This window comes from Quercus lobata, chromosome 7, assembly GCF_001633185.2.
Source record: "Quercus lobata isolate SW786 chromosome 7, ValleyOak3.0 Primary Assembly, whole genome shotgun sequence".
Taxonomy (NCBI): Eukaryota; Viridiplantae; Streptophyta; class Magnoliopsida; order Fagales; family Fagaceae; genus Quercus; species Quercus lobata.
Genome location: NC_044910.1, coordinates 44,717,181 through 44,789,269, shown reverse-complemented (window position 1 = coordinate 44,789,269; position 72,089 = coordinate 44,717,181). Strand labels below are relative to the sequence as shown.

The following is a 72,089-nucleotide window of genomic DNA, read 5'->3' as shown; positions in this document are numbered from 1 at the left end:
AGAACCAAGGCCTTGCATGGTCCACGGACTCAAGCCTATGGGGAAACCAAGTACATAAAAAGATCATAAGTTTTGAACAGAACCAAGGCCTTGCATGGTCCTCGGACTCAAGCCTATGGAGAAACCGAGTACATAAAAAGATCATAAACCTCAAGATCCATCCGAAGAGAACTTCTCGTTAACGGTTGGGTCAATCCCTTAATCGCACGGGTTCCCCGGTCTACCCTTGGATCCCCCGTGCCAAAGGGAATGATGCGATACGGTACAACATATTACCCAAAAAGCACAAAGTCCTTCGCTACTCAACTATTATCTCGGACGAATTGTTTAGAGTTTATCGTTCTCGGGAATGGGTCTAGCGTGCGTCGCACAGCACTCAACAGCTATCTCGGTTAGTTCCATGAATTTAATCTATTGAGGATTACCATTGTTATACTTGATAATATTTGCGAGTTTAAACTAATAAGGATTTGTGTTAAGGTATTCCTCTGCCCAGAATATTGTTAAAGGCAGGCTTAGACTTAATATTCAGGCCCAAAGTGGTTGTTGCAAAAAAGTATGTATAAAGAAATAAACACATCTTTTATTAATACAAAAGAACAGTACAGTGTACAATAAAAGCTGAAACAAGCTTACATTAGAGTTAACTGCGTAAGCAAAAGAAAAGTACAAAAGAGTGAGGATGATGCCGAGGAGATATCTCAGAGGAGAGGTTGGCTACTGTTCCAAGATGTCGTCTAAGGAAACTATTCCTCGACGCTTCTACATGCCCATAACTCAGGCAGCCAAAGAACCTGACCTCAGGCTAACACCATCTACAGAAAAGATGCAGGGAGCCAGAAGTTGGGAAGCCCCCGCAGAAATTTGCTTGCTACAAGGCAGACGGCGCTGATGGCGGAAATTCTTTCTTCGGACATACCAAAAATCTGGCATGACCAGAATCTGCTTCAGATTTTGACTAAAAGAGGGAGAAACATCTTTTCCCCTCTCTCGAACTGAAATATTCTCTTGAGTCTACGCCTCCTTGCCCGTACCTCACTATCTGGAGTCTCAGGAAGACACGGCGCTTTTGTGGCGGAGAGAGCTCCTTTGCCCCAATCCTCGCCTCAAACATGATGTACTAGGAGAGGAGACTGAAGAATTTGTGCGAAGGCAAAGCAACTTTCTCTCCTATTTATTTAAAAGATGAGGTGATGGCATTTAATTCACGCAGCGTCCCAAGGAACGCTACAGACAAAATGTCTCCGGCTTGATTTCCAATGCCGCCTGCAACCCTAAGATTAAAGGAGCCTCGTGAAGGCGCACCTCGAACACTGGGACGCCAAAAAGTACCGCGTGACCAAAGACTACGGAAATGCCTCTAAAATCTGTGGGCCTAATAAATTCGCGGCCAAGGCCCGTTCTGCATGGAAGCCCACGGACTATGGCCCACACCAAGGAATAACCTTTACCGAGGACAACTTCCTGCTCGGCAGCTTATGAGACACCTGAGGAAAGAGTATAAAGTTTTGGACAGAACCAAGGCCTTGTATGGTCCTCGGACTCAAGCCTATGGGGAAACCAAGTACAAAAATTTTAATTATTACAAGTTCTGGACAGAACCAAGGCCTTGTATGGTCCTCGGACTCAAGCCTATGGGGAAACCAAGTACAAAAATTTTAATTTTTACAAGCTCTGGACAGAACCAAGGCCTTGTATGGTCCTCGGACTCAAGCCTATGGGGAAACCAAGTACAAAAATTTTAATTATTACAAGCTCTGGACAGAACCAAGGCCTTGTATGGTCCTCGGACTCAAGCCTATGGGGAAACCAAGTACAAAAATTTTAATTATTACAAGTTCTGGGCAGAACCAGGGCGTTGTACTTTCCTCGGACCCAAGCCTACGGGGAAACCGACTGCTCGGATAAAAAAAAAAAAGGGTTTGGACTTCGCAATATGGGCTACTGGATAAAAAGGTCAGGTCATTTCATCCACGGCTTAAACACCCTAAAGGGTTAGGCCCAACGAAGGAGCAAGGAAGGTGGTGGAACGCCCCAGTATACAATGACCTAAGAGGTCTGTTCATTTAGTGGGTGGTATGTTTTGAAACGGTTATTCCTCACACGGCATCAAGCCTTCGTTTCTCTCCTCGGCTAGCAGGGGGTAAGTATTACTTTTTACTGGTCTGCTTTATTATGCCGAGCACTTCTATTGAAATTATGGCAACACCTTTTTATTATTAAGTATTTTGGTCTTAGTCGTCATTGATTTAAATGCGATATTATTGAGCCGAACAGCATTTGCAAATTTATAAAAATAAAGAGACAGAACATGCAGAGTGAAATAGAAACAACTTTTATTAATATGAAAAATTATTACAACGTACAAAAAGGGGCTTCAATAAGCCTATACAAAAGAGGGGCTGCCGAAGTAGCACTAACATCCACAGTACAGATAAGCAAACAGTCAAGCGCCTTTTAAACTTGTCTTCGAAGTCTCTCCAATCTCTGCCACATTGTTGCTCATGCTAAGAGAAGAACTCACTTTAAAAAAAAAACGAAGAAGAAGGAAATAGTAAGGAAGAAATCAATGAAGAAGATGGAGGAGATGAATGAAGAAGATGGAGGACATGAGTAAGGAAGGAGGAGAAGAAGAGAGAAGAGATAAAAAGAAAGAAAAGGAGCAAAAGAGGGAAAAGAGAAAGCACCAGAACGGAACTGGTGCTGGGAAGACTATAAGAAGAGGGCGGGGGAGGGCACCAGGGAGCAAAAGAGGGAGAAGCAGAAGTACTTAACCCCTGCCTCAGCCCTGACTCCTAACACGCTGGTGCCATATTAGGTACGCTCGTGAGGAGCCGAGTGGTGCTGGTCTTGGTTGTTCTCGACTCAGTCACGCCGAGAAGTCGACATGACGAGCCCCTGCTTTGGATTTTGACTAAAAGAGAGGCGGGACAGATCTTCAGTCTGCGCCACCCTTGCCCTGATCGAGCCATTTCAAGTTTTGTCAGAATATGGTGTTTTGAGGAGGAGCGTGTTTCCTTCATCATTCGTTATGGAGGGCGTATGCAGATATGATGTATAACAAACGGGCTAAATGGACGCTAAAGGGGGATGCAGATTTCAGATTTCAGAAGGAAGGAGAGGAGTCTGTACGAAAGTCACTGCCACCTGCTTGCCTTCTTATAGGAAGGGTAAAACGGATGGAATTAAATGCGTTCAGAGCTTCCAAAAGAATCTGAAGAGAAAAGAGGCGCCCGTTCCGTTTCCCCACCTTATCAGATGAGCCGCCGGATATAAATGTGCCTCGTAAAGGGAATTCATTTAAGGGCGCGTTTGGGACATCCAAGCGGCAGGAGTAGATCACGAGCGGATTAAACGAAATCCCTTGAAAACCGGCTGACTTCCTGGAAAACCGCTCACATAAATGCGAGGTCAAACTAAATGGGCCATATTGAGGGCCCGGGTTTGCCAAAACCCTCCTTTCCAACCCGGAAGTCGGACAGAAGGGTTTTGAGGGGCTATTGTGGGGCCTAACAAATTCGTGGACCAGACCCATTTGCCCTTAGAGAGTCCGAAGGCCCAATCCGAGGAGAGCTGTGGCCCAAGCTCTACAACGCAGAGCACAAAAGAATTTTGGGAGGCAGCCGAGGACAGTGTAGTCCTCGGCAGATCCATAGTCCCACCAGAACAAAGGGGTGAAACTGGTATAGGGACGAATTCGTAAGGAGATCCAAGATACCTTGGGGAGGTTATCCTTACTACCCTTCCAGATAAGACCCAGCGCCTGACAGAGCCGTACTCTGCAGCTTTATCAAACCATCCTCAACAATTCCGGGATTGGACTGATGGGACAAATGTCAGTGTTGGTAAAGACTGACCCTACACGTGGACGAAGGATAGCGAATGCAAGCTAGTATAAAATAAGGAAGTAAGTAAATCACGAGGAGGAGGCCCAGCCCCAAAGAAAAAAAGAAAGACTACGTGGGGAAACATCTCAACCAGATTGGACTTCACGGAAGAAATCCCGCCGTTGGGTAACCGGGATAAGATCTTAAAAGGTCCTCGGATCAGCTCCGAGGAGCTCCATCCCACGGGGTACGACGCCTTAGAGCTTCCTCTAAAGCCATGACCGGGCATCGCCACTTGGCCAGCGGCTAGCTTTTCAAGCCCACTCTCTACAAATCATATTGTGAGGGACCTTTATTGCGTGAGCCCAAAAATGTTAGTGGGCCGCAAAGGAATCGTGTCCTTACAGTACTAAAAAGTGCAGTGAAAACTATGAATAGTACCAAAAATAAGTTAAATAGTAAAATAAGTTGACAAAATTAATCATGCCAAATGTGTTGTTTGGCAAATATTATTTTTGCCAACTTATTTTACTATTTAGCTTATTTTTGCTACTATTTATGAATTCCACTGCACTTTTTTGTACTATTTATGAGTCTCACTATACTATTTCAACTAACTTTTACCTTTATCTACGGTATTTCAGTAAAAAAATTTTAGTTTCAGCAAAATAAACGGATCCCAAATAGATCCGTAATATAAAATAAATACTCTAATTTTGAGTGTTTTGAAACCAGTTTCTATCTCCTCCATGCCCTTCTTAGTTACTAGGCAATAGGCATTCTAATTTTTTTTGTTTGGTAATATTTTGTGTTGGGTTTAAAAAAATATTTATTCTCTTAAAAAGAAAAGAAAAGTAATTATGTATTAAAAAAAAAACTCTTACAAACTTTTTTATTTTTAAAATTTATGAAATTTCCATAATTATTAACATCACTTATTGAGAATGAATTGAGACAGAGTAACATGTTTTTACTCTAATGCATCTCTTAATAAAAAAGCAAAAAAAAAAAAATTGCAATACAGGCTGGTTCGAAAGTCCACATTTGCTCTAGAAACCGCGCCGCTACTGTGCTGGTTGAGTGGTGACCAGACCTGAACAACAGAAGCAGATAGTCAGAACTCTTAAGAAATTTGAACTCTTCAATTTCTTCTTCTTCTCTAATTTTTTTTACTCCTCCTGCTTTCTTTCTCTACTCCGATCCAAGTTAAACTGTAAAAAGTAAAAAACAAAAAGTAGCAGAAGATGAGCGTGATCGACATCTTGACCAGAGTCGACGCGATCTGCAAGAAGTACGACAAATACGACGTCGAAAAGCAGAAGGATCTCAATGTCGCCGGCGACGACGCCTTCGCTCGCCTCTACGCCGCCGTCGAATCCGACCTCGAATCTGCTCTTCAGGTCCCTTCCATCTCTCTCTCTCTCTAGATTTTCCTTGCTCTGTCGACCCGACCTGTTTGGTTACTAAGAAAATCTTGAGGAAAAGAATGTAATTCAGTAGGAAAATCACATGAACTTAGCTGTGTAGTTGAATTCACTCTTAGCTGAGTTGAGATTTTTGGTGCGAAGAATTAGGGTTTGTAAATTGTGCAAAAATTTGGATCAAATTGAGAGTGATCTGATGTGCAGAAAGCGGAGTCTGCTTCGAAGGAGAAGAATAAAGCATCGGCGGTTGCGATGAATGCGGAGGTTCGTCGGACCAAGGCTAGATTGCTAGAGGAGGTTCCTAAGTTGCAGAGATTGGCTGTGAAAAAGGTTGGTATCTCACTTTTCTTTTGTAATTACATTCATTTTTATGAATTTCGATGAGTTTGAATATGGTGGAGTTTATTTTTGGACTGTGAGAGTGTTGGTAATTTGAGTTTCTATACTTAGATCTGAATTCTGTACTTGTTTTTCGACGCTTGGTCTCGTAATTCAAGTGAATGGTTTAATGGGATTCTTTTTGTGTATAAGAATGCAAAAGATAAATGCATTGGTGTTGTAATTGTCTAATGAACAATTGATTCTGACCTATTCATAGGTGAAAGGGCTTTCGGGGGAGGAGCTTGCTGCTCGTAATGATTTGGTGCTTGCATTGCCGGATAGGATTCAAGCTATACCAGATGGGAGTGCTCCTGCAGCCAAACAAAGTGGAGGTTGGGCGGCTTCAGCTTCTCGTACCGAGATCAAATTTGATTCAGGTGATTTTTGATTCTATTTAGATGTATGGTTTTTTGTATACATTTCGTGTTTTGTTTGCCAATCTTGCTTAACATATGGGGGATGTTTTTTGATCGACTATTGTGGTTTAATTGTGTTCCGTGTTGATTATAGATGGTCGGTTTGATGATGAATACTTTCAACAAACTGAGGAGTCGAGTGGATTCAGGCAGGAGTTTGAAATGCGGAAAATAAAGCAGGCTAGTAATTTGTTTTGGATTTGTAGTTTTTAATTTTATTTTAAACTGTGATTCACATTCATGCATACTATTCTATTTGATTATGTTTTCTTCATTTTAGCTTCTCTCACATTCTTACAGGATCAAGGCTTAGATATGATATCCGAAGGTTTGGATACACTTAAAAACATGGCTTCTGATATGAATGAGGTTAGCTGTCTTTTATGTTAGTTTATGCTCCATTACAATGTCTACACTAGTTGATTGTCACATGTTCCAATAAGTGCAGGAATTAGATAGGCAAGTTCCTTTGATGGATGAGATTGACACCAAGGTGAGAAACATCATTGTCTGCTTGTAATTTCAAAGCTACTCGGTTGGAATTTGAGATTTAAATTACTTAGCATTCCGTTCACATCTTTACAGGTGGACAAGGCAGCAGCTGACCTCAAGAATACTAATGTTAGACTTAAAGACACAGTGAATCAGGTAATTGAGCTACAACTTCTTCAAATTTAGATATGCATATGCTTCACTATGCCATGTTCTAAAATTTTGGCTGGATCTAATACAAGTCCTATTTTCTTCCAGCTGAGATCGAGTCGGAATTTCTGTATTGATATTATTTTGTTGTGTATAATTCTGGGAATTGCTGCATATTTGTACAAGTAAGCTCCTATCCTTTTTCATCAGTGGCTTAAAACATGCACTGTGCGTCTTTTTGTTCATTTATATCAATTCTAGTTATATGAGTTATTGTCCTGTTCTGTAGGGTGATCTTTTTATAATTCTTCTGATTCTAGCTGTTAACAAATCCAGGAAATTGGTTGTGGATCATTTAATTAGATCCATATGATAAAATATTTTGAGAAATTTTTTACAAATTGTAGCTTAGGTTGAATACAAGGATTGTGTTTTCTTCATGGCAATTTTTGACAGTTTGGGGGATGGTCAATCTTGTTGTTGAAGCTTTCATATTTTGTTTTGCTTCAAATACAATTGACTCATCTTGTTTGCATCTATCTGTGTCAACATGCATAGTGTGGCCCTTGGCTACTTATTGGAATTACCAAAATAATGTTTGTAAGACTATTTGCGCGTTTGGTAAGCTCAAAACGCAGCTTTTTTATAAAAGTTGCGTTTTGAACTTTTATAAAAACTGAAGAGAAAACGCGGAAGATTTATGGACCCTCAGGGGTCCATAAATCAAAACGCGCATAGCACGTTTTGTATTATTACCGTTGCAATGTTAAAAATACCGAAATACCCATCACTTAGTTCTTCCTCTTCGTCTTCCTCTGCTTCTTCACCGGTCTATCCCCACACTCAACAAAACCCATTTCAACCTTTCATATTCCGAACACAGAATCAACAAAACCAAACCAAAAATAACTCAAAATCAATACAAAACAACTTAAAATTAACTCAAATCCCATTGAAAAACCCATCCCAAACCCAACTCAAAATCAACCCAAAATCCATAGAAAAAAAAAAACCCAAAATCCCAAAATCCCAAAATCCTTATGTTTCAATCATCTTCATCTTCATCATCATCATCATCATCATCTTCTTCTTCTTCTCTGGAGTGTGAAAAAAAAAGAACAAAGAAGGAAAGAAAAAATAAGGAAATAAAGAAAAAGGACGAAAAAAGAGATGCAGAGACTTCATCATCATCATCATCATCTTATCTTCGATCATTAGCAAGTGTCAAAAAAAAAAAAAAGGATGCAGAGAACGTTGAGCCAGCTTGAGGAATGAGAGAGGGGTTTGAACAAAGTAGAACATTCTGGAGTGGTGTGGTGTAAGTGGAAAGGAAAAGTAAGGAAATAAATAAAAAAAAAAAAAAAGGTAGGGGCACGTGTGTGGAGGAAGTGGCAGGGAAAGGGAGGAAAAAAGAAAAAAAAGAAAAAAAATGAAGGGTATGTGTGTGGATGAGAAAAAAAAGGAAAAAAAAAGAAGAAAATATGGATAAAAAAATAAAATAAAATAAAGGAAACATAAAATAAAGAATAAGAAATTAAAATTGAGAAATATTGTTACAATATTTTTACAATATTTTCACAATAAATCTTAAGTGGTATGTTATTATTAGTTAATATTGGTGAGAAAAAAAATAATTTGTTTAGAAATTGAAAAAAATAATTATAATAGTACATTCAAATTAAAATCAGTATAAATCATCACAATACTTTCACAATAAATCTTAAGTGGTAGGTTATTATTAGTTAATATTGGTGAGAAAAAAAATAATTTCACAATATTGATTTAAGTATGAAATAAACTCTCTTATATACATTGTCCTTTTTGGTAATTTATCTTTCAAACTACCACTTTTATAAGTGTTAGCCAAACACTCAGCTTTTTTAAAAAACACTTTTTAACAGCTTTTACCAAACACTCAGCTTTTTGAAAAAGCACTTTTTCATTATGCACTTTTTGAAAACTCCACTTTTTCATTATGCACTTTTTCAAAAAGCTGAACCAAACTCACCCTATAGTATCCCCATCTTCTACATAGACACATCGGCTAAGTTCCGTCATTCATAAGGATGAGAGATTGTGGAGGTTCATGCAAAGTGTCATATGGTTGAGCATTCTTATGAAATTGAAGTGGAAATTTGGTTAAGTAAGCTATAAGGGGACTGTGGATTCATATAGAATGATGGTGGTCATAAATATGTCCACCAAAATGAGTATATATTTGTTGAAATTTTATGACAAGAAGAAAATGGAAATTTTCAATGATAGAATTATAATATGACTCAACCCACATCATTAATGAGCTAGAGTATATAAGGAGTTTATGTCTCTTTTGACTTCTCTATCACATCAAAAGACAAAACCATTCCTTGAGGGTTTTTTTTTTTTTCCTATCTGCACAATCTTCTTCTGGAGGGATTTTGCTCCATTGTCAAAAGCAAAGCTCAGTAAGGTTGTTGTTATTTTAGTTCATTGATTTTTTATTTGTTTTTGTCATTTATTATCTGTGTGTGTGTTAAGAAGAAACATACAAGGAAGATGCTTGGATGGATGGCATTAAGAAGAAACATACAAGGAAGATGCTTGGATGGATGGCATCGCGTCATTCATTCATTCTTCATCTTGCTTCTCTTTTTTGGCTGTTCTCTCTCTCTCTCTCTCTCTTCAGAATGAAATTAACATTATGCCATCCTTATTGCTTTATATGTGTGTGTGTGTAACTGTGTATACTATATGTATACACACACACACACACACACACACATATATATCTTTCATTGATACTTGGTAGAAGTAAAGGTGATGGTGACATACAGATCCATACGTCCAACTCTTCTATTTGTTTCAATTTACTTTCACAAGAATCATCAATATTATATATATATATATATATATTCATCATTGATACTTGGTAGAAGTGGTGGTGATGTTGACATATGGATCCATACATCCAACTTGTTTAAATTTACTTTCACAAGAATCACAATGTTTTTTATTCTTTAAATTTTTTTAAAATTTTCAATTTAAAGAATTTTGTTTTAAATTATTTTTTAAAGAAAAGTATGTCTTTCACCCAAATCATTTAATTGAAAGTGAATTTATCTTTAGATGGGATGTCGAGGTTAATTTTTACCTTAATGTGTCTTTATATTGAGATTATTTCATCCCTAGGCAACTTTATCTTGAGTTTGTATGAAAATAAGTCTTGAGGGATCATTTGGAGACAAAGGAATTTTATTGAAGTGTAGCGAAATCTAAAATTGGGCCAATTCCAAAATTTAAATCTAAACTTCTGTAACATTCACTACCATGTTTTCTGAAATCAAGTTAAATTTGGGTTAAGCTAATTAAGCTGAAAAAAATCCAATATAAGCCATATCATATTTAAGTGGATCACCCTCTAGGCCCAGAAAGTCATTTAAATTATATATATTTCCCAAATACCTATATTGGTAGGGATAAATCAAGTCATGTTGTTTGGTAACTACCTCTAGAAAGTAACTATCTGCTCAACCTTGTTATAAATAAAGTAGTTGGATAAGAGGTTACAAATGCTTGCCAAGAGCCTTGTATCTCAATTGATTAGCGCCTCCTGTTGTGTTCATAACATCCTAGGATCAAACTCTCCCTCCCTCATTTTAACTATTGAATTAAAAAGAAAAAAAGGGAGGTTACAAACACGTTTTCACCCAAAAAAAAGCACTAACATGTTTGTTGCATAGAAAACCTTAAGGCCTAGCTTTGTGATACCTCTGTCTCAACAAAAGGAAGATTAAGGACCTTCTTAAGAGAGACTAAAGTCTTCATAAAAAACAACATACAAATCTCTTATTGAAGTTGGGAACAAGCTATTCAGCCCTCATCTTCAACCTTGACTGTTAATCAAAGGATTGATCACATGTGAAGCACTCCAAGAGAGTGCCGAATTGCATTTCTTGCCCTAAAAAAAATAATCTCATAATTTGTATCCATGCTTGCTTGTACATATTTCTCAATTATTTTACTATCTATGCTGGAGTGTCCAGATCTTTTTAACCACAGTTCATTAGCATTTAGGCCACTATGTTATGCACTAGAGGGGATGGTTATGTGCAATGAGATATAGGGTCCACTATCAATCTACTTCAATCATTAGGATATTTTATAGATTTCTCTACAAGGAAAAATAGAATTGGGATTTCCTTGAATAAAATCTTCTACAGCATAAGGAATTCTGTTTAGACTGGACTTGTTAATGGACTTTGATATTATCTGTGTGGCCTGTGGAACTAACTGCATGAAGTGAGGGACAATCTAGGCAGGCTGATATCTGTGTAACTTACAGCCTATTGGATTTGCCTGGCATCTTCATGATTCACAGAGTTAGGTCTCTGGAGTTTCACATCTTAAGGGGTTTTTTTCCCCCTGTAAATTTGTCTTTTCTTTTCTTTCTTTCATGAAATCTCAATTGTAACTTTTGTGATGGGCCAATCCTTGTGTCCTCTTGTTTCTTACCTGTTATGATGAAGTTCTTCTTACGAGTGTGTTTCATTTGCAGTGTACTGAAGAAGTGAGATGAACTAAAGAGCCATTTGACCTGTTTGTATGGTGTGGTTTGTCTGGCATTTTCTTGCATATGGAGCGGCTTGTTGTGCTTGATTTATTATTTTTATTGTTTCTCTCATGTATTAGGGTTCTTGCTTTCTTCTCATGTGTTAGAACCTTTGCTTAATATATAATAACATCGTTTGTACACAAATGTGAGCACATTGGTCATGTCTTTATTAATAATATTGGCTTAGTTGCAGTCATTCTATAGTCTTGTTTTTGGCTGAAGATGAAATCGTATCTCCTTGTACAAGATATTTCCACACCGAATACTTTTCACTTACAAAATTGAGCACCAGTCACCAGTAATGGGACATATGCTCCATAGACATCAAAGCCTAGAGTGTATGATTATGATCTGAATCTGCCATAAGAAAACAATGTGGTTGAAAACAAAGGTGGGTCGCATTAGGTAGACAGCAGTGGAATTTTTTTGTAGTGTTGTATTGTTCTCCTTGCATCTTTGGTTTTCACTCAAAATCTTTTGCTTGTGGGATAACAAGTCTTCGTCACAATGAACACTGGCTGTCTAGTTCTCATTGGAATCAACGTTGCCTACTGTCACAAGACAGATTTTCACCAATAACTTGCTGCCTTGTCACAAGAGCATTCACATTAGGTTCTATATAATTTTAGTCAATTTTGGTCACTTTTGTCACTTTAGCTCATCAATTATTCCCAATGCCTAAATCAGTCTCAAAGCACTATCTTTATTTCATTTAAATATTATTTTTTCTTTTTCCATTTTTTTTCCTCTCCACACTTTCCCTAATCAACCTAGAACTGTAACCCAAACAACCCGTGAACTTCGCCACCGGGAGCAACCTAAATCTACAATTATCAGCTCTGATTTGTATTCTCTAGCTCCAAAATGAGAGCTCCTAGTGGCCCTGGCAGCCAATAGCTCCCCTGTGAGCAACCATGTTGATGAAGCAACCCAAAGCCAACCTGCATCGCAAGCAACCCACGCAGAATCAACCAAAAAATCAAAGACAAAATCAACCCAGATTAGGTTAGAGAGCAAGGAATAAAAACAAAAAAGGTTTTATTTAATAAAATCTTTGTTGATGAATAGTAACTAATGTGAGAGAGAATAATTAAAAATTGATGAATAGAGGTATTGAGTTACTGTTTATTTGTTATTTGTGAATGCTAAACGGTTAAGCCTTACGCATCAAGGTTTTAGGGCTATTTAATTATTTGTCTTTTTACCAAATGCCAGTTTGACTAGCTTGATGAAAATGCTGTAAGTAAACCAAAAATCAAAGACAAAATCAACCCGGATTAGGTTAGAGAGAAAGGAATAAAAATTGATGAACAGTAATTCAGTAGAGGTATTGACTCAAAGCATCCATAGGGGCCATAAATTTAGCTATTTAGCACCACAAAAAAACTACTTTATTTATTTTACATTCTCACCTTACAAAATACCCAATATTAGTGGTTTTATTTTAGTTTTCAACACAATAAAATAATATATCCACTACAATAAACAACCATCACAAACACTATTGCAATGGGTTTGACCTTCTAACACACTAACACACAAATTTGCAAAAAAAAAAAAAAAAAATCACAAAATTCCAATTTGGAAAACCCATAAAACAACCCAACATATCAAATCTAAAAATTGAAGAGAGCTGAGAGTCATTAGCTGAAAAATAGTATGCAAGGGAGAAAGAGGTAGGAAAAAGAAAAAGAAAAAAAAGAAAAAGAAAACAGCGTGCAAGAGAAAAAAGAAAAAAAGAAGAAGAAGATGAGCATGCAAGGGAGAAAGAGAGCATGGAAGTGTAATAAAATAAAATTTTTTGCTTTAGCTTTTTTGCTACAATGTACAGCTATAAATGGCTGTGCACTGTAGCAAGAAGCTAAAAAATTTTAGCTCTAGCACCGCCGTTGCAACATGCTTTTTAGTACCGGTGGTGCTAAAAATAGCAATATGACTTTTTAGCACCACCCATACTAACGCTTTTTATTTGCTATTTGTGAATGCTAAACGGTTAAACCTTAGGCATCTTGATTTTAGGGCTATTCAATTATTTCTTTTTTTACCAAATGCTAGTTTGACTAGCTTGATGAAAATGCTATAAGTAAACCTTATTTAGTCTTAGCCAACTCTTAACACTCAATCAATTTTTGTGAATCAAAGTATGCATGACCATCAAAGCATGCATAACCAACAATAACTATTACGGGAAATCACTCCAAACCTTTATTATTTTACAGTAAAGAACAAATGACACTAAAGCTTTTCTCCCACAAAACCTGTCTTAACCAAAAACAATCACTAAGGCTTACAATTACAAATACGTGGTGTTGCATTGTTTCCCTCTACAATATACTTCAGTTTTTCGTTTTACACACACTATTGACATCCCTAATAGCTTAGGATATAACATGCAAGAAATAACTATCAATGGCTAATTACGAAGTAATTGTCCACCAAACTTGCTTGCCTAGGACACATTGCTTGTGTCTTCAGAGCCTTTCCATGCTACAACAGACTAACAAAGCAATCTCTGCATAGAAACTGCATGGTAATTATTTTGCCATGTTATTATTGTCACTTGTCAGACACATGTGAATAACTTGTGCACATGTTCCAACCCATCATAGGCCTTGCCCATCAACTTGGCAACCCAAGCACATTGCCTATCTCCCAAGCTTGGTTCATGCACCACCATGTGAAGGAATTGGCCCATGCCAATGTCTCCTCTCTTCTAAGTTTAGCCTACATAATATATCACCACCCATACACAAACCTAAGAACACTTGACTAAGGAAGCCATAACCCAATTTTGTATTTCCCACATTAAATCGGTATATGTTACACACTCAGACACAGCCTAGCTATATGTATTACACATACGCGACCTATCCACTTGTTGCTTGTGGTCAAGCCATGCAATGCAATGCTATCTGCTGCACATGTGCGGTGTGCCCACAACACAAGCATTATTTGCAACCTCACAAGCCATGACAATGGGTCCCTCACCTTTGCAAAGCCAGTGTCTCATTGCCATATCAAGCTAACATGAGTATGCATGCACTACAATAAGACAACATAGCATGTTACTGCCACAACGCACCTTGCTCGGTCCATTGTGTGATTGGTATGGGTAAAAGGTGTCACCGCACGCAGCCACTTATTCTTCAAGACCAAGAGTCTTGACAGTCGACACCTAGATAGCCCGACCACCCTAATAGACCATGTCCTAGTTAGGGTCGGCTTGAGTGGTAAAAACTTGTTGCACACATGCAATATGTGGATATAATGTCTTTTATACTGAAATCGTGATTTAAAATCATGATTTTAGCAATAAATTAAAGACAATGCATGTGTTATGTACAATGTGTAGATATAGCGTCTTTTATAACTGAAATCATGGCTTAGTTTCAACTTGAAAACATGACTTAAGGCTGTGTTTCCGCTGTAATAGAAATTGGGAAGTCAACTCGAACATTGGTATCTTTGACCATAAAATAAGTATGAGAGAGAGAGAGAGAGAGAGAGAGAGCATTGGCCACTAGAGATAGAGGCTGTTGACGCGGGAGAGAGCACCGCCGATCACCTGAACCCAAGATCTAATCCACCACTGTCCGTGGCCATGCCTATTACCGTCAATCATGGTTATGTGGTGGTTGATAGTGGCTAGTGGTGGCTGGGTTTATGGTGGTGACTATGGTGGCTGGGCTTATGAAAATAGGTTTTTACATGAAAAACCAAATATAGGAAATAATTTTTCGACATATTTTCCACAACGCAGACAAACAACTAAAAATAATTTTACTTGAAAATATTTTACACTCAAAAAATATTTTACATAAAGCCAAACACAGCCTTAAAGTCATGATTTTAGTAGTAAAAGACAATATGTGTATTATACACATGCATGGTGTATAATAAATACTACCTTGGTTTGAGTTATATATTTAAAATCCCAATCGGAGAATGACCCGACTGCTAGGAGATTGTTGTTCTAGGGCTAGGCTCGGGTTTATATGTTGTCCTAGCTTGCTTAAGTAAGCCCGGTTGGATCAATGATCATAGGGAAGGTTGTAGTTTAGCTTTATATAGGGATAGAAGAATAAATTGTGAGGTGTAAAGCGATATATTTAAATGAAACCTTTTTGTTATTACTTAAATAATATTTAACTAGTGTTTAATATTATTGTGGGGTCGGAGAATTTATGACCCCGGCCCACTTTACATTAAGGCCCAAGACCCGAGCCGAGGAGAGATATTGCCGAGGACTCACAATGAAAGTCCAAACGGCCTGAGGATATGACCGAGGATGATCTTGTTCTCGGCATCCCATAGTGCCCCTAAAAGAAAGGGCGAGCATAGTACAGGAGCGGTCCAAGTAAAAGGCTGCCAATACTGCAATAAAGGACTCTGCGCCTGACAGGTCTATGCTCTCCACCATGCTCTTCAGCTTTTACAACCACCCCCAACCACTCTAGGTATAGGCTGATAGGACAAGTATCAACCCTAGAAAGTTAAGCTAACACGTGGACGTTGGAGGGAGGGTAAATGCTAGTATAAAAAGGAAAGAGAAGCAATTTAGAAAGGGGGGGGGGGACAAACCGTCTCCCAGACCATGGAACCCTACAAAAGGAGAATAATGAGAACATGAAGCTCCACAGACGAGGTCTAAGGACCGGAGCCACTCAGGACGTATCAGAAAAAAGTATTGTTAGACACATCAGGTTCACCCTTGTGCAAATTGCTATAGAAACCATGACGAACCATTGTCCGGTGACCAAGGCCTAGCATTTCAGCCCACGCTCTACAAATTTTATTGTTTGGGTCTTTAACGTACGAACCCAAGAGCAGCTTGGGATCGTTACGAATTGAGTCCTTACAATTAGAGCCGTTTGTAGGAAGGCTTGTGTGTTGGCATAGGCGGTGGTTTGAGCTCCTGTCAAACAAGGGCCTGCGAAAGCCCCTCTATCACTTCCAGCAACTTGTTGTTATATATAAAGTTCCACTAGGGCCTACGCTTCGAAGCACTAGTGGCACAGGCAGCTCTAGGGGCTTCCAACGTCAAGTCAACGCCCCAGACCTTGGCCGAGGGGCTAATCCTCAAAACTTAAAGAAAATCTAAGTTTTGGACAGAACCAAGGTATTGCATGGTCCTCGGACTCAAACCAATGGGGAAACCAACTACTTAAATAAAATCTAAGTTTTGGATAGAACCAAGGTATTGTATGGTCCTCGGACTCAAACCTATGGGGAAACCAACTACTTAAAAAATATTATGAGATTTGGATAGAACCAAGGTATTGCATGGTCCTCGGACTCAAACATGTGAGGAAACCAACTACTTAAAGAAAATCTAAGTTTTGGAAAGAACCAAGGTATTGCATGGGCATCGGACTCAAACCTATGGGGAAACCAACTACTTAAAGAAAATTCTAAGTTTTGGACAGAATCAAGGTATTGCATGGTCCTCGGACTCAAACCTATGGGAAACTAACTACTTAAAGAAAATCTAAGTTTTGGACAGAACCAAGGTATTGCATGGTCCTCGGACTCAAACCTATGGGGAAACCAACTACTTAAAGAAAATCTAAGTTTTGGACAGAACCAAGGTATTGCATGGTCCTCGGACTCAAACCTATGGGGAAACCAACTACTTAAAAAATATTATGAGATTTGGATAGAACCAAGGTATTGCATGGTCCTCGGATTTAAACTTATGGGGAAACCAACTACTTAAAAAATATTATGAGATTTGAATAGAATCAAGGTATTGCCTGGTCCTCGGACTCAAACCTATGGAGAGATTAGTCATTAGAAAATGGATTAAGTATTAGACAGAATGGAAATCTCGTCCTATCCTCGGATCCCCAGTTCTAGGGAAACTAATGTAAACGAGTATTTAGGCCTGGTACAATCATACCTCGGTCCTCGGACCGGATGCCAAAAACGGTTAAGGCTATGAATGTTGTCAGGAACGTGGCAAAGCACCCTAGCGTTCGGTGACCTTCTCGGATAGTTCATTTTAGGTTACCCATCCTTGGATGATCACCTCATACGCAATACAGAGCATTCAACTGTTATCTCGGTTAGTCTTGTGTGTATAACCTTTTTCAGGTCGGCATTATTGTGCCTATTAGTCTCAATGAATTCAAAATAATAACTTTTTGTTAACAAGGGTTTCGGCCCTAAGTATCGTTCAAAAAAAAAAAAAAAATCCATTCACAATATAACTATTGCAAAAAAGAAAGAATACGTAGAATAAAATAAAGTCATCTTTTATTAAGATAAAAAAATAGTACAGCGTACAATGAGGAGTTTAAACAAGCCTATGCCAGAAGCTAACTACAAAAGCAAAAAGAAAAGCAAAAACAAAAAGATACAAGGAAACGATAAATCCTTCAAAACTCTGCTCTAGTAGTGATTACGCATGACAGGATGGCCCCATTGATGGAAGGGAAGAAGAAGCAGAAGAAGAAGTAGAAACACTAGGATGGCTCCGGTGATGGGAAAGAAGAAGAAGTGGAGGCAAAAGGAGGCACTAGTGAAGGAAGAGAGGAAGAAGCGGGGATTCCTAATCCTCGCATCAGCTCTGACTCCTAACACGCAGGTGTCATATTAGCAGTGCTCGAGAGAGAGCGGATGGTACCGACGATGAGAAACCCCATTACTGTCGCACCAAAAATCTGACGCAACCAGCACCTGCTTCGGATTTTGGCTGAAGGAGGAAGAGGCTCCCCTCTCGTCTTATGAAAGGGGAGAACTGTCTTAAGTCTCCATCTCCCTTGCCCTGATCGCGCCATCTTGAGTCTCAGAGAGACCCAGTGCTTTTGGAGAGAGTATGGTCCCTTCACCCCTACTTCTGCCTCAAACATATCACTCTCTAAGGCTTAATTGTACTGGTAATGAAAACTTTAAGTGCAGCTGGAGGTTTAGGAACTTGAAAAGACTGAAGGGTCTGTACGTAAAGTGACCTCCTACCTTGCTTCTTATATGGAGGGCAAGTTTGGTGGCATTTAATCTACACAGATTTCCAAGAAGAGTTACAAACGAGATAATTTCCACTCGACTCCCAACGCCGTCTACAACCGTTGGATTTGAGTGGCCTCGTAAAGAGGGCTTATTAAAGACACGCCTCATATCCTGAAACGGCAAGAGCGCGGCGTGAGTAACTCTAAAGGAACGTCTCATAACCCGATGCATTTCCCAGGCAAATGAAGAGACACCGACATTAATGAAGGACAAAACTAGGCAAACCGTGATATAGACCTGGCATCATCAAAACCCTCATTTCCGACCAAGAGGTCGGACAGCAGGATTTTGAGGAGCTAATGTGGGGTTAGAAAATTTATGACCCCGACCCACTTTACATTAAGGCCCAAGACCCGAGCCGAGGAGAGATATTGCCGAGGACTCACAATGAAAGTCCAAACGGCCTGAGAATATGGCCGAGGATGATCTTGTTCTCGGCATCCCATAGTGCCCCTAAAATAAAGGGCGAGCACAGTACAGGAGCGGCTCAAGTAAAAGGCTGCCGATATTGCAATAAAGGACTCTGCGCCTGACAGGTCCATACTCTCCACCATGCTCTTCAGCTTTTACAACCATCCCCAACCACTCTATGTATAGGCTGATAGGACAAGTATCAACCCTAGAAAGTTAAGTTAACACGTGGACGTTGGAGGGAGGGTAAATTCTAGTATAAAAAGGAAAGAGAAGCAATTCAGAAAGGGGGGAGGGGGGTACAAACCGTCTCCCAGACCATGGAGCCTTACAAAAGGAGAATAATGAGAACATGAAGCTCCACAGACGAGGTCTAAAGACCGGAGTCACTCAGGACGTATCAGAAAAAAGTATTGTTAGACACGTCAGGTTCACCATTGTGCAAATTGCTATAGAAACCATGACGAACCATTGTCCGGTGACCAAGGCTTAGCCTTTCAGCCCACGCTCTACAAATTTTATTGTTTGGGTCTTTAACGTACGAACCTAAGAGCAGCTTGGGATCATTACGAATTGAGTCCTTACAATTATAATTTTTTTAATAACAAAAATTTATTCTTTTTATTTTGTAATATGCTTTTTTTTTTTTTTTTTGGGTGGAAAAATGCTAAAGCTATAAAAATATTTTACTACAAAAACACTAAAAAATGATGTAGCAATAATTATGATTAGTAACACTTCAAAAAAATAATAAACAAGTATTTGAATAAATGATGTTAGGAATATTATAAATTTTATAACATGAGGCTTACAAAGATCTATCACTAATCACAAAAAATAATTAAAAAATGCATTTAGTTGTTAATTTTCACATCAATTTGTAAAGGCTTTGAAGTAAAACTTATAATATTTCTAGCATTTTCTTATCTGAATTATTTATTGTGATTAGTGACACATATATTTGTAAGACCCATATATTTAAAGTTGTATTAAAAGTAGAAAACTATTTTTTTTTTTCCTCCTATATCTTCAAAAAAATATTTTTTTTCCAAAAGAATATATTAATTTTTGACCCAAAATTTGGGGGCTTTTCTCTAGTAGGGGGCATAGGCGATGGCCTAAGTGGCCTAGAAGTAGGGCCGACCCTGGCTTTATATGAATTTTAAAATCTGATGCTTGACCAAAGCCATAAGGCAATAATCGTCGGAATCTTGTACATGGAAATCAAATCACTGGGAGAAATTTGGTCGGTGGTATGAAAATGAAGCACATTAAAACAAACTCATGTATGTCGTATACAAAGAGAGACGACAACTTATATAGCTGATCATTGTTGTTCTTGTTCATTTAAAGTGAAAGAACACAGAGAAGAACAAAAAATAGAGTATAACAAAAAAGAGAAGAGAGAGAGAGAATTAGTGAATTGAATCAATTGTGTTGATGTAAAATTGATGATACAATACAGAGACTTGTACACTATATATATACAGTATCAGTAAAGGAAAACAATTAGTTACGGGCTGAATCAAGCATAATTGCCCCTCACACGTGCACATGCGCTAGACTTAAGTTATCAGTACACATAGGACTAAACGACACCGTTCTATTTAATCTTGCATTGTGCCTTCTTTATACTTGGAACTGAACTTGCTTCATCTTCAATTTCCTCAATCTTGCAACTGCTGTTATCCCTGCTTTCATGAATAAATCGATTATAACCAATAATTTATCTTTTCACATCTTTTAATAACTAATATTTTCAGATGCTCAACGCAGGATGTCTCAACCAGATATCACAAAAACTAACAGAAGAACAGCTCATGCTTTTGTATCATAAAACATCCTTGAAATTAATGATGGTTCCAATAATAGTTTGAAGTGTATACATATTAGCATCTTATACAAACCCCTGTACAACCATTCATACAAATTGGCTACGAATATCTACATCTTTGTAATAATTATATCACAAATAACAAGGACCTTGTAAAGATGAATCTCAATTCTCACTCCTCGCAAACACAAATTACATGTGATTAATCCATATATAATGATATTAATCACTAAACAATTTATTCAACTTCTAAGTTCTACTATATCTTTACCCATCTCTTGTGGCTATGTATGCGTTTATCTACGTGCTTTTGCGACGAACTATGACCGTCGCAAAAAAGCTTATTTTTTGTAGTTAACGAAAAAACCCTAGTAGTTAGCTACATATCCTTCTCTCCATTACTCTAGCTTGTTGCTGCTTTCTGTGAATACAAAATGATCATCAAGCTCTTGATATGGATCAAAGGAACTCCACTGCACAGCATCGAAATCATTATCTTGAGGAGGGTCTGTTCCACAGAATTTCATCCCTGCAGTACTATCATTCCTTTTAGATATTTCAACTTCCTCATTTTAAATATCTCTGTTGCTTACTTTCTTGCTTGGGAAAACGAAAATCTCATTGTGATTTCCTTCTGCCGGTTTTCTTTTCAGTGGGTTAAGCAAGCTGTTGAAAGAAGCTAAGTATTGTGACTGATTTATAGCTGTATCGTCTTTAGGACATAATTTTCCACCATTGCTACTTTGGAAGCTTATGCTTGCGGCTGTATCAGTGCAAGGGATATTCTGAGAGGCAAAGAAATATGGCAGCATTGGGCAATCGTTGTATAAATAATTTCTTACAGCCGCAAAGAGGGTAGGGTGCACATTCATAGACCATGGCTCATCCACTTTTTGAACGTAGACTGGTGGTTCATAACTAGGGCCGTTTCGATCTTCCCTCATGTTCCTTAGTACACCACATTTTTGCCGAACCCGACATAGCACCCAATCGTCCAACTGTACAGAAATGTTATCAAAATATATAAAATTTAGGTATAATTTCTTAGGTACCGTAGTTTAAGTTTTGTAATTAAATTCAGACATATGATTGTGTTGATCAATATAACACAAACAATATTATCTTTTTCAAAAACAATTAAAATTCAATTTAACCATACGTTTGTATTTAATTGAAACACCTAAGGTATAATTAAGGAACTTTAACTAAGTTTTGTCCATCAAAATATTGATTGACTTGGATATGTATATAACCAGCTTACTCTCATAGACCCTTTTTCCTTGGCAGTCCAAATCATGGTATCGAGTGATGATCTATACTCATGCATGATCCAGTCTGTCTTAACTCCTTTCGGAGGTCGACCTTTGTAGAACACAAGGGCTTTCTTGACCCCAATACTCTTCGTCCCACAAGAAGTGAGTATGGGTTTATCTGTCCCTGTAACTTTCCAATAACCTAAACCTGCTGCTCTATTAGGCCTCACTCCATTGGGATACTTCCTATCCCTTGGTGTAAAGAAGTACCATTCATCTTCTCCAAACAAAGCCTTTTCTGTGAGGAAAAAAAAAACAGTGATATTCACTTTAGTAATTTACTCTCAATATATCAGGAATACAAAGAAGAAAAGAAAAAGAAAAAAAAAAAGATGAAAACTGATATATAATTGCATGGTGCTAGATACAGACTTGGAAGCTCCCATGGGTTATATTTATACAGATCTATTTCAGCTATGATAGAAGCTTGGAGTGGACTTGATAGTCTTGATGTCACTTTGTTTCTCAAGTAGTGTTGGATGAGCTCCTCATCAGATGGGTGGAATCTAAATCCAGGTGGGAGTCGAATATCTGAGGTGGGTTGTTGGTTCTCCATGAAGGGATACCTTGTTCTTGGAGATGGAGAAACCTAGGATATTGGAATCAATCAATGAATACTACTTTTCCGGTATTATCGAATGAAATAGTTGTAAGTTTGAGAGCACTGTACATAGCCTATATATATGGGTTGTTCTGCTCTCTCATGCAGAAGGGGACAATATGTCAATAGCATAAATGACATATATAAAATAAATATATTTGGAAAATAAAAGGGGTACAGAAGGTAACACAGTTGTCCAGTTTGTTATTTTTGGAGCCTATCAAACAAGCAACAAATGTCTTTTGTTTGAGATAATATATATGGAGTTTGTGTCTTGTCCATCTGTGTGCATTTAACTTTTTATTTACTAAAATATATTGCCTAGTCTAAAGGGCCTAGAACTTGGATGGTGGAGGGGTTGGGCCTGGCAGGTCCGAGCCACGATGACTACTTACACCAAGGCCCATAATTAGGGTACATGATGAAGCAAACTCCAATAGGATTCGTGTTATTGGTTTGACAAAGAATATTGACTCAAAGTTTATGAGCAGAGATGGAGTCGACTTGGAGTTAGAGGTGAAAGTGCAAATAAAGCAAAAAAAAATCATGAAATTTCAAATAAACATCCATTTAGTATTAACAAACCATTAATAAAGACACACAAAATAATTATTTCTTAATATATTACAATGTGATCATTTATGAAAAATGAACTTAGCGTGTGTCTTTGATGCATGCGTCTACTACTAGTAAGAGCAAAATTATTTTGTTTTAAATTTTTTTAAAGGGTTGTGTTGTTTTTTTTGGGTAGAATTGTTTGATTTGACTTAATTTTTTTAGCTTTGCTATTGGTAATATTTATTGTTGGGCTAATTTTTTGGGCTTGTTAATTTTGTTTTAGATTTTAGATCTATGAATTTTTTTTATGGCTTTTAAATGGATTAATGATGTTGTCAATAGAGTGCCAAATATAATTTTATTGAACCAAATTGTCAAAATTAGTAACTATATGTATTAGTATATTTTAGAAAAAAATTTGGGCGGTTAATCAATTACTATATGGATTACGTGGCCACAAACATATAGGCATTGATCTCCAGGTTGTTTGGTATGAGTGAACCCCTTAAAGAGAGTGCTCGATGAATGTCATCATTGCCTTTCTTTCAAAATATTTTTTCTCACCAATTGTCAACCGCATCAAATGTGATTGAACCTTGTTCCATCCTCCTACAATTTTGGGGCTACAGTCTATTGCTTGATTTTATGGGGGAGTTACTGCTAATTATACACCTCCATTTTCCTATAATAAAAAAACTCGTACACTGGAAAGTATGCACATTAGAATAATTGTTATTATGCATAGTTGTCTTTCCCATTACTAATTTGATCATTAGAATCTCCTCAGCCGGCCCCATTGGTAATAATATCCTTCGTTAGAGAGATCTCCTACCAAACAAGGGCTTAAAACTTAGTATTTGTCTCCTTTGAGATTGAGAATCCAAGTTAGCAGAGAATAGGGGTGTGCTGAAAACCCGCCAACCCGCCAAACCCAACCCGACCCAACCCAACCCGCCGGGTTGGGTCGGTTTTTCGGACTTGGTGGGTTGGGTTGGGTTGGGTTATAATATATTTTTTTTTTATATAGCGGGTCGAGTTGGGTTTGGGTCATAAAATTACAAACCCACCAAACCTGACCTGACTCACCCATATTTTAATATATGTTTAAAATATATTATATATTTAATAAATTTAAAAAAAAAAACCAGCTGTAGAGCACTTCCTCGGTTCCTATTATCATATATAATATAAAATCCTATTAGTTCTTTTAATATATATTTAAATATATTATATATTTAATAAAAAAAATTAAAAATTTTAGATATATTTTGTTTATAACTGAGTTAGGAACTTATGTATATTTTGTTTATAAGTGAATTGGGATACTAATTCATTTATTTTGTTTATCAACTCAATTGGATACTTAAACATATTTTGTTTACAATTAAATTGGAATATTAGTTTATATATTAATATATATTTTGTTTATCAACTCAGGTGGTAAGTGTGATATATATTTTTTGCTCAATTTAATAATAATAATAAAAAAATTGTCCAACCCATGGGTTCAACCCGACTCAACCCAACCCATGTGGGTTGGGTTGGGTTGAGTTGGACTTATGTGATAGGCTGGGTTAGGTTGGGTTGAATTTTTTTTGACCCACCATGATGGGTTGGGTTAAAAAATCCCCTCAACCCGATCCATGCAAACCCCTAGCAGAGAATGTGTTTGACTACGATATTATATTAATTAAAGGACTTTCTTAGTCTCTATTTGGGTTTAGAAGCAAAAGAAGGAGTCCTACAAGAAGAAGAAAGTGGTGTAGAGAGAAGAAGGTGGTGGTGACATGAGGTCATTCTTGGGGGTTGGTGTGAAACAAAAAGAAATCAAGGGGTTGCAATGCATCAAAGCTAGCCCTAGACCTAGTTCTCTTAGGCCATGGCATAGCTTAGTAAAAATCCAACCCAATCACCATTAAAAGTGAATTAGTAAGACTAAAAAGAAAGAATAATAGATTTTAAATACAAAAATTATAATATAGAACATTGATTAAATATTATTTAAGTGATATTTAGATATAAAAAATTCCATTAAAAGCTATTGTAAGGCCCTTTGGCCTTGAGGTTCATTATCTACCTATATATTGGGCCTGTGGCCCAAGCCGAGGACAAGGACCCGCCTAAGGAGGAGAGGCCTTCGTCAGAAGAGACTGTGTTGAAAAATAGAAAGGTGGGATTTGGCCATAATAGTTCTGGAAAGTGTGCCGAGGATGAAAATGTCCTCGGCTAGACTAGGCCGAGGTCCTGGAAGATGGTTTGACAATAAGGGTGACGACCTCGAAAATTCAGTTGGAACGGACAAGCATTGCAGAGATATCAAATAAGGAGGAGCCCCAAAATATCTGGGGAGAAAATTGGCTACCTCCGCATTAAATGCACTGCAGCTAACTCCTTAGCTGTATTAATGTAGAAGTGATACCTAAACAGTGTATTTCAGCCTTACAGCTACTACATGATATCAAATATATGCCTCGCACCTCTGTCAAGGGTCAGGTCCTCGTAGACCTAGTGGCCGAGTTTGCCGAGACACCATCAGAAGATGAATTAGAAGAGCGAAACATGGATGGAAAATCGGTTGGCGTAATCTCCTTGCAAGAGCCCTTGCCATGGATGGTCTACGTTGATGGTGCAGCTAACCACAGAGGATCTGGGGTGGGACTCGTTTTGATATCTCCAGAGAAGATCACAATTGAAAAGTCCCTAAGATTGAGATTCTCAGCTACGAATAATGAGGCCGAGTGCGAAACTTTATTGGTAAGGATGACCATGGTTTAGAAGATGGGCGAAAAAACGGTGGAGATTTCCTCTGACTCAAGGCTGGTTGTAGGCTAGGTCCAAGGGGAGTTGGAGGCAAGAGATCCCAGAATGCAGGAATATTTGTGTCAGGTTAGACATTTACAGTCTAGTTTTGAGTCCTTTGTTTTATCACAAGTTCCTAGAAGTAGGAATGCCCATGCGGACTTTCTCGCCACACTAGCAACATCCTCGGCACAAGACTTGCCTAGGGTAATCCTTGTGGAAGACTTGTGCAAACCCTCTGAGGTGGGAGGGCATGTGGTCCATGTTCACCAAATAAGGGCGGGGCCTAGTTGGATGGACCCTATTGTGCTATTCCTTAAGGAAGACATCCTGCTTGAAAGTAAATTTGAACCTGACAAGATACGGAGAAAAGCTCCACGGTTCTGGCTGTTTGTGGACCAAAAGTTGTATAAAAGATCATTTTCTGGCCCATACCTGCTATGTGTACACCCTGAAGCAACTGAGCTGCTCCTGAAAGAGTTGCATGAGGGGATTTGTGGAAGCTACACGGGGGGCAGATCTTTATCTCACAAAGCCCTCACACAAGGTTATTGGTGGCCGACCATGTAGAAAGAAGCACAGGAATATGTGAAGAAGTGCGACTAATGCCAAAAGTTTGCGCCAAACATTCATCAACCAGGAGAAGTCCTCAATTCTCTATCCAGCCCTTGGCCTTTCGTTCAGTGGCGTTTGGATATTATAGGCCCCTTCCCTAAGGCAGCAGGGAACAAGAAGTATTTGCTAGTAGGTATGGACTATTTCACTAAGTGGGTTAAAGCTGAACCTTTGGCGAATATCAAGGATGTGGATGTCAAAAAATTCCTTTGGAAAAATATTGTCACTAGGTTTGGAGTCCCCTGTACCCTCATCTCGGACAATAGACTTCAATTTGATAGTAAAGCCTTTAGAAGATATTGCTGTGACCTGGGCATAACAAATAAATATTCTACCTCGGCGTATCCACAAGGAAATAGGCAGGCCGAGGCTGTCAACAAAGTCATAGTAAGTGGACTTAAAAAGAGACTGGATGATGCAAAGGGGAAATGGGTAGAAGAGCTGTCACATGTCTTATGGACTTACTAGACTACACCTCGAAAGTCCACAGGGGAGACGCCTTTCTTTATGTCTTATAGGGCCGAAGCTATTATTCTTTTTGAAACTGGATTCCCCACGTTGAGATCAAGTTCCTTCACTCCAAGCAAAAACAATGAGCTATTGGAGAAGAGTTTGGACTTAATTGAAGAACGGAGAGAAAGCGCCATGGTCCAATTGGCCTATTACCAAAACAAGTTCAAGCAGAGGTATGATGCCAACGTAAAGTTAAGGCCACTAACAATTGGAGACTTGGTCTTAAGAAAAGTCCTAGGAACGGCAAAGAACCCAGCATGGGAAAAGTTGGGACTTAATTGGGAAGGGCCATATCGTATCACATCAGTGGCCGGGAGAGGTGCCTATTATCTGGAGGATCTAGAGGAAAAAGTTGTACGTCACCCTTGGAATGTAAACAACCTTAAGAGATATTATTATTAATAAAGGCTTCCTTCATCCTATTCAGGTTTGTTGTATTATGTGTCATGCGTTATTAACATTTATCTAAGTATCAAACAAAACCTTGGTCATGCCTGGCTCCTTGGACCACATACCTTGGGAAAATTGATATCTTTCAATTATATTTTTAAGTGTTAAACAGAACCTTAGTTATGCCTGGTTTCTCGGACTATCTGCTTTGGGAAAATTAACACATTATGACAACTATCTAAGAATCAAACAGAACCTTAGTTATGCCTGACTCCTTGGACCACATACCTTGGGAAAATTGATATCTTTCAATTATATTTCTAAATGTTAAACGGAACCTTAGTTATGCCTGGTTCCTTGGACCATCTGCTTTAGAAAAATTAGCACATTAAGATAACTATCTAAGAATCAAACAGAACCTTGGTCATGCCTGATTCCTCGGACCACATACTTTGTGAAAATTGATATCTTTCAATTATATTTCTAAGTGTTAAACAGAACCTTAGCTATGCCTGGTTCCTCAGACCATCTGCTTTGGGAAAATTAACACATTATGACAGCTACCCAAGTATCAAACAGAAATTTGATCATGCCTGGCTCCTTGAACCGCATGCCTTGGATGGATTAACACTTCCCTTCAAATGGCTAAATGTCAGGGCAAAACCTTGGGTATAGCAGATTTTGTGAAATGTTTGTTTACGGTAAGTTAGTATCCTTTATTAACTACTTTGGCATCAAGTGTAATTACTCCCAAACAAGAACGATTTTCATTGCAACAAGAAGTCCCAAATGGATGCTCATGAGCATCACTTAAAGCATTTACGGGTATACCTAAATTTGTGTAAAAGTTGACTATCCTTTTGACCCTATGAACTTGGTGAAGAGAAAGGCACAAAGTAATGTTAAACCTATATGCACGTTGCAAGACTGTGTATGTTCTTAAAGTTAAGATTGTGCTTTGCCGAGATGATTAACTTAGCAAAATTCACCTGCTTTTTCTGTTGATCATATGGAGCAGGACAATTACTCTGTTACTCAAAGTAGGTTAGTGAGAGAAGTATTACCTCATTATTACTTTTATTAAGTGTTAACTAAAATGGAAATCATATCAACTTCAGTATGAAAATCACAGGAAAAAAGAGAATACCCATAACTTTCATTGAATAAAAGCTTTAAAATAAGGCAGATCAAATACAAAATGACAGGTTGATTACAAATTGGGAAAATAGTAAAAGAGAAAGAAGGGCGATCTATTTCTTCATCTTTATTACAAGTTTTTCTTTTGAGTCCTTGGGGGGTTAAGTATTTGTTGTTAGGGTGGACATTTTGGCTTCTTTAGGATCCTCTTTTGGGGGTATGGAGAGGGTTGCCAACACCAACTCCATGTTGTGTGAGGTTTCTTTGTCTTTGGAGAGATCCTTCAGAGCCATTAGAGGTAGATCGAAGGCCTGGTCTGCTTCCTTATTGACATTTCCCGCCTCTGTGGTACCTTTGGCCTGCTTTACCCCCTCTTGGGAAGTGTTGGCTACAGGGTGAGCTTTAGATGGATTGTCTTCAATTTGACTTGCCTCTGAGGACCCTGGATCGATCTTAGAGTCTGTAGAGCTTAGAGTGCATATGGCGGGGGGGTTGTAGACACTTTCTACTTTCCTGAGCACGGAAGAAGCCTCAACCCGGCCTGGTTGAGGTCTTCACCCCATATCAGGGCACAGTAAGTTCTATATACTGTAGGGACCTCAGCCCTAAGGGCGTTCTCAGTCTTGACCACCCCAACTTCATATCTGTGTCGCTCTGCTTCATCCCTGGCTTTCTCTGCTTCATCCCTGGCCTTCTCGGCTAGAGCCTTAGCCTTTTCAACCTCCTCCAGTTTTTTCTTCAAGGCAGCAACCTGCTCTTTGGAAGCGGCCAATTGATCTTCGGCACTACGGAGAAGCAAGCGCTGGCTTTCAGCCTGCTTCTCGACGTTTTCTAAGGCAGCCGCGGCATATTTTCTTTCTTTCTCTTACTCAACCAGTTTAGCCTTCAAGTCTTTGTTGCTTTTCTCAGCCACATGGAAGGCATCCACGGCTGTTATCCTTGTCCCTTCTTCCTCTTTCATTCTTTGGTGGGAGCTGATCACCATCTCCTCGGCCCTGTAGGTGGCCTGAAAAGAAAAGGGAACATAGATTAAAAAAAACAAAAAACAACAATAGAAATAAATAAATAAATAAATAATAATAACAAACTTACCATGGCCAAGTCCCTTTTAAGTCTGAGGAAGACTTCGTAATGTCTCATAAATCTGAGATTAGCCATATCCTTAGGCAGAAGTAAGGATTGTTCCATCGCATCTGCCACGTACCCAGTGGTGCCCCCCTGGAAGTCTCGAATGGAGGCATCATCAAGAAGAGGAGCTTTATTCAACTCCATACGAGGGGCCTAGATAGGAGTGGCAGCTTGGTGGTCAACCCTGGTTTCTCCCTTAGTGGCCAACCTCGTTTACATCGTTCGAGGTTGTTTGGTCCCCCTCTGGGGCTCGGGCTCTCGGGGAGGCTAGTTCTTCCCAACCTCCATCTTTTCTTTCCCTTTCTCCTCCCTTTTCCTTTTGTGATCAGCTAGATCAGCTCAGGTTGATTGGGTAGGTGGAGGAGTGGGGAGTCTGGTCTGTAAAGCCTTGGTAGGCGCGTCCCTCCAAGGCTGAGATTCCAATAGCTCTTGAAGGGTTGATCTTTGCTTCCTCTGAATACCCATCTCGTCTAGTGAGAATGTGTTTTCTTCAAGGTAACTAGGTAAAGGCTGAAAAAACTGGCCGAGGTCACTGATTGACGTCCCAGGAGACAAAGGCTGGTCAAAAATCTCGTAAGGGTCGTCTGAATCCAAGACGTCTACTATTTCCTTTTCTTTTCCTTCTTCTTCCTCGCCTTCTTCTTTGCTGGTGGGTTGGGCGGAAGAAGATTCACCAACTGCGATTTGGGTTGGAAATGTTATTTTGGGAATGCCTTCCGGGATTGGTTGAGAGGTAAGATCGCTTTTTGGGATAGGTTGAGTGATGAAGGTACCCTCTGGAACAAGAGTGCCTTGGGGGAGGAGAAAACCTGGGGCAGCTACGCTTATCCGGTGAAGGCAGGGATCCCTGGCCCTTATGACACATTTAGGAGCTTGGAAGCTTGACGAGATCGGTGTGTATCCTAGGATCAAGTGAGCCACTTGTAATTGGCCATTCGAATTCACAAACACCTCGGCCTTAAGGATTTTTTCTGGGCTATCCTTGTTGACCAGGTTGAAGTTTGGTTCGGTAGCGTGTCTATCTTCAAAATCATTAAAGGAACGAAAAGCTATAAGGGTCAGAAACGGTATAAAAGAAAGAAAAACGCAGAAGATATAACTTTAAAATAGCCATCCTAAGTCTAAAACCCCACCTGGCTGCCCCTCTCTTGTTAGGCAGGCGAGGCCATCGGTCCAATTTCCAGACACGATAAGCAAGTCTTTCTTCAGACCTTTGTTGGATTCAGGCAGGCACTGAATGAGCCTGACTTCAAGGTACCTGGACTTCAGGTAATGCACTTGCCCCTTTAGGTGGTGGAGGTTGTAGACCCAATTAATGTCGTGGTGAGTAAGCCCTAACCCCATACTTTTATTAAGGGCATTTATAGAACCTAGGATCCTAAACATATTCAGGGCACACTGAGTAGGAGCTAGCTTATGGGCCCTAAGGTAATCCCTGGTAACGATGCCCATGGGGATTCTCATCCCACCTTCAATGAAGGCAATCATAGGGATTACTACCTCTCCCTCTCACCTATCTTCATGCCATTGCCCCTCTTCACAATACCTAATGCCTACTTTTGGGGGAATCTTATAACGAGCCCTAAAGTTCTCTATCCCCTCCTCGAAGTCTACTAGACACTTAAACCTACCCATTTCTATAAGGGCTTGAAAGGAATTTGAAAGGTTGAAGGGAGAAAAGAGGGCCGAGAAGAAGAAATGTATGAAAAACAGAAAAATATATGGAAAAACTAAGTGTAGAGATTTGTGAAGACTTACAGAAATAAGGAGGATCTCCTCGGAAAAACTTTTAGTATTTGTAAAGATCGCGAATGAAAAGGGAAATTTAGCAGATTCAGTGTATGAGTGTTAAAGCTAAGTACATGCTAAAAGTAAAAAGAATGTTTGATTTGAGCAGTATTTATACCAAGGAGAGAGCAGAGAGTGGGAAAATTCCCGCTCGATTCCTAACAAACCCCTCAACCGTAAGATTCGCATCACGCCGTAGAATGTGGGGGACAGAGAGTCGCAAGAATTTAATGAGGACGTGTCTCGAACACTGCAGTGCCAGGAGCGTGTCTTGGGTAGTTAAAAAGGTGTCTTTACAATAAGAGGAAGAGCGAAATGGGCACGGAGCTAATGTAGAGACATCGAAATCCTCCTTTCTTCTTGAGGAGCCAGAAAGAAGAATTTCGAGGGGCTATTGTAAGGCCCTTGGGCCCTGAGGTTCATTATCTACCCGTATATTGGGCCTGTGGCCCAAGCCGAGGACAAGGACCCGCCTGAGGAGGAGAGGCCTTCGTCAGAAGAGATTGTGTTGAAAAATAGAAAGGTGAGATTTGGTCATAATATCTCCGAAGAGTGTGCCGAGGATGAAAACGTCATTGACCAGACTAGGCCGAGGTCTTGGAAGATGGTTTGATAGCAAGGATGACGACCCCAGAAATTTAGTTGGGGCAGACAAGCATTGTAGAGATATCAGATAAGGAGGAGCCCCAAAATATCTGGGGAGAAAGCTGACTACCTCCGCATTAAATGCACTGCAGCTAACTCCCTGGCCGCATTAATGTAGAAGTGATACCTGAACAGTGTATTTCAGCCTTACAGCTACTACATAAGGACTTATAGGAGGTGCTGATGGGACAAGTATCAACACTAACCATCTAGCATACAGGCGGAAGACGGAGATGAAAAGGAAAGAGAGTATAAAAGAAGAGAGAGGCAACGAGATTAGAGGATCAAAAAAAGGAGAAAAAAAAATATAGCATTCCAGAACCAAACTTGTAATTGGACTTGTGAGTAATATATAAGAACAGACCTCCTCAAACTTTGCCGATGATGATTTTTCTTTAATACAACCCTTTTTCTTTTCATTCTCTTATCATCTAAATACCGCCTAGTGTTCGTTTGATTAACTAAAGCCCAATTTTCCAACCCACTCTTTACAAATTCATTATTTTTGGGCTTTTTAGGCCTAAGTCCATCCACATAGTGGGCTGGAAACTTAAATCTAGTCCTTACGGCTATCATCTTAGGTTTTAAATTGTATTGAAGTAGTCTTGGATTGCATAGTGAAGAGGAGGACTTAATGGTGGCATAGGTAGTTGTGGTTTGTGACCACTTACATTCTTGTGAGGGTGAAGCCATATAATAGTCTCTCTTGTCTTTAGTTGCTTGTGTGGATTGGGATTTTAGGGTGTTGGGGGGGGGGGGGGGGGAGAAGGCGTCTTTTGGTGTGAGAAAGTGGAGGATGTAGACTCTAGTGATCGAGAGAGAAAAATATGATTTGGTTTGCGTTTGGATTGAAATTAAAAATTAAAATTATTTCACTATTCAGCTTATTTTTGCTACTATTCATGGGTCCCACTGCACTTTTTGGCATTATTTATAGGTCTCACTGTACTATTTCAACTAACTTTTACCTTTATCTACAGTACTTTCCACAATAATTTTTCAGTTTCAGTAAAATAAGTAATATCCAAACACATCCTTGGTAGAAAAATAATTTAAAAAATGAATGAAAAGTAATAATATTTTAATGAAATAGAGTATAGAATAGATAATCATATATGGATGTTTTGAAAAGTAAATAACTAGAATAAATAAATAAAAATTTACCTTATAATAGATGGAAAATTTTTGCTAAACCAATATGAATGCTCTTTTATAGTTTCATATTTTTGGTTTAGGTGGCAATAGGCAAAGGCATTTGGTGGCATGGTTCCAAGTAATGGGAGTCCCTTCTTTTTGGTTGGTTGGCCGGCCACCTATGATTGTGGCACCTTCTAGTTGGCTGCCATAATAGTATTTTTGACAAAACTAATAGTACTTCTCTTATTTTGAAATGTTTCTGAAAGCTCAAATAGTATGAAACACTATAACCAATTTAGATCCCCAATTAATTTTGAATTACAACTTAGTTGCTTTTACTCTAACTTAACTAAGTGGGAAATAAGAGTAAATGATACGCAATAAAACTGGAACACTACTCTAAAGTATAAGCAAGTACAATAAACAATAAATGTAAAGCTTAAAGAGTAGTGAAGAGAGATGCAAACACAAGATAATATCGAGATTAAGGGTGTGCATAGGTCGAGTTGAGTCAGGTTAAGGGAATTTTTTGACCCAACTCACCATGGTGGGTTAAAAAAAATTCAACCCAACTCAACTATCACGTAAGTCCAACCCACATGGGTCAGGTTGAACCCATGGGTTGAACAATTTTTTTAGGCGAAAAGCCACTTTTAGTCCCTACATTTTTAGGCGATTTCCATTTTAGTTCCTAAACTTTATTTTTACCGTTTTTAGTCCCTATTCTGGAAAACGCCTCCATTTTAGTCCCTGCCGTTACATAAGAAACGGAGGAAGCTGACGTGACAAACGGTAGGAATAAATAATATTAAATTAATGTCCACATGGTCTAAATTAATAATAAAAAATGTTTTTTGGCATTAAAAATGCCACATCAGCTCTAAATAAAAAATAATTTATTAATTTTAACTAAATAAAAAAAATAAAAAAATAATCATATGAATTGAGATCGGATCAAAAACATTGGCTGGGTTTGATTTTTTTTTTTTTTTAAATTGAAACTGAATTCTTCAAAACCCAAACCCAAGTCTTCTCTCTCTCTCTCTGACTCTCTACACATCCCAGCCACCACCTGCAATATCCTCCACCACTATCTCTCTCTGACCGCCACTAAGATCCATAACACACCGCCTTCCACGGCTGACGTTTGGCTGATCTCAAAGAAGCCAATCTCCTCTAACCCACCACGTCTTTCTCTCTCTGAGATCTCCTCCACCACTATCTCTGTTTGGTTGTTTGGATGATGAAGACAATCTTGTCACAACCACCACCTTCTATGGTTGGCGTTGATGTCGTTTGGGTTTGGTGGTTTTACATATGATGATGGATTTTGAAGCTTGATATGCAAGGTGAGAATGATGGTGGGGTTGGAGGTGGTGTGGGTTTTCGGAGTCCATTGCCACTGTTACTATTCAGATATGAAAAAATTGGAGGCTTTTTTTTTGGGTATTTTTTTATTTGGAATATGTTTGATGGGTTTATGGAATGGTATGTTATGAAAAAAAATTTGTATTTCCCAAAGTTTGTATTTTTATTGTTGGGGTTGTTATGTTGGAGATGTACCTGATCTTAATTAGTGTTTTTTTCTTCATTGGTGTATTCAAATTGCTCAAAGTTTGAGCTCTTTAGATTTGTTTTGATTATCCTCTGCTTGGTCTGAAACCAAATGGGAAATGAGATTTCAAGAATCTCGTTCTGGAAATTTTTGATGAAGTGGCAGTTTATGAATTAGATCATAGGAATTTTATACAATGGAACTGGGTTTTGGATTTTGAAGCTGATGGAATAGGAGGTCGCTTGATGTTTCTGTTGTGTTTGGTTGTCAAAGAAAAGAAAAGAAAATGTGATTTTAAAGTTGTAATTTTCTGGGCTGTGTTTGAATTTTTTGTGTTCTGGTACATTCATCTTGTGTGTTCTTGAACCATTTTCTTAAAAAAAAAAAAAATTCTTTCGCTTTTTTACTTCAGTGTTTTTCTTTCTTTTTTTATCTATTAAAATGTTGATGTGATTTTATTTATTTATTTAATTTCTGGATTTGTGTTCTTGTTGTTCTTATTCAAGACACATTTAAATCTCAATTCACATTATTTTTAGTTTTTAAATCTGTTTTTATTTAGTTAAAATTAATAAATTAATTTTTTTTAATTTAAATTCTGACGTGACATTTTTTTATTATTAATTTAGGCCACGTGGACATTAATCTAATATTATTTATTCCTGCCGTTTGTCACATCAGCTTCCTCCGTTTCTGATGTAACGGCAGAGAGTAAAATGGAGGCGTTTTCCAGAATAGGGACTAAAAGTGGTAAAAATACTTAGGGACTAAAATGAAAATTGCCTAAAATGTAGGGACTAAAAGTGGCTTTTCGCCTTTTTTTTATTACTATATTATTAAATTGAACAAAAAAAATATAAATAAAATATATTAACAAAAAAAACCCAAAGATTAATATCAATGTAACTCCTTAAAGGAAAACAACACCAATGATTAAAAAATAATAGTATTTTTCTAGGATTTGTGTGACTGATTGGATTTTATATAGGATAGGAAAAGCTGGTTATTTTTTTTAAAATTATTAATTATATAATATATTTTAAATATATGGGTGGGTTGGGTCGGGTTTGGAATTTTATGACCTAAACCCAACCCGACCCGTTATAAAAAAAAATTGTAACCTAACCCAACCCATCAAGCCCTAAAAACCAACCCAACCTGGTGGGTTAGGTTGGGTCAGGTTGGTTTTGGCAGGTTGATGGGTTGGGTGCACACCCCTAATCGAGACATGTTATTAAAGATGAAATCGAAGTATTCGGCAAGCCTAATCTAACATAGAGACCCTCCAAGCCTAATCTACCGAATGTACTTGAACCCTCCAAATTCTTGCTACTAACGAGCTTCACGGAGCCATGTCTTCACTAGTTGTTCGGATCCCGCAATTAGCTCCAAATTGCATCCACCACTCAATGTCTTCTTCCAATGCTTCCCATACACACCAAAACTTCTCTCAACACTTAGAATGGGTGAGGTAAGTGTTTGAGTTAAGAACCTCTCAAGGATATGTAGATGAAGAGGTAGGAGTAAAAGAAATTTTAGAGAAGCGATGTAAATGATTGTGGGTAAACAATCTCTAACTCTCAAGTGTTTGGCTAGGGTTTTCTTTCTCAAAAGTTTTTTTGAAAAAACATTTTTTTTTTTATTAAATTTCATAGGCAATGAGGGTTTATATAGTATTGGTAAAGGTATATGAAAAGACACACTCAAAATCATCAGGCAAAGAGTTTTTTGGGTCACTTGCGACTTGGCCTGAGTCGCGAAGTGACTCGCGAAATCTAGCCTGACAAAGACTCTTTAAATTCCAGCATGTGCTTCTCACGTGGCCTTTTCGGAAGTTGGCAATCACAAGCCAGTCACGAGTTAGTTGCGAATTCTTCATCTTTACAGAATCTTCACCAATCTCTCACACACAACCCTTACATTAAATCCCACAAAAATATATGGAAATGATTGAACATAATTATAATCAAATTTTATACGGAATAAAAGCCAACATAAAATCATAATTATAAATCACAACTTTACAGTTTCTTTTATAGAAATATGGACAATAATTGAATGAGTTTCCCTTATATCATTTGCAGGTACATTATTTATGATGCATGCACTTATGTTATCACTTCTGTTTCTATGGATCACTAGCATTAAGAGGAGAAGCGAACATGAGAGCAAAGTAGGCTCTTCTCTTGGCTAAACTACATTCTTGGGCCCCAATATTCCTCCTAAATTTCACAAATTGTGCATAACATACGGATGAGAGTGTGTACCGCTATGTGATTTCATGTAATAATTAATGATTACAACAAAGAGGATAAGACGACCCTGCCTTTCTAGCATGAGGGTGTAAAGAATCAAAATTTTATTTGTTTAAAGAACTTAGTTGTAATTAACTGATTGGCAGAGATGATAAAGTCATAGACTCATAGTGCTTTTCTATTCAAATCACATGCCAAATAGGACCATTTTTTTTTTTTTTGGTAAGTAAATAGGACCATTTGATATTGGTGGCTTGGTGCACAAATATCATTTTGAAATGCTAGTATAGCATAGCAAGACAAAATGGCACCTCACCTTCTTGGACATAGTTCACTATATATGTACTAGCAAACATTCACTCAATAATTGCATAAGAGAAGCAAAAGAAGAAAAAAATAGTATACATGCTTTTAATTGGCTGTATCCTTCTTCCTATAACACAGCTTTAAATGCTGCAAAAGTCCAAGAAATAGAAAATATGAGTATGAGAGAGAGAGAGAGAGAGAGAGATTTGGGGCCTTGGGGGGGACTTAAATATGGCCAATCTTGATACCCAAGATTCCATTGCATGTCTTTTACTCCATGGAATTGGAATGTCTTCCTTGGTACAAGTCTTTGTCCATTTTTTAGTCTTTTCAACATTACTCTACACCCACATCAATTTTTACACTTCAAATATTCCCAACTCGCTGGTACGTCGCTATTAAGTACTTAATTCATATAATGGTGCTGCAAAAATGACAATTTTCAGGATAATCTTATTTGTATATTGTGAAAAGAAAATGCGGTAATGAATCCTATTTAAAATTTTAAATATGTAAGGAATTGGACCATATTACATAATGCAATCATATTTGAAAGGACAAAAAAATAAAAATTCTAACAAAAAGCCAAGGCTTCCATTTCGTCTTTAATAGGGAAGGACTTCAAATCCGAGGAAGAATTTTGTTCTTTGCCTACCCACAAATATAATAAGATAAAAATGACTAGATTACTCGTAAGCAAGGTTTATAATAAGGTAAGTAGAACTGGAAATCACTTTTTTTTTCTTGTTTTTTTCTGTACCATCACCTTTTCATTTTCCCTTTTATTTTTTTATGAAACAAACCATTTATATGCTATTGAGGAGAGTTTGATTTGATTTAAAATTAATCTTGAATTTAATTAAATTTTTTTATGTAGACCTTTTTCATTGATGTTGCCATGTGACTTTTAACTGGACGTGTGTCATTTTTCATAAGTTTAAGATAACTTAAGGACTTGATACGTGGCTTAATCCCATTGCCTTAGAGCTTGTTGATGGGGAGTAACTATAAACATACCACCACTAGCTAGGAAATTGTATAGACAAAAAAAATAATAATAATAATAATCACAATCAATCAAACAATTCTTGAAGCATCATGAAAATTTTCTTGTCTGCAGAGAAAACTTGAAGAAGACAAGTGTTTTCCGAATGAAGCTCCATCCCAACCTGTCATAGACTTCTAGGTATGTTCAAGATCGCAATTTTTATAACAAGATATGCTCTTGTCTGTCCTTGAGATTCATCATTGAATATGGATATGACTTCTTGTTCATTTCTGGGAGATGATTCTTCTTTAACCCGAATGCTCTTATGTCCTAAGTACATTTTTCTTTAAGTTAATTTGTTATCATGCTGATTCTAAAAATTAATAAATTGTTATGATGATACATTGATACTGGATGCAAGCAAAATGCAAAGAATTGCGAGACCTTGTCATCTTACCTGCATTTCTTAAATGAAGATGTAAGGTCTTTGCTTCCCAAAAAGATCCTACTGGTAGTAATCACGTTTTCACCTCTTATGGTAGGAATTGCAATTTTGTATTGATCAAGTTGAGCCGACAATATTGAAACAGAAGGAAAGAGAAACCCTTGATAGTGACCATAAGTTAATCATGATTTTTCTTTTTTTTTGGTTTCCTTGTGGAATATTATCCAAAAAGTTATGATTTCCATATATCCATTTGGATAAGGATTTGCTGCACGCATACAAAGTTGTAGCACTTACTACGTACAAATCTAGGTGACAAAGAATTAGGATGACACAAATCCAAGGTTGCAACTAACTAATTTTGAGTGAAATTTTTGTTAACCCTAACGTTAAAATCTCTCTCTCTCTCTCTCTCTCTGTGAAACCCCAGCCACCTTATCATGTCATTAAACCCATCAATAAAACCATCACCACATGCACAAGTCGCTGAGCACATCAAACTGTCTTTGTCGAACCCACCCATGTACCCCATGTCTCTACCGTTTCACCTATTTACTTCCCTCTCCGCCAGTTCTGCCCCCTTCCCTCTCTCACTCTGCTAGTACCATCCCCAACCCCCATCTCTCTCGTTGCCTTTTTTTGTTCTTAAAAAATTAAATATAATATAACTCTTTGTAATATCACATTATCCAATAGCATTTTATTGAATTAACATGTTATCAATCCTATTGTTGGATTAAATGTTTTCTAAATACAAGTTCAAGTAATAACCCAATAGTAATGATATTTTTTGTGGTGCTCTATATACATATATTTTTTTAATTACTAATGTGACAACTCAACCTTTCCATGGCATGGCAAATACGTACCTTGACCATGGAGACCTTGGAAAATTCAAATCTCAAGACCTAATCACTAAAACCAGATCTCAACCAGGACCCATGAATCTCAAGACCCTAATCACTAAAACCATGGAACCTTCGTTTATAAAGACAGATTCTCTCTTCGAATTCGATTTCAATTCTTAGTGATGATTAGGGAGGAGATTACTCCCATAATGGGCATAAAAAGGGATTAAGGAAGAGAAAAAAAATGTATGAGAAACAGAACCAGCTCCTCCTGAATGAAATTCTTTGCTCATTCTCTGATTTAGGCATTGAATAGTCACTTATTGGTGATCCCCAAAGATTTGCCCGGTGCTTTGTGTTCCTTCTTGCATACGGTTTAGTCCACACGATCAACTGCATCATCAAAACTCATACGTAAAGATGATATATAAATATACAAGATGTACATTATTGAACATATATATTTTATATGTGATATAGTTTAGTCTTCCAATTATTTTGATGTTTGGTGAACATGATGAATATGAAGTGACTATTACATAGTTTGTGTGACATCTACACTAAATATATTTATATAGTGAGGGGAAGATGAGAGAGTCGTGTTATTCTTCTACCATTTTAAAACAGAATAAGCAGAAACTAACTTGTCTTCTTGATTAGATTAAATCACACCTCTTTATATTAAGATAATATTCACAAGCACAAATAAGACTTCTATACATGCCGACAGCACCAAGCCAAAAGACCCATGGCTGTGTTTATTTTATAAGCACATGTACTTAATAGGGAAGAATGAAGGAAAAAAAAAATAGAGAAGACAGTAATCTCAAATCTCTAGACAGTCTTAACTGACAAAACAATTTTTTTTGTTCCTTTTTTTTTTTTGAAAATAAATAATTCCTGAACAAACATGAACAGTTGTGGTGCGGACACTACATGATGGCACATCTGTGGAGATTATCTTTATCATTTATGTTATCTTTATTTGGGTTTATCTTTAGTATTGGATTAGTATTTGAGATTGTTAGGATTATTGTATTAGTATTTGAAATTGTTTAGGAGAGTTTATTTTTATCATTATGATTTTTGGAAGCTGTATATAAAGCTCCAAATGGTTCATTTTGTAGTTTACAGACTATTATTATTATTTGCAGAGATTGCATAGTATTTGTTTGGCGGTGATTCCAAACACCTTAGGTGGGAAGTCTAAGGTTTTTCGGTAGGACTAATCTAGGTGGGAAGCCTAGGTTGTCCTCATCAAGTTGAGCTTAATTTTCCTTTAGAGGTGGGGGGAGCCACACGTGGGAGCAATTGATGCAACTGGGAGTTATGCTCTTTCATGTTTGGCAATTGGCAATAGTTGGAATCAAAATGTTCCAAACTTGCAATTATTTGGTTTTAGAATGGGCTTGAGCTACAGCTAAAATCTGGTTTCTTTGTAGGTACTGTTCCCCTCTGATTAATGGTACTCTGTTTGTTATTGTACCTTTGAATAATTGTTGGTCCTATTCATGAGGACAAATTCCATGGTTACTCCCAATCATACAATAGAAAAGCGGGAAAAATAAAATTGGCAGAAAAACTATTGCATATCTATCATAGCTTTACCCTCCTAGGCAAACAAGTGGTTAAGATTAGAGATCCATGTCTTTGTCTTTGTTTCCTTTTATTTTTCATCTCTATCTCATTGATTCTGAACCAACTTAGAGATGTCAAAGTATATCCAACCTGTTCTTGTTTTCATCCCCGACCCTGACCTGTCCCACTCTCACCCTACATATACAAATATTTTCCGCCCCAAAAAGAGGAAAGACAAGGTTGAGGCTGTTGGAATAAATCACCATTTATCTGTGAATTAAATTAAATATAATCCCAAGCAATAAAGAAAATAGAAATATATGGAAGCTTCGAGAAAATTAACCACCCAAAAAAAGAAAACACACACACACAAACGAGAATTTATCCCAACAAGTGATATCAAAATTCATAATGGTGTAAGGAAAGGTATCAAGGATATCAATATCTTTTTTGCAGCTGAAGCAGGACGTGTCATTTTTACAAGAACTCATTGATCGACAAGTGGTTTTGTTGATTTCGGGTTGTTAATTTTTAAGGGGGCTAGTAATGTTGAGAATAAAATAGTGATAAGCTGGGAAAGGACAAGAACAGAAAATTATTGGCTGAATTAATTAAATGGGAGTATAATGTCATAATCCCTTAATTTTCAAATTAAAAATTAAATGTCAATTTTATGGTTGTATATTATTGATAATCCATTCACTGATTGAAGCACATCGTTCCTCTTTTTTGATTCAAATAAAATGGAAGTATATATCGTTATCCCCTATCCCAAAGAGGCTAGGGGGTTTAGGTTTAGCATATAATTGCCATATCCAAACGTGTTAGAAGTGTGAACTGTCAGTAAACTGTAAACCCATCGATAGAGTCGGCATGAATGAATCTAAAATTTTTGTTCCTGATTGACATAATTGAAATATTTGTCTCCAATCAAAGAGTACAAATTAAGAAAGGTTGTTGCTCAAGTGCCATGGCCCTTATGTCCTATCATTCTCAATAAGCGGTGCCTTTCATTTATAAATGAGAATCATTATACGCGTTTTTGGGCATTTAACGACAAATTACTTAATTTTTATGATGATACTATTAGTTCATTTTGAATTGTACGTATAAACTTGAAAATCTATCTATTATTTAATTTTTATTTGAGTCTTTTGCTATTTTATTTTTTAATTATTATTTTTTGCATGTAAAAAATACAGATCGACTCATAACTTGATTAACCAACTCACTAATAACCAATTCAGCCAAAAAAAAAAAAAAAAAACTCACTAATAACCCATATTTTTTTCTCAAAAAAAAAAAAAAAAAAAAAAAAAAAAAAAAAACTATTAACCCATTTTTGACTTGAATCCAATTAACCTAACCTAAACCCAACTCGACATGTCTTGTTTGCATGGTCTAGTTTTTATAAAGGAGATTTTATTTTTTCTGTGCTCTAATTAACTCTCGTTGCTTATTTTTTGCCGCTCATCTATAACCAAACCCCCCAAAAAAAATGTAGCATCTAAAAATGTAGAATTATGAGTAACTATTGCATGTAATAACATCCTTCTCATTTGGAGATTGAGGGAGTCCACCCATATATATGTTTGTTTGATATTGCATGCAACTATATATTATACAAAGTTATAAATCACCTCTAAGAATGACAATGGATAGGGTTTAAGACAAAAAAGAATTTCCAAACCCAAACCCTATAATTATTTTGAATGCTTGCACTCACTAAATCCTATTAAATTTTAAGAATTTTCCATCCCAAATCTGTTCCATTTATAACTTGTAAGGACACGATTCTGTAACGAACCTAAACAGTATTGGGTTCGCATGTGAACAGGCCCAAACAATATGATTTGTAGAGCGTGAGTGTAAAAAACTAGGTTAACTGTGGTTTCACTTACAAAGATTCACTCTCAATAACGTTAAAGATCTAATGTTGTTACAACGAACGTTTTCTCTAGTGACCAGGGCAACTCTTGTTCTCTCTTCCTGCTTTCTTCTTTTCTGTTTTTGTCTTTCTTTTCCTCTTCTTCTTTTTCTGTTCCCATCCTTTTCTTCATGCTCTTCTTTTAGTTTATATACTCCCATTTGCGCTCCATCCTTACCGCACACGTGTAGGTTGGGTCCGGAGGATTTCTTTCTGTCCCATCTGGCACCTCCTGGAACTTCCTATGGGCAGCTGTAAGGCTGCTTCCTTACTGTTTAGGTATCACCTCCACATTAATGCGGCCAGAGAGTTGGTTGAGAGGTCATTAATGCGGAGGCAGCTGTAGTTACAGATATTTGTTTGCCTTATCTCTTCCATCCTTAGTCGGTTACTCTATCATTTACGGTGACTTAATTCTGAGATCTGATCATAGTAAGATCACGTCCCGATCGTCCTCGGACACATACTGCCGAGGAGTATGATGTCCTCGGACGGATACACATCCTCGGATGGGCCACGGGCCCAACAATCCTGAATCAATTCTGAACCCTATGGGCCTATTGATCGAACGGTCCCCACATAACTCATTTTCTATCAAACTTGGTAGTTCATCTTATCATTAGTTGAGTCAAACAAGTTGGATTAAGTTGAGTTAACCTAGCTAAAACTGAATATCCAATTTTTTTTTTAATAATTAACATAGTTTAAGTATTTCTAAGCACTTTTATACTAAATTAAGTAATATTTTAATAGAGAAAGAGAGAGACACCTACTTTTATTCTAAAAATCATACTTTTTCCTGTAAAAAGACTAGAGCAAGGCCTAATTAGAAATTAATCAAATTTTGATTGTTTATTAAAGACCTTTATGTCTTCGCCCTAATCGCCCTAAAGGAATACGTGCTTCTAAAAAATCTTTTATAAATGTATTTTATAATTTAAATTAATAATTGAGTCGGTTGGACTATCTATTCTATAAAAATCTAATCCCTTTCTAAACCCTAGAAGGAGTTTAAATCTAACCCAACCCATTTCGATTCCTACTAAGCACCAACAAATCCTCCATATCTCAAATCACCTCATACTTTGTACACGATTTATATATTTTAAAACAAGGAGTAGTATATTCTCTAGGACAGCGTCATTTCCGCTCCAATATTTGTCCATCTATAAATAAATTGGTACATGATGAAAAAAAAATGGTATATACTATATACTCTTTGATTAAGATGGTTTAACCATTTACATGCTGGGTTAGAGGTTGAAGATTGCGCATTTTCTCGGTTCATACAATTACATATCAAGGGTGCGCCCATCCATAAGTAATTTCAGTTTAAAGGGTCCTATTCCTATATATTATATACATATAGGGTCTTTGAAAATCTAACACTAAAACGTGTTTTGTGGTATAATTTTCTCTGTTTGGAACAAATCATGTAATTTAATACTGTTTTGTTTAATATTTCCGAGCAAGACCAAGCAAGACTCGAAGGAATAAAAAAAGAGAAATGGGTCTCTACGTGCATTGGGGGGGCCATTTGGGAATCAATATGCAATGGATGGATGTGAAGGATGTCATTTTCTGGTCGGACATATAATATACAAACTCATTCTCTTTCCCACCTGGGAATTAGGGTTTTGATCTATGGAACTAAAAACATATATGGGGTTTTGTGTATTTATATTTACTATATATTTATACGTGTGCATGTGTATGTGTAAGGAAGAGAGCATTGGATACTGAATTGGGATGAGGAAGCATCAATTACTTGGAAGGAAGCTCCGAATGCATGAAGCCAAAGCAGATTGAATTATATATATCCACAATTTGTACTTGTCTTTCCGTTTCTCATTTCATTTAATTTCATCAATTATTATGTGAGATTCAAAGTCAGCTCAGATAAAGACGTTGTGGTATAAATAATAATGAAGCCATTGAAATGTCGCCCCTCCATGTTTGAGAAATGCTAGCACGCTGTAGACAAGGCCAATTGTGTGACTATGTAACCTCTCTTGTGTGGGTGATTGATGTGTCTGTGTGGCTCTATTCAAATAATTGCGGAATTTGAATTTCAAAGCTTGCATGGGTCAGCTAGGATGTCATTGCAGAATTGTGATAATGATTTTTGTTTTAATGTGGAGGAGAGATTTGAATTCTTAACGTTTTTGTTAAAATCACTAGCATATGCCGGCGAAATACTACAAAACTCTTGGCCAATGATCGGGGCTGCTCTACATAGAGTTTAGGGTGGTCATAGGACCACCTTGACCTGGAAAAAAAAAAAATTATTATGTATAAATTTTAAAAATTTATAATTTTTTTATCCTTAAAAAAACTGTGACCATCTTAAATTTTTTTTAGGTCCAACATAATTAAATTTTGGACAAAATTTGGCAACAAGCTTGATTGTAGACTAAGATTATAACTCTATTCAATATTTTTTTTATTGAATGTGAATTTTAATAAATCTATTATTTTATTACATTTTCTTTTTAAATCCTCCATATTTGCAAAATTTTAAGAAGATAAAAAAATCAATAACTATGTCGTCAATTAAATGTTTAAATTTCAAATTTTTACAGTCTAAAATTATACATAAAAAATAATTTTATGAATCAAATGGTAAATAACATCCGATTAGCATAAAATTTTGATGTGTTTTAAGAACATAGAGAACATGCAATTCATTGATTAGATTTTCAAAATATACAACAATGTTAATTCATTTAGTAAGAGTGACTACAACTAAGTTTGCAGCCAAATTTTGTTCTTAAACTTTGGTCCCCATAACAATATATTAGATCCTTACAAATAAAAAGAAAAAGTCCAAGAAAAATTTTATTTAACTAAATTTTTGAAAAAATGTAGTTTGCAACATTGATAATAAGTCTATTATATAACGATTTCAAAAAAAAAAAAAAAATTGTAGATGGAAATTGTAAGATTTTATGTATTTGCATGTTTTTTTTTTTTTGTCAATGTATGAAGGTCTCTTTATATTATATTTTGTATAATTTAAGTTTTTTTATGACCACCTTCAAACAAATTTCTGGAGCTGCCACTGCCAATAATGTATAATAATATTGAGTCACTTTAATCGGATAATTAACCAAGCACAACCCATTTCCAATATATAATTGGCTAGCAAATATTCTATTAATTTGGGTTAATGGAGTAGGTTTAAAACTAACTAAATTTTAATCCAGGTATGGAGCAGTTTAAACCTAAATTAAATTCTAGTGACAGTTTAGATTGTTTTTGAAAGTATATCCATGTTGCGCTGTAAATCATATATGATATATCTTCCAAATGTAAAACTCTCACTTTTTGGCTGTATGATATATCTTCCAAATGTAAAACTCTCACTTTTTGGCTAAAGCTGTCATATAGTCATGCAATAATAATTAAAAAAAAGAATGCAAGGGTCTAGAGTACTAGAACATTGTTGTAGATTCTAGGGTTTTAAGGGGTGACCCTGTCTAGCAGTTTATTGTAATGGAAGTCAACTAGGCTATAAAGTAAAGTGAAAATTTACGTAAACCTCATGAACAAAATTTGAATGAGATGAAAGCATCTCTTAACTACTTTGTTAGAAATATGATATTGGCGATGTCCACTTTCGGTGGTTTGTAATTAATTACTAGATCAAGACATCTGCAAATAACAAACTCATTTTATTTTATTTTATTTTTTATTTTTTGAGAAGATGTAAATAACAAACTCATTGTACAATCTTTATAGTAATAATAATAATAATAATAATAATAATAATAATACAATCTTTAACAAGCTTATATATGTAAGTCTTTCTATCTTGAAAGTTTTTGTTATGTACCTTTAAATTGCCTTTGTCTTAGGTTTGCAAGGGAATTTATTGCATTGGTTTATGCTTTTTAGCATAATTTTTGTTATGAAGGAGAATGCTCTTGTTTTTTTCTTTTTCTTTTTTTTGAGAAACAATATCATTTTGAACTATTTTTTAGAGAGTTTCAATTTACAGCGTTCCCTCCTAATAATAGCTCTTTTTATCGAACTAAGACACTAATCAATTTTTAGTGTAGGCAAGGATTGAATCCCAGATCTCTTATTCAATCATCAGAGATTTTACCAATTAAGTTAACTGGAACTCCAGATATCTTATTTAACCCTCACAGACACAAGTATGGAGAAGAATACTTGTGTTGTATAGTTAATTATTGCCTTTTATAGAGGAAAATAAAGTTTTTTTTTTTTTTTTTTTTTTGAGAAACAAACACATACACAAAGGAGAGAAAAATAAAGTTAGATAAGCTAAAACATGCATGTGAACTAGGTCAATTTTTCTCTTTTTTTCCCAGACAAAATAACACCAAAAATGGATCTTCCACTCAATTACCTAATTAAACCACACGCTGATTAAAGGCAAATTTTGGTGCTAAGTGCCTAAACTAAATGGCAGTCATGGCTGAATTCTTTGTTTGCCTTTTTTTCATTTAAATTTACAGAACATCGTTAGCTCGTAACTAGGTTGATATTAGATCGATTGCTCTTAGGAAAAAACCTGATTTTGATCCCATAATATCTAAATGCTCTGATACCAATTAAAAAATCTCTATTTAGATTACAAACAACCAAACAACAGATTGATTGAAGAATTTATGAATTATCTCAACACAGATTTGCGCAAACAATTATCTCAATCACAGTTATAATTACCAAACCTAAAAGCAATAATAATGAAAGTAGTAAAAAAGGCAATACACAAATTTGGTAATGAAATGGAAAATAAATAAATAAAGAACCTCTTTGAAAAAAAAAAAAAAAAACGCTTTGAGGATTTAATCTTGTAGAAAATTCATTTGAAGAAAATAGTTAGAACAATCCACTTATAAAACCTTTGTAAAACTAGACTTTGTATTATAATCTTAGGGTGTGTTTGGATACTGCTTATTTGCTGAAAGCTGAAAACACTGTAGCAAAATAATTTTTAAATGTATGAATAGTACTGCGGGACCCATATTTACCTAGAAATCTATGTTTTGCTGAGTTTAGTGGAAAAGTGAACAGTATCCATAGGACCCACTAAAAAACGCAGAACGCACGGATTGGGCAAATCACCCAATCCAAATCCACGCTTAGTAAACACCTCCTTTGCCTTCCCACCTTAGCGGTTCTAGAATCTTTGGAATCATTTTATGTGAACTTCCTTTATAAATGAACTTCATTCACAATTGAGAACTCTAGAAAACAATGACGTAGATGGTTTCATATTAAAATCATTAGGTTACCTTTAAAGTCAAATTACTGTATACAACAATTTTGCTCAAGCAAGTGTATAGCAAATATCGAGAACGACATAGTTGTGATAATTTCAAATGGTCATATTTCATTCATTTCAAATTCAAATTGGGTCAAAACCGTGTTTTTTTTGAACCCCAAATGTTTATTTTTTAATAAAATAAATATTACTAGAAAACAAGTTATAGTGTAAAAGATATGAAGAAAATACCATCAACTCATTTTTGAGCAGATCAAAATCTTGTTATCATCTTCAAGCAACTCCAGATTCAGGTTCAACTCCTTTTTCAATCGATTTGTCTTCTTAGTAGAATTAACTAAAATTTTCAAATAAAATGAGTGATATTCTTCTATTAACTTAAATATCTGATCAAAAGGTTGCCTTGTGTTTTTTCTTTTTATGCTTGACTCTTTTTTTTGTTAGATGAGGATAATGACATTTGAGATGCACATGGTCTTTGGAAATTAGACCAAAAACTATTAAGAACCTACACATGTAAAAATCAGAGTGTATACTTTTTTAGAAGCACTAGGTAATCACGTGGGATCATAGTATAGCTGCATCTAGATACACAGTGACATTAAAAATGAAAAAAAGGGGCATGTTTCTTGTTTATGGTTGGACCTTTTTTTTTCATTTTTTGAAAACATTGAAAGGAGATTCTTTATCATGTGATAAGTTTTGATAGTAGAATGAATGATACAGACCCGTTTACCGCGTGGAATAATGAACGCACAACAAAGAATAAATTTCAATTCCAATTTTTTTGCAAATAACAGTAGTCTTAATATATACTTATCTCTCTCTCTCTCTCTCTCTTTCTTTCTTTTTTTTCTTTTCTTTTTTGAATAAAATATGAGTTTTCAGTAGACCCATCAACCTTACATTACATGACGATAATAGATAATACCACATATACTATTAAGACTTTGATAAGACTATTATCGTGAATATAACACATTCATTGTAGCGATACAACTCAAACCGCTTAACTCTTATTAAGCATCATACGAAACAATAAGAATTAATATATACTTATCTTATTTTTTGAACTTCCACTCTCGTATTGGTGAATGCCAAACTGTGTTTTTTTTTTGGGCTGAGTAACCTTATTGAATTTGAAGACAGTGAATTAAGCTAATGAAACTAATAAAAACAACCATTTAGCAGAGAGATTCAATAGACAATGCACAATGTATAGTGTCTGAGTCAGCGAACCGACAGTTTAGTTTAGTTTGTAGTAGCTAGCAACCTGAAGATGTGGTCCAAACATGTTTGCATACCTACCATTTCAGTGGTGTGTTGTAATAAACGTGTAAGAAATATGGATCGTAGCTTCTTCATCATCATCAATTCATCATCAACATCATTGAAGTGAAGAAATATATATCACTACCTTGTGTTATCAAAAATCCTCTTGAGATTGACGAATTGTAAGTCTGTAACAACAACATCACTTTCCTGTAACTTCATCATTAATATTTGCTTATCATACATTAAACACAAAACATCATATTAGCAACAATAATGACATTGATAATAATAATAATTTAAAAGAGAAAAAAAATATCGTGTTGCCAATTCTTATCGGTACTGGATGATGGTGCTGCAGAATCCACAGAGCCAATGTTGGGTCCCATGTGAGACAGAGGTATCACGGACGGTCCTATCAAACTGCCTCGTGAAACGTAACTCAGCCTCTTCTTTTTTCTCTCACTCACTGTGTTTTCTGCTATCTCTCTCTCTCTCTGGAACCTCTGATTCATGCTAGTAGCTAAATTGGGTCTAACTTTAATTATGGCTTAATCATTTCATACCTGATCAAGGGCCATAAAGGCTGGAACCTTTTTCATTCACCCTTTTTGGTTTCAAAATCTCGTGCTAGTAAAAACTATCCCATCCCATAAACCTTTTTTATACGCACAACTTCTCACAGTTTACTTTCTTTTACTATTATTATTATTATATATTTATATAATACGTATATAATTTTAACCTTTTCAATACTTAATGTATTTTATGTTCGATGGTGTAATTTTATAGTCATAATAATTGGAGTGTGAGTTCAAAAAGCTACAAAAAGACACACAATCCTACACATTCTGGTGGCAACTAGCAAGCTAGCTCTCTGCCTTTACACACAATTCTAACACAGTACTCTGCGTGTGCGTGTGATGAGAGAGAGAGAGAGTGGTGGCCCATCTAAATCTATGGCTGACCGACTTTTAGGATACGAGCAAAGATAAAAGAGCAACTAGGGGTAAGACTAAGACTGCAAAGATAGAGAAAGAAAATAGAATATAAGAAGAAATATTCTCGCTAGTCATCATGGTTTTTGGTGTTTTCTCTCTGAAATCAAACAAACAAAGCAAACCAGATCTCTGTTAGAAAGAGTCCGAAGCTCTAGTATTTTTTTTTTCCTTTTTTTGTTTGCTTAGATTCAAGCTGGAGTTGGGTTTTTTCTTGTCTTTTGGCAAAATCGGAGGAGTGTCAAAGATTTGAATATTACCAAAGATTTTTATCTGCTTTTGTTCTTGTATTTAGCTAGCTAGTTGTAGTGAAAAAAACCGCTGCTTTCTTGTTTGTTTGTATGCTAGCTCTTAACCCTTTTGAAAGCTAGTTGAACTAATTTCACCACCAAACCCAAGCCAACCACTTTTCAGTTCAAAGCCAAAAATGATGTCCGGTGAATCTTTTTCAGTTGCCTCTTCAATTGGAGGGTTTGGTCAAGAAGTACAGAACACAAACCCTAACCCTAATCCAGCTGCCAAGAAGAAGAGAAATCTACCAGGAACACCAGGTAAAACATACTTCTATACCCTTTTTTCTCTTTTCTTTTTTAGATTTAAAAAAAAAAAAAAAAATACTTAGCTTATTTTTCTTGACAGATCCAGATGCTGAGGTTATTGCTCTTTCACCCAAGACTCTCATGGCGACAAATCGATTCGTCTGTGAAATATGCAATAAAGGGTTCCAAAGAGATCAGAATCTGCAGCTTCATCGAAGGGGTCACAATCTTCCATGGAAGCTGAGGCAAAGGACCAACAAAGAGGTCCGAAAAAAGGTCTATATTTGTCCAGAAAAGACTTGTGTCCACCATGACCCGTCCAGAGCTCTCGGAGACCTCACTGGGATAAAGAAACATTTTAGCAGGAAACACGGCGAGAAGAAATGGAAGTGCGAGAAGTGTTCAAAGAAATACGCAGTCCAATCCGACTGGAAAGCTCATTCTAAGACTTGTGGAACTCGAGAGTACAAGTGTGACTGTGGAACCCTTTTTTCTAGGTATATATTCTATTCTTTACTACCATGTTCTTGTTCTTTGTTTCTCTGAATCTTTGATACGTTGTAGTAGCAATTAATGCTCACTCACGTTGAGGGTTTTGTGGGTTTGGGTGGGAATTAAATGCGACCATGTGATTAGGTAATGAATGGGGTTTTGTTATTTATTTTGTTTTGATTTAAACAGGAAAGATAGCTTCATTACCCACAGAGCCTTTTGTGATGCTTTAGCTGATGAGAGTGCTAGGCTCACTTCGCTTGCAGCCGCTAATAATCTGAATTTCGGAAATGATTCAATGAATGACACTGTGATTAATCCTCAACCTGGTTTGCCACTTGGAGCTTCCCAATTTGGCTCAGGTTTTCGACCAGAGCTTAGTGGCATGGCTATTAATGGTAACTCTCTTGGTGTAGATCAGCAAAAGCCCAGATTGTCATTGTGGCTTAACCAGGCAAATTCTCAGCTTAATCCCACTGACATGATGGGTAATTCTCATCTCTACGCATCATCAAGTTCTACAGCTTTTCCTGAAATGATGCAAGCAGTGTCTGGTAATCTCTTTGGTTCGTCTTCTATGCCTAATTTTGGAAACTTTAATAATCAGCAGTTTCAAGGGTTTGATAAGAGTGTTTCAACCTCAACAAATGCAAGTCTGTCTTTATCAGCACTACCTCACGAAATGAAAGAGGAAGGGAACAAAGGAAATTTGGTTGAAACCCTATCCTCTCTTTACTCTGATTCCCAAAAGAAGCAATCAAAGCCATCTATGCCAATGTCAGCCACTGCACTTTTGCAAAAGGCAGCTCAGATGGGCTCTACAACAAGCAACCCATCATCAATTTTTGGCAATAGCTTCGGAGTCATGAGCTCTTCTTCTTCAAACACAACAACAAGCTTCAACACAGTCAACCAAAACCGAAATGAGCTGCACCAAGCCCTTCAAAATTCAAAGCAGCAAGCAGCAGAGAATTTCACAGCAAGTGGGAGTGTTGATGGAATGCTGAGAAGTTCAAATTTAAGCTCATTAACAACTTCAACAAACAGTTTTGATCAGCTTATGATGCAAACAAGTGGAAAGCAAAGCGACCCAGTTGCATTAAAGAATCATCCAGGCTCGAATGCAATTGAAAATAGTCTAACTAGGGATTTTCTTGGCATGGGAGGGAGAGAATCACAAAGACCATTCTTAGCACAGGAATTAGCTAAGTTTGCTTCAATGAGTTCAGCTATGGGTTTGAGCCAATTCACTGGGAACCACTGAAGTCACTTGTCAGTACATTGATATATGACATATTGTTGTATTATACTAAAGGAAGTGTGTGGAAGATAGCACAAACTTGGGGGGTCAATTGGATTACAAAGTCCATGCTGGTATAAAGACTCGGTTAATTGGGACCGAGTTGGACTCGGTGGAATCACAAATCTCAACTCAGATAAAGAGAGAGACAGCATGCAGCTTCTCAATGTATGAGAGAGAGAGAGAGCACTTGTGAATGGTCAGGAAAAAAAAGGTGGGGGCCCAGTGCATGTTTGAAATGACTGAACGGAGAGCAATCTCCGAGTCATGCATGTTCTTCGTGGTTGTTGTTATTGTTGTTGTTGTTGTTGTTGTTTTATATTCTGTCTGAACTTTCTTATCTCTTTTCGCTACCAGACTCTGTTGAAAAAGGAAAAAACTTTGAGCAGCAAGGCACGGAAAACTACGTGATGTAGTTGACTGCCTGTCAAAGCAATTCGGCTAACTCGTCAACTTTGGTGGGTTTAATGGGATTTTTTAACTTATTAATTAGCTACCTTGCAATTTGTTTAAGCATTTAAGCTTGACCCATTATTTTTGGTTTATTTTTCTTCTAGATTTTAGAGGTTAGGCTTTATACGTCTCTTAGCCCTTTTGGCAAGACCAAGCTTTAGTGTGTAGTGACTTTTAACTAGGCAGAATCTAGGTCCTGCCTTAGACTCTACTCCCTAACAATGATGAAATTTCCAGGGTTGATTATAACCATTGGAAGGGTATGAAGAAAAATCGTATTTGGGTCTATGACAGCTGTTTGATATGTCAATTGTTACATTATTAGTTTTGGAAAAATGGTTTGGAATTATATATGATGAACAAAATTGAATCATGCTAGTTTGATGCCCTTGAAAATTTTTACGGATTAACTGTTAAGGACCAAAAAAAAAACTATATATCTCTATCTTCTTCCGCTCAAGCCAAACTCTCTTATTTAAATAAAAAAAATAAAAAAAAAACACTGAATGATTGATGGGATTTATGGCCAAAAAAATTTGACTCCTTGTCATCGAGCAATAATGGCATATAGTATATGCTGTATTGGATAAAGGAGAGCTAGGCTCGATTATGTATTCAACCAACGAAGGAAGCTAGAACTTCGGGGGAAGGCAATTTCCTTTCCATAGTATTAGCTTACTTTTTGTTAAAGGCTGTACTATCCTTGACACCAAGTCACCAACCTTGGCGACTTTAGAGCCATAGGGTTTTTGAGATATGTGGCAAATATTACTGTGATTTTTTGTGTGGCTTGAAATGTCCTTATCCTCTTCCCCCACCCCAAAGGACCTTAATGCAGTTTGCAAACAAATAGTACTAATCTATACTTTCCACATCTAAATTCAGTAAGATGTGCAATCTAATCTAATCTAATTTCCACATCTAAATTCAGTAAGATGTGATACTTTTCGGAAACACTAAAATGTTTGGGAACGTAATTATGTCATGTTTGGTTTGATTGATAAGATTATTGAAGATACCAGATTCACAAATAATTATTTCAAAATCTTTTTTTAGGGTTTATAATTCGGATGTCATTTCTTGTCAATCAAAATTTTATTTTCTTTAAGAGACTAAAAAAAATAAAAAATTCAAAGTCAACAATCAACAATCAACTCTAAAGGCGACCATATATAACCACATATATATATATATATATATATATATTAGTTTTTAAAAAATTGAATACATAATAACACAATTACTAGTTTATATTTACTGTTCATGTAAATTGCACACATTTGCATGAATAATATATAAAATTGTACACTTTTATGCAAATGTGTACAACATTGTACACATATGTTTAATATACAATGTAAATCTTATATGCATAATGCAATATAAAGTAATAACTTTCTTACACAATATAAGCATAATACAGGCATTTCATTATAACAAGCCTATATTTTACTTAATTAGAGGGCCTTAAACAAGGGGTATAACTATAAAAAAAAAAAAAAAAAAAAAAAAAAAAAAAAAAAAAAAAAAAAAAGCTATGAGAATGTGGATACCCAAATTTTTAAATGAGAATCCACATTTTTCACAAGAGTGAGATTCGGCAGGACTCTAAATGCCCACACACATTTGGATTCTCATAAGCAATTTGCAATCAAATATTAGACTATACGAAAATTCTCTTAGGATTTCAGCCCAAACCAAAGAACTCATAATATAATGTAATTGACAGGAAGAAAAATTGAGCAAATTACCAAATTCTTTGATTATAATAAAAATAACTTTATAATAAACACGAAGAAAGACATATACAGTTTTGATTGACTTCAAAGGTTTAAAAACTATATTTAACACTCCATACCAAAAAAGAAAAGGAAAAGAAATTGATTTATATAAAAATACTTCTGTGTATGATAGAAATTTAAATTAAAAAATTCTATATCAAAATAAATCTATATATATAAGATTAATTAGTAGCACACTAATATTATTGTAATATAATTTTGTAAGTTATTTTCCAAAACCCAACATAAAGATTTTTTTTAAGTAATTCAATATTTTAAGTAAATTTGACTTCAATATATACATATATATAAAAAATATATATATATATATTTTGAGTGGTTGTACTTTGAAGTGACGTGAAAAAATGCATATGGTTTATTTTTCATATGATTATATTTTAAAATGGTTTTAAATTGTATTAATTAAAAATGTATATTTATGAATATGACTAAAACACATATCTGTTTCACTTAAACATATATATATATATATATAATTAGTGTAAGGACGTGTTTTAGACCCTAGACCCAAAGCATTATTGGATGCAAGCCTAATACAATGAATTTGTAGAGAGTGAGTTGTAAAACTAGGCTCTAATGAATGAGATGACAGTTAGAATGAATTTAACAGATAATTAAATAGAAATGGGTTGGAGTTATCTAAATAAATTTGTCCTCGACACAATCCGAGGAAGTTTGTTCTAATATATATTGATTGAAAATGGTTACAGGTATGGTTTAAGTTGCTACAATGCTTTCTCTTACAAATTTCCGATCACTTTCTCTTATTACTTCCTTCTTCTTTTATACTCCTTTCTCCTTTCATCTCCACCTTCCACATGCAGGCCAGATGGTTAGTCTTGATATTTGTCCCATCAGCACCTTCCTAAAATCTTTAAGTAGTAGCTGTAAGGCTGAAAACCACTGTTCATGTATCACCTCCACATTAATGCGGCCAGAGAGTTAGCTGCAGAGCAATTAATGCGGTGGTAACAGCTTTCTCCTTAAATATTTTAGGACTCCCCTCTGTACTTTGTTTTTGCAATGCTTATCCGTACCAACAAAACTCCCTAGAACATCCCCTTGGACGGCAAACCACCTATTCGAACCTTGACTTTGGTTAGCCGAGGTGACATTTGTCCTCAACCTATCCTCTTGTGTCATTATGATCAAAACTGACGTCGTCATCTACTAACACAGACTCCCTTGATAATGTTTACTCTTTCTCAGATGATCTCTAATTCTCGATTTGGGCTTTAGGCCCAATACATACATAGATAATGAGCTCCTGGGCCCAATACCCCTACAATTGGCATTAAGATCTAATTGTCCAGATTATAAATGACTTATAATATATCAAAGATATTACTCAATAAGACAATAAAAATATAAAAATCTTAATGTTGAATATGAAAGCAGAATATATATATATGTGTGTGTGTGTGTGTGTGTGTGTGTGTGTGTGTGTATGTGTGTGTGAGGACGCAATTTGAGTCCTTTACCCAAGTGGTGGATGAACTTAGGCTCAAATGCCCAATACAATGAATTTGTAGAAAGTGGGTTGGAAAACTGGGTTTTAATGAGTTGGACAACAAATAAAGTGGATTCAGATGACAAGAAAAGGAAGATAGACTGGTTTAAACTAAAGGAAATTGTTCTCGGCACAGTTCGAGAAAATTAATTCTTATATATTTCTCTCAAGTTTGATTACAAATACAATTCTTGATTGCTACAGTGTTTTTGCCTTAGTTTCTCAATCCCTTCTCCATGGAGGGTTTCTTACATTATATAGTTCTTTTTAGACGACCTTGGCCCTCCACTTGTTGATCATCCAAGCCACTACTTGAGTGCTTGTTCCATCGGATACCCTCCCAGACCCTCTGTGCGTTGAGGCAGCCAATGCAACACTGTTCAGAGGTTTTCTTCACATTAATGCAGCTAGAAAGTTAGCTGCAGAGCATTTAATACGGTGGTAGCAGCTTTCCCTTGAGATATTTCATAGCCTCCCTCTGTCTAGTTTCTTCTGGATACTTATCCTCACCAGTGGAATCACCTAGAACGTTGCTCCTAGTGTCAAACCACATCTTCTGGCCTCGGCTTTGCTCAGACAAGGAAGTACTCCTCCTCAGACAGCCTTCTCAGATGGTTATAATCAGACCTCACCTCTTTACTTACCAATATGAATTCTTAGGAAGGTGTTTACCCGTCCTTGGACTATTCATGTCCTCGGAATGGGCCCTTGGCCCAATATATACATAAATATGTACTCCTAGGCATATCATCCCTCAATATATATATATATATTTATATATATATTTATATATATATATATTCTACTTTCATATAATTGAAAAACGTGTATTTTGATAAATAGTAAAATACAAAATATTTTACAAGTATGTTTCGGATTTATTTTTTAGTTAAATGGTAATAATCTAATAACAGATCGTTATAGGTTTCTAGCCCGATCCCACTTATTCAAAAGGAAAAATTAGAAAAAATGAAAATCAATATTGCCGCCGCCCCTGGTACTAATGTATAACTTTTGTTTTTGAACAGTAAACACAAAGAAGAAAAAATGTCAAAGGAGACCAGCCCACATCTAATCTCTATTCAAGAACACAGAGCACTTTGGTACTTATGTATAAATATAATTATTGTGGGAGATCTTTCGGCTTTCACATTTTGTAAGTTTCCAATGGTAAAATAAAAATTTGGTTCGTTTGTCTTCGGTTCCACCATGTAAAGTTTTAATTTGGAGACCATAAAATTTATTTATTAATAATGTTAAAAGACAATATTTTTAAGAAATATTGACATGATTTTTTATGATTTAATCATTTCAGTCCTATAGTTTTACTCATGTTCAATGTACTCCTTTCGTCCACACTGTTAAGTGAATTGCCATAAAGTTCCCCTAAAATTCCATCATTTGTTGTTTTTGAAAACTTTAAATTCAAAAATAATAATAATAATAATAATAAATTGACTTTTGTTTCCCTTTTTAAAATTGAATGAATAAAAAAGAAAGGAAGGGAAATTAATTTCTTTTTTAAACTCGAATCCATTCAACCCAATCAAAAAAAAATTCAAACCCACCATGCTCGTTGATCTAGGTCATAAAAGATGATCAGTTGGGTAAGTGGCAACTTTAGGCAACTTCAAATCTGAGTTGTGACAATGAATTGAATCATGAGTTAGGTCAGATTGATGGATACCATTAAGACTTGATTCGACACCAAATTTGTGCCAAAATCAAGATCCTCTATGATGTCAACAACTCAAGCGAGACTCGATATTGAGAGAGAGATAAAGAGATGCCACTAACATGGGTGGATGGTGGTAGAGTTGCCATGAATGGCAGATGCAGGAGCAAGAGAGCGTGTGTGAGAAAGAATGAAAATTTTGTGAAAATTAGCTTCTTCTTTTTTCTTTTTTTGTTCTGATTTGGTTAATGGGAAAATTACTAGACTTTTTATATCTTATTCCCTAATTTGATAAAAATAATAATAATGTTTTTAAATATTATCACATAAATATTTTTTTTAATAATTTTAGAAACTCAAAAATACTAAAATCACGTCATTTTTTAAGATACATAACAGCATAATATGAAAAAATTAAACAGAATGATTATATTGAATAAAACTAAAATTTATAGGACTAAAATGAATAAATCAAAATTTATATGATTAAATTAATTTTTAATCAAAGTTAGATAATATAATTTATAATTTAACCTTCTTTTTTATGTTAAACCAATCATAAAAGACTATATTCATATTGATTAAAAAAAAAATGTTTCCAAACTTATTGTTATTTTGGTAGTACTTAGTTTCACTTGCAAATAAATTCAAATAGAAAGATAAGGTGACAACCTCGGAACTAAGAGAGAATGTTTGGGGGTTCCAATGTGGATCCTCGGAAACTGCAAGAACGCCGTTCATATTTCAAATACATTTCCATAAGTAGTTTCCCACATCGGTCAAGAAAAAGAAAGTCCAGCAGAGATCACAGAAAGGTTTAATGGGGGCACCTTATTTTCTGGTTAAAGGTATACACCCTTATATTCTAGGTCACACTGCTGTGAGTGCTGTCCCTATTAGTTGGTGGGCACACCCACTGTACAGGGTTTTGACTTTCCAATCCCCCTTATTTAAATTAAAGGAATAGAGCTCTATATGTAGGAAGCTAAAAGGAACTCGATTACAGAACCAATGGTCATATATGCAAGACAGTCCCTTTGGAGTAGAACAGGGTCCACAAAATGCACGAAAAGAGAGGCAGTTTCAAGAGCTTAAAGAACTCGATACTTTATTGTAATATATTAAGTTTCACCTTTTTATTGGTATTTGGCAAGACCAGCTTTTTGAGACCTGGGTCAGGCTATTCTATGACTTTGAGGTCTGAACTATCTCTACTCTAGTACGTACTACTAGTAGTAGTAGTAACAATTCTACAATCACTCTTCAAGGCATGTAAACAAGCATCAAACAAGTTTGGGGCATGTACGAGTAATTTCGACTTGGATGAGTAACACCACACACTATGACATAGACTATAATTAAGCTGCCATACCTAAGCCTTACAAACTTAACTTTCAAAAATTATTTATTATATTGTTAATGTAACACTATGATCAATCATATTTATTTAGGAATGACATTAAGACAAAATGGGGTTGGATTAAGAGTTTCCCTACCTTGCCCGGCTCCTATTCAGGATTGAACAAATTCAAGTGATGAGAGAGATTATGGCGGGTAGAATTATTTTTTTCTATCCCTAATAAAATGGTTTTAACATGTAAATGAAAGAGAAAGGAAACAAGTAATCATAAGAGTATATTAAAAGAAAAAAAGAAAAAAAAAAAAAAAACAAGTGTTTTAGGAATGATAATAGTATATGTAAAAAAATTAATTTAGTTTTTGTTTTAAAAAAAAAAATTGACGTGGAGGTATAATTAGCAAATAATGTGGCATGGAAAATAATTTTTTATTGTTTCATTTGACACATCAGTTTTTTCTATCCAATAAATAATGATAGAGATTAAATTGATACAACCCTAAAAAGATTGGGGACTAAATTAACAAAATTGAAATATTAATGACTAAATTAAAATATGATATAAAGAATAGAGACCAACTTTATAATTTACTTTAAAAATTTATAAATTTTATCTATATAATAACATATATATATATATATATATATATATATATACACACACACTTACAGGCAAAATTCATTCCCGTCCCGTCACCTATTTCAGAGTGAGTGAAACCTCTACGTGGTAGGGCAAATCAAATGGGACAATAAAATTTTGCATCCCTACATTCATTAATGTCATGTTTGATAGTACCTTAATATTGAAATAATAGCTCATATGGAAGCAACATGCAAAAGTGTCCCATCAAAATATATATATATATATATATATATATACACAAAAGTGAACCAAAAAAAAGTCAACATGTTATTAAAAACCTACACTGTACCTCTCTCCAAAAAAAAAAACTACACCGTACAATAATAGATGATTATGTGGGGGATAAGATAGGGTCCTATTTAGCCCTCCATTTCCTCTAATTTTTAGGCAAATGGAAGATATGTGGTTTTTTTTGTTTTTGTGGTTTTTTTTTTTTTTTTTAATGAATGTTTAGGGACTATTTGGATCAAAAAAATCTATAACTCCCCACTCATCACCCCATCACTTATTTTCCATCATTCAAAATATCCAAAAATCACCTACCCTTGTTTGGCACCTTAATCCGGTCATGGTTTTTAATTACAAAAACCCCAAAATGCGGGCCCCACTATCTGACCCACCCTACTCCTACCATCTACCATCCTACCTGCCCCCTTCTTAGACCATACAACCCATGTAGACCCAAAGAAAGAACTACACGATAACCTTTGTCAACACCCCTCTCAACATCAAGAACCTTAGGTCCACACTCCCTACAAACTCCTCCATTCGCCTTCTTGAAATCCCTTTCTCCAGCTCCGACCACGGCTTGCCTCCGGACACTGAGAACACCAACATCTAGGACTAAGCAAGGGACCCGACCCACCCGACCCGAACCGAGAAGTTTTGGGCGGGTCTGAAAATATTCGAATCAGGTTTCGGGTCTAAATTTTGGGCTATTTTCGGTTTCAGGTCGGTTTCGGGTTGGCGTTGGGTCTCTTATATATGCAAATTCTGAACCCAATTTTTTTTTTGAAAAAGACCCTACTCTATGTTGGTTTCTCTCCGCCTCCCTCAGCTACTCTCCCAGTTCTATCTCTACTTCTGAATCTGTTTGAAGTTCTCATATATATTATTACAACAATATGTGTGGTATGTTTTCTTAAATAAATAGAGTTGTGTTTCTTTAACTAAAGAGCTGTGTTTTTTTAAGGACCCATTTCGATTTTGTTCAGGTTTTTGTATTTCAAGGTTCCTGAAAGTGTTGGTAGTAAAAGGTTTGAGTCTGTAAATGAGAGAGAGAGAGAGAGAGAGAGAGAGAGAGAGAAGGGTTAATTTTATTAGTACACAAAAAAAAATGTTGAGTTTGTAAATGAGAGAGAGAGAGAGAGAGGAACTAACAGTTTCTGGTCATCGTCAATTTCGAGCTTCTTTTAGCACCCAGTAGTTGGGTTTGCGATGTTGAACTGCAAAACGAAAAAGAACAGAACCTTCGTGTTGGATGTGAGAGAATGGGGCGGAGTGGAGCAGATGCAGCTGCAAATGAAGATGACACAAAAAGAGGAAGTGAAGCTTAAAATTGAAATCATGGACAGTCCATTTGAGTGGAGCAGATGTGGTTGCAATGTGAGAGATGTGCTTTCTTTAAGGTTTTGTATGATGCGCTTCAGAGAGGTACTATGTGGTTTTTTTTTTTTTTTTTTTTTTTTTGGGTTTTGGGTTTTTCCCAGACGAATGGGGCCAAGGCCTAAACCTTAACAAATGGAGTCTGACCCTTAGAGAAATCAGACATCAATAGTGGACTCGGCAGTAGCAAGCCCATTTGGGTGATCCCATGCCAATCCAACCCGAGACTCGGAAAACCGACCTAATTACAGACCCAATTTTTCGGGTCGGGTTAGGTTTCAAATAGCCAAACCCGATTTCTATCGGGTCGAGTTTCGGGTCACAATAAAACCGATCCGACCCGACCCAGTATCCTTCCCTACCATCTCTTCATCCACCTCATTGAAGCCTCCACTTATTTGAGTGATTAGGCCACCAATTGGGTTTGATATAAATTCGGAATTCAAAGCAAAAGAATGGCCACCATAGCAGTGAAGAAAGAAAGAAAGAAAAAGAAAAAAAAGAAGAGAACCCAAGCCCAAAAACCCAGTGAAAAGGAATGGAAAAAAGAAAAAAAGAAAAAAGAAAACCAAGCCTAGAACTCATCCTCCATGGCATCAACACAATTTTCATTCACATCAAGAACTACTCCTTTCGGTGACAAAGGAAGCAATGTATGAATCACAGGATCACTCTTAACCAGCAACACAAATTTAGAATATACAAGCTCAGACCTAGCGTGAAAAAGAAAAAAAAAAGTGACAACATGTTGGAGAGAGCAAAAGGTTTGACCAGGGATCTCTCAAATTTGTGTATTTATGAAAATGCCATAGAAACTCAGTTTTAATAACTTGAAAATTCAAAATGTGTTTTTAATTTTCATAATTTATCACTTAAAAATAAGAAAATTAAGTGATGAAAACAAAAACTGAAAACAAATCCAAACACACCCTTCTGCTGTGGGACCCACCAATTTTGAGTTATGAGTGATGAAAACAGAGTAATGGGTGATGGAAAATATTAAATCCAAACAATCCCTTAATTTTTTAAAAGCCACGTGCCTTACATTTAGATTAAAATTGGAAAATAAAATTGAAGTGTAAAAAAAAAATGGAGGGAATCCTTTTTCCTCCATCCTTTATTTATTTTCTTTCTTTTAAAAAAATCATAATAAATTGCAATAGTGGGTTAAGGCTTAGGGGATAATATATCCTTCTATCCCCGATTCTGTCACTCTAATAATGCAGCGAACGTGAAGCTTTTACCTTATTTAAATTGAGATATACACTTTGACTACAAGGAGCTATTTAATTTCATATTGATACTTTGTTTGTTTCGTGCATTGAAAAATGTTTGTCAAAAAATATTTTCAACTGAAAATTTTTATAGGAAAAATTGCTTTTGTGTGTGTTTGGTTTTATACCAGAAAATGATATGGGAAAAAAAATTCAATATGTTTGGTTCATATTAAAAGTCACAAATTTTCCTATATTTTTATATATTTATTAAATAACACTTTGATTTTGCACTTTAAAATACTAATCAAAACAATTAAAATCATTATACTAATAATAAAAAACACAACCAAAAATAAAATTATTGAAAACTATACTAATAAACACAATAAAAATAAGAGTGCAACAAACAAAAAAATAATCAACAAAAACTATCAACTAAACTTACATATGCACCAAGAGCCTTGGTGTTGGCTTCTTCTGGTGTTTCTAATGAAAAGATCTAGTGTTTAAATCCCGTCTCTCCCGTTGTAACTTGTAACTATTGAATTATATTTTAAATAAATAACTAAATAAACTAAACTTATACATTCACACGCAAACATTTGAAGCCTCTAAAATTACACTTGAAAGTTATTTTTGTGCTACTTTTAAAAGATCAGGGCTATTTCTAGAGTTTTGAGGTTGTTGTGATGATTTTGGAGGTTTTGAAAGGTATCTTTATCTTTTCAATAGTTTTTGGAGGTATTTTTGTTATTTTGATAGTTTTATGGAGTATCATAGTCATCTTGGAAGATTTAAAGGTATTTTGGTTATATTGTATGTTTGGAATGTATTTCAATCATTTTGGAAGTTTTAAGCATACTTTAGTCACTTTAGAGATTTTAGGGATATTTCTATCATTTTAGAGGTTTATAGGGTACTTTTGGACATTTTAGGGGCTTACAAGGGTAATTTTTTCCCCCCATGTTAATGGTTTCAGAGATATTTTTGTCATTTTGAAAATTTTAATAGTATTTTTGGAAATTTTTATGATATTTTGGTCATTTTAAGAATTTTGAGATATTCCTATCAATTTTGAGGTATATGTTCTCTTAAGAATGTTCTTCTGGCTCTGGAAACATGATAATGATCTGATCAAGTGTTTTAGGGCCCATTTGGTATATGTGTTTAAATAATAGTTTTTAATTTTTTTAAAAATACGTGTGGGTGAAAAAGTGTGTAGAAATACATGTAATATATTTTCTAAAAATATGTTTTATGCCGACACAAATCGGCATGAAAAACATACAATTTGCAGCATGTTGGCCCGACTTATATTTTGGGCCAGAAGGTAAGGCCAGCCCAAGTGTTGCCCTCTTAACAAAATTCTTTAGAGGAGCTAGTTTGGGCCTAAGCCCATTTGACCCGATCCAGATCTTATGACGTGTCAGCTGTCTATTAAATTGAGTCTTGACACGTGGCCATCACACACTCGTCAAAGCCACGTAGCAAATTCCACATGTACAACAACTATTGGTCACAACAACGTGGAAGAACATGTAAATCTTAACACGCTTCTCTCTATAACAGTTACCAAAAATCCTTCGACTCTCTCTGCGTTTCACAATCTCCAAACCAAAATCAACAGTCATAGTATTGAAATAGAAGTACAAAACAAAAAACACAAACACATTTCTGTATTTATAAAAGTAAAAAAGAGATTTTAATAAAACACAAACACATTGAAGAACTTTTTGAAATGAATGTAGTTGTAAGATTTACAAGAGCCATGGAAGCTGTAGAGTGGCGAGGATTGGTGTACACAGTGTTCATACTCAATTTCGTTTTCGCTTGCCAGCTCCTTCTTCTTCAGCCGCTAGTTTCGGCGTTAGGTTTGTACTTCGTATCTCTTTTTAACTCTTCGATCTGTTGTCTTTTGTTGTTTTGTACTATGTTGTTGAAGTTTCGATCTAGTTTCCTTTTTTTTTACGATTTCTATTTGCTTCGTAATTTTCTCGTTGCTTAGGTTAGGTTTTCGTAGAATCATAGGTTGGAGCTCTTCTTTGTTCGATTTGTTTTGTTGAAAAATTAGAGTTCTTGTAAATACCGATTTAGTTAATTTTTAAGCTGAACAATTGGATCAACTTTTAAGGTTTGCATTGTATTACTGGTACTCACGCCAATGTAGATTTTAGGCTTTGTTTGGTAGATGATAGAAAAGTGAGAACTGAGAAGAAAGAAAATGTGCTTAGGATGGGAAAAAAATAATATGAGAGAGGCTAAATTGCACTTTGAATATACCCTCTAAGTTTAGGGTTGCTTCTAAATTTGTTCCTTTGAATTTTAGAATTTGCAATTTACATCCTCAACTATTATAACGACTTCAATGTGCCCCTTCCATAATAGTCTGTCACATTTTTGCAGCTAGTTTGCCTATGTTGACAAAAGGGGCACATTGATGTTATTGTAATAATAATGGTGTAAATTGGAGGTTTTCATAGTTGAAGACCAGTTTAGAAGCGATCCAAAACTTAGAGGGTGTAAATGGTAGCAGAAAGAGTTGTATGTTTATATTGACACTCGAAATTAAAGCTTTTCCCATTCGTACTTGGAAGTTTTGTCTATAGTTTAACTATCTTGAGTGAATGATATCTTATGCATGTAATCTGGTTGTGCAGATAGTGAAGCTGGCAATGCTGCTGAGTTGCTTGAGAGGGTTTCACAAAGCGTAAAGGTGAAACGTTATAGTGATGCACTTGATGATCTTAATACTGCTATAGAGGCAGATCCAATGTTTTCAGAAGCATATTTTCGTCGTGCATCTATTCTTCGTCAGCTATGCAGGTTCTTTCAATGTTAAAGCTTTTGTTACCTTTTCTATTTGAAAGTGTTTTCGTTTCTAGTTTCATTCAAAAGCAGAAAATTTCACTGATTTCTGTTATGGAATTTGCCAATCTTTCTCAGGCTGTTAGAGTGATTATGATTAATGTTAATGCTTAGTTGGAAATACAGTAGGTGTGATTGGTGAAGATCTGGAGATATGGGGTTTTATTAAGCAGTGGATTTGTTGTAAAATAATAAACCATTTAACACTACACATTTCTTTTGCATTTCTCTTACCAACATTAGGGTGTGGTCGCTGTGAGAATGAATGTACTAGGTTGATTGTAACATAAATCTAAGTCAACAGTACTATAATAAGTCTAGATTGATATTTGTCCAAAAGAAAGAAAAACAAACATTAGTAAGACATCTCTTAGTATAAGAATGTCATAAAGGATTACAGGATCTCCGCTCGTAGTCTCTCTCTCCCCCCTTCCAATTTCTGATTGGAATATTATATGATTCAGGCGCTTTTTGGCTGATGTAGATATGAGGAATCTGAGAAGAGCTACAACAAGTTCCTGGAGTTAAAACCTGGAAATTCAGCAGCACAAAAGGAGCTATCTCAATTGTTTCAGGCTCAGAGTGCCCTGGATACTGCTTTGACTCTCTTTGATTCAGGAGATTTTACAAAATCTTTGGAATATGTTGATAAAGTTGTCCTTGTTTTTTCTCCAGCATGCTCAAAGGTACGACATCTCCTAGATTTTATGTATTCTAATGATTGCCGTTCATATCATTTCCTTTTATTTTATGATTACAGTCGAACAGCCTGTATAAGCTGACCCCATGGAAATGGGATTAAGTCTTTTATGAATTAAGTTTTGTGTCACCCATTAACCCATATGTATTGAATGTTGCAGGCCAAACTCCTCAGAGTGAAGTTGTTATTAGCAGAGAAAGAATATTCCAGTGCCATATCGGAGACTGGTCTTATTCTCAAGGAGGATGAGAACAATTTAAATGCTTTATTGTTACGTGGCCGTGCCTACTATTATCTAGCAGATCATGATGTTGCCTTAAGGTTTGTATGACAGAATTGTAATGTCATTATGATTTAGCTCAATCAAGTTTTTATATATATGTACATGTATATTTTCAGGCATTATCAGAAAGGTCTCCGCCTAGATCCAGAGCACGGTGAACTTAAAAAGGCATATTTTGGATTGAAAAATCTACTTAAAAAGAGCAAAAGTGTAAGCCCAATAAATTTTTTGGACTTCTTTTTTTCCCTTTCATCCATTTCTCTCTTGGGGTGGGGGCTTAATTGTTGAGGAAATTGGCATGGACTGTTATTCATTTGTCAACCTTCTTGAAGGTCATTACCATGCTGACCATCTGTGGGGGTAATTTTATTCTTTTACCTGTGTCTTACAGGCAGAAGATAATGTAAACAAGGGTAAGCTTAGGGTTGCAGTTGAGGATTTCAAAGGAGCCCTTGCATTGGATCCTAATCACCTTGCACATAATGTACATCTTCATCTTGGATTGTGTAAGGTCTTGGTCAAGCTTGGTAGGGGAAAGGATGCTATAACCAGTTGCAATGAAGCACTCAACATTGATGGGGAGCTTCTGGACGCTTTAGTTCAGGTTTTCTGGAATTTTTATGCTGCTATTCACGGAATTGTTTGTGCATTAATGAATAATTTTAGCTTTATTGTGAGGCAGGATGAGACCAATATGTTCTCCCTTATATCCTGTATTGTTGACTCAAGTGTGTTAAATGGATGTTTTCGTTTTCAGAGGGGAGAAGCTAAACTTTTAACTGAGGATTGGGAGGGAGCTGTGGAAGATTTGAAAGCAGCAGCTCAACAGTCACCTCAGGTTAGTCATAATATTGAATTCCTTTGAGATGTGTTCTAATTGTACAATCTACTCCTGCAACTTTGTTGTAGCTGCTAATATATTGCTATAATCGGTAATTTTTGCAAAAGAACATCGTTTATGAATTTAAATTTTAAATGATCTTTCGCTTAGTGAAGATCATAAATTACTATAGATTTCAGACCAATTTTCTGGTCCTGGTCAAGGATATCAATTATAATACTAGTTGAAGGCAAATATTAATCATCAGTGTACCATAGGTGGTATAAGGATTGTGTGTCTGTGTACTTCGCTTGTTATGCTGGATCTGTTCACCAAATATAGAATAATAGGATGAAATCATTTTCACTTATGTCTAGCTGGTAAATTCTTCCTCAGGTTAAATTTTTTTAGTTTAAGTCAAGACCTGTCTGTTGAGTTAAAGCCTGTGAATTTTGCTTCAGTGACCTAGTTAAATACTTCAGAGCTTTGTAGGGTTTTATGAGATTGTAGGAAAACATTAAGATGAAATTCAAAAGTTACAATTGTAACATTTAGACGAACGGCTAATGACTCCCCTTGCTTCCTATTCTTTTCTGGTCACTCTACTTGCATGTTAAAATCTAAGAGAGGACATATGCTGGAAACTTGGTGGGGAATCAAATATGCTTCAGTTGTTCTTTGCAACTCAGGCTTCATGTGGAGTACACATTGTCATGTCCACTTTTCTTATTTTTCTCTTTAAATCCTTTTTTACATTGATTTATTGTGGTTTTTATATAGAAATATTTCAATCTTACATTTGTAGTTGATTAGTCAAATCAATTAATATTCATCCAAAAAAAAAAAAATCAAATCAGTTAATAATAATTTAGTATTCCTAGTCTTTTGGTGCAATTGATAACTTTTTTTGGTGCAATTGTTAGCTTTTTAAGTTATCTGGTTTTTCTAGTTTTATAGCATTGATAATTTCCCTATACCCTAGATATGTGAATTTGTAGGAGTAATAATTTGCCAATTATGCAGGATATGGAAATTCGGGAATCACTCATGAGGGCTGAGAAAGCTCTAAAGATGAGCAAACGCAAGGACTGGTACAAGATTTTAGAAGTTTCAAAGACTGCATCTGTATCTGAGATTAAGCGTGCCTACAAAAAACTTGCTCTACAGTGGCACCCTGATAAGAATGTTGAAAATAGAGAAGAAGCAGAAGCCAAGTTTCGAGAAATTGCTGCTGCATATGAGGTCTGACTCAGTAATTTTATAGTTTAATTTTCCTTGCTTCTGAATCTGGTTTTATATTTTATTTATTTTGTGAACTGTTGAGATTCTCATCAGAATATAGCGAAATGAGAAATTTTGATAGAAAGGAATTCAAAACTTGGATGAAATGTTGCTAGTTCTGACTTTTGTGGTTGTTTTTTTTATAGGTTCTCAGCAATGAAGAAAAACGAACGAGATATGATAGAGGAGAAGACGTTGAAGACATGGGGGGACAGGGTGGGGGTGGTTTCAACTTTGGTGGGGGACAGCCATTTACATTTACTTTTGAGGGAGGCTTCCCGGGTGGTGGTGGATTTGGTGGGGGATTTCCAGGTGGGTATGAATTCCACTTTTGATTTCAGTGAAGAATGGACTCCTCTTCCCCTCAGGTTCACAGAGAAAGAAAAAGTGTGCTTGTTTTATTGAGGAGCCCAAAACACCAATGTGGCTAATTACTGACTAGTACATGGCGGTAAATATTTAGGCAACCCAGAGAGGCTTGTTACCTGAAAAGTGTATCCCTTGAGAAAGTTTTGCAGTTTTGTTTTGAGGAATATTTTAGTCAGAAATTTGTATTAGTTTATTCAAGAAAATTGATGAGCCCCTGATTCAGTGTATAGGTTGCATGTTGTCTTTCTATAATGATTCTTTTGGAATCAAACCCGCCATGGATTCTGGTTGACACAGTTGAGTTTATTTTACTGTTTAGTTCACAAAGCAAACAATTATTTGCTCAAAAGTTGAAGTTCATGTAATTGTCATTAGACTCTCAGTTGATTAAATTCTCTTACAATAATATACAAAAATTTCTTATTATCCACATAGTGGCCCTGCCATTAAGGACCAAGTAAAATAAGTTTCTATACGGAGGAGTGAAGGAGGAGGCTTTACTCTTTCACTCCCTATATCATAAAATGGCAAATAATATTCTTTGGGAGAGATTATTTCCAGAAGAAAATTGATTTATTTTTTAAAAAATTACAACAGTGGTAGCACACAAGATCTCATCAACATTAATCAACACAAAATATCATAGCCACAATGAAAAAATGGCACCAAATGCAACTCCAAAGGCAATTGGTAACACAAAGTATCATAGCCACAAGGAAAATATGGCACCAAATCCAACTCCGAACACTATCGGTGCCACTGCTTGACGGGTTGGACTTGTTGCACCAGAAGTTTGTGCAGTAGGAGCAGGAGTATCAGTATCGCTTTTCTCAGGCTTAGGTGGTGTCAATACTGAAGCTGACCCAAAAAGATCCATTGGAAGAAGCACATTGTCCACTTGATAAACAATAAGATGGCCATCAGAAGTATATAGCGTATTCTCCACTGTTGCACTGTCAACCCCAGTTGTTATGTTCACTTGGCTTTCAGAGGTGGTTACATTTAGTGGGAACTTTCCTCTGTTGCTATCACCAGCCAGTGTATGCACAGGGTTTGTAGCAGTTTGGAACTGCAATGTAGAATAGAAAGCAGGGAGGATATGGAATTGCACCAGCTGGAGTTGTTGCTTATCATTGAGTGAGTTTAGTGTGCCTAATTTGAGGTCAGAGAAGGCATTGTCTGTTGGTGCAAAGAGAGTGAGGCCAGGGCTCGATTTTTTAACCTGTGCATTGATTTGTTCTGCCAGCTCAGTGTTTTTTAGTAGCCGAATGAGAGTGGTGAAATGGCCAGCCTTTTTGAGGATTGCGATGATGTCAGTGGGGCCTGAGGGTGGTGGTGGTGCTGCTGCTGCCGGTGCTACTGCTGCTGGAGACACTGCTGGAGACGCTGCTGGGGGCGCTGCTGGGGGTGCTGCTGGAGCTGCTGCTGGAGACGCTGCTGTGGTGCAATGGAACAAGAAGATCAAGAAAAGAAGAGAAGGAAAGAGAACCTGCTTCATCATGAATTTTGGTATTAGTTGTAGTGTGTGTGTGTGTGTGGCCTAAATAATTGTTTGCCATATATATACTGTAAAGGGTGAGATGAGGAAGCTTAGTTAGTTAGGTGGAAGGATGCAATTTAAGGTGGTAATGGGTGAGATGTTTTTGTGCTGATTAAGATGATGTTATTGTGGAACCAATGGATCAATGATTGCCTCACTTAGTGTCCAAAGTGATACGAAGTAAGCCGTATTTGAACTGTTGAAAGAATGGTTACAAACTTGCAATAATAAAAGTGAATGGTATACTTGTTTGCAAAAGTATCTAATTGCTTTTACATATATTTCAATTCTATCACTCCCTCTTGTATTCAATGCACTCAAAGTGAAATTGCTACTTGGATTGAGATGCAGAAACTAGAAATGTACTTTGTTTCGACTTGCACATAATAGCCACTGTTACTAATGTTCAATACATTGATCAAGCAAACAGCTCTCTCCTTTCAGTGGCCCTTTTCAGCCCATTGGATGGTTATCAGTAGCAACTTGTGAATATGCCACAAATGATGTCCTAAACTCTGTTTAAGGCCTAACCCAACAAAACCAACCACGCTTTGTAAGCACCAACAAGGCCTAGTAAGGCTGGTACAAAAGTTTTTAACAAGTTTCCTAGCAATTTGGGCTCCAGCCTTTTCAGCGAACGAAGTGGGTTCACCTCCAGGGGCAAGACGATTTGCTCCATTTGATTTGAAAGTTTGTTCATACAAGGTCCGTAACGCGATGGATTAACGGATCAAGCAGTTCAAAATTTAATTATCCCAAAGTTGATGTGAATTGTGAAACTTTTGATGAGTTGAAAAAAAAAAAAATGAAACTGTCAAAGTTAGGATAAGAGTTTTGTAATTTAATTGATTGACATCTCTGGTATTTATAAATTAGGAAAGTATCTTATACATCAAGCATATAAAATTTATGAGGTTGACATGTCAGTCTTACATATATCTTATATGCCTAATTCATACAAAATTTCTCTTCTAAATGAAACATCCAGAGTTTAAATGTTCATTCCTCTACCTATCGATCTATTAAAAAAAAAAATTGTCAAAGAAGAACT

General features: G+C 36.2%; 5 protein-coding genes across 5 annotated transcripts; 3 read left to right on the top strand and 2 right to left on the bottom strand.

Moving 5' to 3' along the window:
- Positions 1–4,819: 4,819 nt before the first annotated feature.
- LOC115953615 (syntaxin-71) lies at positions 4,820–11,509 on the top strand. The gene is made up of 9 exons (XM_031071351.1): positions 4,820–5,227; positions 5,456–5,581; positions 5,850–6,009; positions 6,143–6,228; positions 6,349–6,417; positions 6,497–6,541; positions 6,634–6,696; positions 6,799–6,875; positions 11,225–11,509. The coding sequence occupies exons 1-9, from the start codon at positions 5,072–5,074 to the stop codon at positions 11,238–11,240; spliced, it is 798 nt and encodes a 265-aa protein (XP_030927211.1). The 5' UTR covers positions 4,820–5,071; the 3' UTR covers positions 11,241–11,509.
- An 8,794-nt stretch (positions 11,510–20,303) lies between these two features.
- Positions 20,304–22,403, bottom strand: LOC115952108 (NAC domain-containing protein 2-like). The gene is made up of 5 exons (XM_031069188.1): positions 22,220–22,403; positions 21,796–22,085; positions 21,128–21,532; positions 20,937–21,007; positions 20,304–20,391 (listed from the first exon to the last, which is right to left on the bottom strand). Exons 1-5 carry the CDS (start codon positions 22,401–22,403, stop codon positions 20,304–20,306), a joined length of 1,038 nt encoding a protein of 345 aa, XP_030925048.1.
- Positions 22,404–50,617: 28,214 nt separating this feature from the next.
- LOC115953516 (zinc finger protein JACKDAW) lies at positions 50,618–53,659 on the top strand. Its single transcript, XM_031071229.1, has 3 exons — positions 50,618–51,138; positions 51,227–51,623; positions 51,808–53,659. Exons 1-3 carry the CDS (start codon positions 51,015–51,017, stop codon positions 52,880–52,882), a joined length of 1,596 nt encoding a protein of 531 aa, XP_030927089.1. The 5' UTR covers positions 50,618–51,014; the 3' UTR covers positions 52,883–53,659.
- An 11,091-nt stretch (positions 53,660–64,750) lies between these two features.
- On the top strand, positions 64,751–69,890 carry LOC115953330 (dnaJ protein P58IPK homolog). The gene is made up of 9 exons (XM_031070939.1): positions 64,751–65,051; positions 65,838–66,003; positions 66,530–66,731; positions 66,906–67,066; positions 67,145–67,238; positions 67,420–67,632; positions 67,786–67,866; positions 68,872–69,090; positions 69,276–69,890. Exons 1-9 carry the CDS (start codon positions 64,919–64,921, stop codon positions 69,462–69,464), a joined length of 1,458 nt encoding a protein of 485 aa, XP_030926799.1. The 5' UTR covers positions 64,751–64,918; the 3' UTR covers positions 69,465–69,890.
- On the bottom strand, positions 69,740–71,232 carry LOC115953332 (fasciclin-like arabinogalactan protein 11). Its single transcript, XM_031070940.1, has one exon. It carries the CDS (start codon positions 70,997–70,999, stop codon positions 70,202–70,204), a length of 798 nt encoding a protein of 265 aa, XP_030926800.1. The 5' UTR covers positions 71,000–71,232; the 3' UTR covers positions 69,740–70,201.
- Positions 71,233–72,089: the final 857 nt, after the last annotated feature.

Coding starts and splice junctions, on each gene's coding strand:
- LOC115953615 (XM_031071351.1), top strand. CDS start 5,072: ATGAGCGTGATCGACATCTTGACCAGAGTCGACGCGATCTGCAAGAAG. Junction 6,418..6,496: donor TGGCTTCTGATATGAATGAG/GTTAGCTGTCTT, acceptor CAATAAGTGCAG/GAATTAGATAGGCAAGTTCC. Junction 6,697..6,798: donor TTAAAGACACAGTGAATCAG/GTAATTGAGCTA, acceptor ATTTTCTTCCAG/CTGAGATCGAGTCGGAATTT.
- LOC115952108 (XM_031069188.1), bottom strand. CDS start 22,403: ATGGAGAACCAACAACCCACCTCAGATATTCGACTCCCACCTGGATTT. Junction 22,086..22,219: donor TAACCCATGGGAGCTTCCAA/GTCTGTATCTAG, acceptor TTTTCCTCACAG/AAAAGGCTTTGTTTGGAGAA. Junction 21,008..21,127: donor TCGTTTTCCCAAGCAAGAAA/GTAAGCAACAGA, acceptor GATGCTGTGCAG/TGGAGTTCCTTTGATCCATA.
- LOC115953516 (XM_031071229.1), top strand. CDS start 51,015: ATGATGTCCGGTGAATCTTTTTCAGTTGCCTCTTCAATTGGAGGGTTT. Junction 51,139..51,226: donor AAATCTACCAGGAACACCAG/GTAAAACATACT, acceptor TTTTCTTGACAG/ATCCAGATGCTGAGGTTATT. Junction 51,624..51,807: donor TGTGGAACCCTTTTTTCTAG/GTATATATTCTA, acceptor TGATTTAAACAG/GAAAGATAGCTTCATTACCC.
- LOC115953330 (XM_031070939.1), top strand. CDS start 64,919: ATGAATGTAGTTGTAAGATTTACAAGAGCCATGGAAGCTGTAGAGTGG. Junction 66,004..66,529: donor ATTCTTCGTCAGCTATGCAG/GTTCTTTCAATG, acceptor TGGCTGATGTAG/ATATGAGGAATCTGAGAAGA. Junction 67,067..67,144: donor GATCATGATGTTGCCTTAAG/GTTTGTATGACA, acceptor GTATATTTTCAG/GCATTATCAGAAAGGTCTCC.
- LOC115953332 (XM_031070940.1), bottom strand. CDS start 70,999: ATGATGAAGCAGGTTCTCTTTCCTTCTCTTCTTTTCTTGATCTTCTTG.